The sequence below is a fragment of the Sceloporus occidentalis genome, unplaced genomic scaffold (assembly GCF_023333645.1).
Source record: "Sceloporus occidentalis isolate IW3139 unplaced genomic scaffold, rSceOcc1.0.p SCAF_107, whole genome shotgun sequence".
Taxonomy (NCBI): Eukaryota; Metazoa; Chordata; class Lepidosauria; order Squamata; family Phrynosomatidae; genus Sceloporus; species Sceloporus occidentalis.
The window spans coordinates 2,659,031-2,731,119 of NW_028317087.1; the positions used below are offsets into that span (position 1 = coordinate 2,659,031).

The 72,089-nt window shown below is 37.5% G+C and overlaps 1 protein-coding gene and 1 pseudogene across 1 annotated transcript in view; one reads left to right on the forward strand and one right to left on the reverse strand.

The window, feature by feature from the left end:
• Positions 1 to 1,262: 1,262 nt before the first annotated feature.
• On the forward strand, positions 1,263 to 60,278 carry LOC149283265 (phospholipid-transporting ATPase IA-like; annotated as a pseudogene).
• A 9,635-nt stretch (positions 60,279 to 69,913) lies between these two features.
• The window catches only part of SHISA3 (shisa family member 3), an 8,446-nt gene continuing 6,270 nt past the window's right edge, over positions 69,914 to 72,089 (reverse strand). Inside the window, exon 2 of the mRNA XM_089497757.1 lies at positions 69,914 to 70,350. Coding sequence (XP_089353883.1) covers positions 69,914 to 70,350 — 437 coding nt within the window. The remainder of the gene's footprint in view (positions 70,351 to 72,089) is intronic.

Below are 72,089 nucleotides of genomic sequence, written 5' to 3' on the forward strand. Positions count from 1 at the left end.
TTTTTTTGACAGTGATGGTGATTAATTTGTTTTTTTTTTTTTCCAGCTTGGCATATCCATGATTATAGTAGTTATGAACAATTTAGGATTTAAAGCCGGTACGCCTTTAATCTTTGTCTCTTCTTCAATTCAGAAACGGCATAAAGCTGACAATTCTGTGAACAAGAAAAAAACCCAAGGTATGATAAGTTTGTGATGTCTTTGGTTTGTTGCCAACCACCTTGTATGTATTCGATGCTGCAGAGTCAATGCGGTGGGGATATTTTACAAAGTGTCCGTAGCAGGGGAATGTGCCGGCTTCCAGCCGAAGTGACATGCTTTGCAAAGACACTATGTACCCGGTGGGGTGTGAGGAGAGCTGGCGGGGCTGTAATCATACCTTAATGAAAGCAGAATGCCCAAGCTGTATGTCATTCCTTCTGGCACCGCTCAGTATGGTCTTGGCAAGGAGGTTTGGGAGGCTGTATATGTTTTTGAACTCTGGTTTAACTGTGTTTGTATATTTATTACATGCCCACACATCAAACCATCATGTTATAAGTATATATCTGTTTAAGCTGAGAATGAAGATGGAAACTGGATTATCATTTACGCTGGAATCTTTTACTTTTCTATTTTTAGAATATTTACTATATTAATACCACTTTCTGCATCCAGACCAGTAGATTATAGTGTATTATATTTGCTATTTAATAGTCTGATTCTTAATATGTGGCCACCGTTTTTTCAGGATATATATTCCAAACCCATAATGAGGGGCACTTATCGCATGGCACGAAAGTGTCTGATAACAAGCTTATGATAGACATCCTACGGCTCTGGTAGGGCTATGAGTCTGAGTTAAAGAAGAGTAGCCACTTTCCTCCACCCCAAGTCTCACACCCATATGCATATTTTATAGTTCTCGTATTTTATATGGAAGATATCTGTTGGGCTGTGAAAGCTACAATCGTTCTGCTGCATCCCTCTCAGAATTGCTGCTTCACCTTGTGATTATGACTTTATGGCGCAATAGCATGGCTGTAAACAATCTTCAGCTCTAGAGGCTTTCTCCAAAGCAGTCCGTCTAGTGCACACGAAGTATATTACAACTTCCTACTCTGAGGAGGATTCCAATGTAATGTTCGCAAGAGATCATGGGAAACGAGGAGATATTGGCATTAATTAATTATTAGTATTAGTGAACAAAGTGAATGGGAAGGGACATGCAATTCTTTCAGTGTTTCATAGCAAAACTTCTTTGCCTCTTTCAGTGCTGCGGAATGGTGCTTGGGAAATTGTACACTGGGAAAAGGTATGTTTTCATTATGTTTTTCATTGGCTATTGAATACCGGTTAACTGTTTTAATGCTTGTCCAATCCCAAGGTTACTGTGATATCTGCAATATATGTTATTGCACAGATGCATATAGCATTACTAGATACATGCATTACTGTAATGATGATTGCACCTAATTTATTCATGTAGTTAATTGGTTTCCTCTTAGCATTTAACCCCTTAAGGACCAAAACGAAAATAAAAAAACCAAAAACAAATTCTATGTTTCTAGATATCGGGGATGTGTGGCATTTCATCTGTGAGATGAGTTGTACACAAGTATGATGACGTAAAAGCATAGTCTCCATTCTCTTCGTCAAATCTAAACTACAGGGTGTAAAGTAACAATTTGCTAAAGGGTTCAGAGAGAAATTCAACGGATGAAGGGAGTCCAAATTTTTACTTACTGCGAGCTTTTACAAGTCAGCATGCTCTCCTCAATCATCTTCACTCATTGCTGGTTGATTGATTGATAGATAGATACACCCTTGTTCTGTCATTCAATAAGTTTGCCATCATTCATCAAAATCTAAAAGTAGATAATGGAATTTGCCACGTTGTTTTACACCAGGGCTTATAGACGCCTAGCAAATGGTACCATGCTTACTACAGATAGATGTGGAACCTAATCCCTGTAGTACCTCAGCTTCCATGTTAACTATGTCTGTTCTGGCTAAACACGTGTGTAGACATATAATATTGATATGTGATGTTGTATGTGTTGGTGAGAATCCAACAGACAGTACTACATGGAGGCAGTCTGATAGGGGGGGATTAACTATTAAGGAGACTGATAATGTGGCGCTAGTATTGGCCAAAAGCACAAAAAAAATCACCTGCCTCTCCACAGCACCCTATGTGAGGTGCAAAAACAACGCCTAATGCTAAGAGCACACATAATGTTACCGGTACACGGCCCAAGCGAGTATCTGGAATGAGACTCGGACCAGCATTCTGTACGTCACCTGATGTATCGCTTTATTATTCGGCAACCCAGAGCCAAAGAGAGAAGGTGCTTCAACCTCCAACGGAAGTGCCTATGCACATATTTCAATGAAAAACATTTAGCCGGGTAAAGCTGGCTCCGAAGGGCAAAACTGAAAGAGAAGAGAAAAAGATCACCTGTGTTTATGTTGTCTTAAGCTTTTGGGGGGAAAAAATTGTGATGTGTCTGAAATATGGGAATGTCCTGTTGGCCCTATATAAGCTGTAGAGATCTATTTGACACACGTCTAGTGGAGATTTTGCATGCTATGGTGAGGATAACTTTGGACACTGACAGTAATTTTATTATTATTAACTGACATTATAGACCTTTTACACATTGTAATCATAAAGATATTACGTTTACATTGTCCATGTTGTGTTGTAACCATTAAAGCCAGTAAGAAGTGAAGGCTGAGGGGGGGGACGTGTCTGCAGTGTTTGAACGCTGAGGTGTTCATTTACTGTAATGGAAGTGCCAAGAGATACTCGGCAAAAACTGGAAAAGTGATCGTAATGCAGTTATGTTAATGGCAGCAAGTTCTAAATCTTTAATGTGTTCTTCTGAAATCACTGGATGGAAATAATTGACCTTCATCAAGCCTCTTATTTGGCTGCTATATACAGCTTTACATTTGTTGGCCCATTTTAACCCTTGTGAGCTTCACTAATGAACCATGACTATAAAAATCCACAGTAAAAACACAGGACCTAGTTTATATATATGTGTGTATATATATGTATGTGTGTATGTGTATATATATATATATATATATATATATATATATATTCCAAAAGCAAATCATTTATATACCTATATCGCAGATATACCGAGTCATACTGCTAGAATATAACCGATGGCCATAGTGGGGATAGCTGATGGATAACTCAAAAACCGCAGAGAAACTACAGCCCCCAGGATGCTCAGTCAGCCAGCGCTGACCAACAATCATCCACAGCCTACCGTGGTGTTTAATAGAGCTCTATGCTCTAAGCTCTTATGTATAAGCATGAGAAGCGTGGGGCCAGTGATAGTGATTTTTCGTCCATTTGTTTTACAAAAAGCAGTGAAACAATTTATAGCAAGAATGGTGAATTTGATGATCAGATGCTGTGTGTTTTAATAATGGAGGGATTGAAAAATGTCTGCCATGCTTGTATTGAGTACAAAACAAAAGTAGAATCCAGGACTTGATAGATATAGTCAATTTCTCTATACTGTTGGAATATGTTTTCCTTTTTTGGATTTTCCCACTGTATTGAGAACAGTGAAGTGGCATTTAACAAATTATGAGCTGTAACATTAAGTAGGGTAACCAGTTGGCTCCCTCAACTGGGGGCAGTTACTAATAATAAAGTTTAAAGGGACATCCCAGTCATATGCACCTTTTAATGCACATGTCAGCTTCGTGGCCCCTTTACATCCTCATTGTGCCCCTTTTTCCAAATGCATGGGGGGGGGGGATTAATCGAATGTATTTTCCAGGAATGCTTATAAGTAAATAGGAATGTTTTAGAAGTCTGGATTGAAAAAAAATTTCAAATAAGTTCAGGCGTTGGTTTTCTTGTTGAACATACACAGCCCTGACCTAGAATCCAATCCGAGATGCCGCAGTTTCTACCGGATCCTGGTTCATGTTTTGGTTTTCAGTATTGGTTTGAATGTGCATATTTGTGTTTGCAGACTATTAACCAGTTCCCAGTTTTCTTTCAGATAGAGGTTGGAGATATAGTTAAAATAAATGGCACAGACTATATACCTGCTGACACTATACTCCTCTCATCAAGGTAGAGACACCTGCTGTTGCCAACACTGTAGAGTCGGGTTTCTCTACCATGCCTTGACTTTCAGTGGTTCCAAGGAAATAAGGATGAAGCAAATATATATATTTCCGAAAGAGTAAACGCGTAGATTATTTTACTTGTACTGTGAGAAGAATTCCAGCTTCCAGTGTGTTATCGAGTTAGTTTTAATGAAATGTAAGACAGCGTATCGTTATTTCCTTGGAAGTTTTAAATTAATCCATCAATGTTATAATGTCTATTTCCAAGATCTATTTTGTGATCCGGTCTTATATGAATAGTGCTTTTTAACATTTCAGAAACATAAAAAAATTATATAAAGGGTATTCGTTTTCACATTTTTACTTGTTTAATTTGCACCTTAAAAACCAGAGACTGTCACCTACTGCTTTTCTTATCACATCGTCTAAAAACAGACTTGTGATTCATGAAGCATCATTAAATTAAAATGGATTTTTTTTGTTCTGCTCGCCTTTCTGTCAAAGCTGCACCACACTGCTCGCAATATAAATTCATGCAGGGTTTGTGGGCATTAACCCCTGTTATTCCAGCTGCTTCACTGATCATTATGGGAGTTGACGGCACAAAAAAATTCTAACAAATCTTATACCCCAAACAGTGTTGACCTAATTCGAAGTGGATCTTGAAAATGTCAATTTGTAAAATTAATAAACCAAGTATTTTCTTAATATTTCCATTTCTGTCTGTCCTTTTCTGTTTCCTTTCCGTTATACATTCTTTTCTGTTCTGATCATGTCCATGTTGGGATACATAGGTGGCTGTAGGGGAAATAGTGAAAGTGACCAATGGGGAGCATATCCCAGCAGATCTCATCAGTCTGTCGTCAAGGTCAGAAAACTGACGGTGCAGTAAATGTGCAAGTGGGATCCTCTCTACATGTATTTCTTGCAGTTATCCTTTATAGAATATTCCCCCAATGCTGGATAATTCTAATATGTATTCGGTCTGTCTCATTCTACCTTTGTATGCCTTGGTTTTGTAGTCCAGTCTAGCCGCGTTGGCTCATTCTATTATCCAAAAATAAGTGTGAATCAGCATACAGTAGAAATGCAAATAGTAAATTCTTTATTTTATTTAAAATGAAATATTTCCAGCAAGGCACTTAACTGCATTGTATTTAATTGGAAGTTGCAATATGTATTATGGAGGATCTCTTGCACTTAAATTTTTAGCATGTTACTAGAAATGTTTTCCTTTTGTTCGCACTTTTTAGCTGCACGTGTCTGCATGTCACATATCTCAACGCAGCTTATATGACTAGTTCTGAACAATCACAACTTCTGTGATTTATTTTTCTTCTATGTGTTTGTTTTTTATCTGTTTCGAAAAATGTTTCTTTCCACTTCCTTTTTTCATTTTCTGTTGCTAACTAGTATGATAAAAATAAAGGTATTTTCATAGCATTGTAGATGCGTTTGTTGCTTTCTTGGCATGGCAGCCTTTGCTTTGGAATGCATGTAGGTATCAGAAAACACGCCTAATCTGAATGCTTTCTATCGCAGAACATAACTTAATAATAGCATGCTGGCACTAGTGAGGTCAATGCGCTGTTAAGTGTTTTAACTGCTGAAGTAGCTTTTTTAAAATGGTCAGTGAGTTTTATTTTTTTTTTTATTTTTTTTATAACATTGCTACTAAAATGTGGCAAAGTATTACAGCCAGTCCCCCTCCGCTGCCATGGTGCCAAATGACACACAGCAGATATAATTAATGCCCCCCCCCCCAAGATTCATTTAAACAAAAATTTTATTACTTAGTGGCCAGTTTTATTTTCTCTATGGCCATGTTTTTTAAGTGTATCCACCCCCATTTAAGTGCTTGGGAAGCAAGAATTTCCAGTGCCAGCAAATTTAAATACACCAAACATGTCTGCCTAGAAATCTTAGCTACTGTCTATTTTAATTTTTAATATACTTCATACATGTCACATCATTTAAAATATTTTCTAAATGCTTAACGGGCGTTTGTTATGGCTTAATGAGCATAATGTCTCATTTTTAAAAGCAATGCTTATATTTTGTATGTCTTTCTCTCGCAGTGAGCCGCAAGCCATGTGCTATATAGAAACCTCAAACCTTGATGGTGAAACAAACCTTAAAATCCGACAGGTAACCTCCTCTGTCCTCATACCCTTTGTCACAGGAATATCTTCTTCCAGTAGGCATTATTTCATTACCATTGTCGTGCACCCATTAACTGACTTTAAAGAGCAATTATTCCAATTCATTTGTAATGGTATGTATGCATTAAAATAACACACACACACACACACACATATAGTTTCATTGTTTCACTGCTTTTCCATTAGCTAATTAGTGATAATTATTTTATTTTGCGTCATTTTATTTCAGGGTATGTCTCAAACATCAGAGATGAAGGATATAGAAACATTAATAAGCCTGTCTGGCAAGATTGAATGTGAAAGCCCTAACCGACATCTATATGATTTCAACGGAAACATCCGACTGGATGGCAATGGGTTTGTTCCTTGTGCAAAACTTATCAAAGAAAATTAAGATTACGTTTTTTCCGGATATCTGCTACTTTGTTTGCTTCAAGTGCTGCAGAAATGTGTATAATTTTATAATTATAAAAAAAATCTCATAGCTCCGAATTACTCTCTCCTAAGTTATAATTTGTGAAATAAAATTTTACGACTTAATGCTTTAGTTGAGAGTATTTTCAAACCGTACAACCCAAGGGATGGCAGTTTCTTATGTTTACAGAATTACCTTCTTCTGTCAAGTAACAGAAGTATGTACATAAAATAATTCAAAGGAGCACATTTCATGTTTATGCCGGAATCTACATGTGCTAGCCAGATCTTATAGTGTAAAATATTTTCTGGATTTATATCTATATTCCAGACTAGTAGCTGCTTGTTCAACTAGAAGGTCAGTGACGAATAACATTGTCTTGACCAAGTATTCTATCTTTTAATTGATCCACGTATCTCCTGCCGCACAAACCTATTCTTCTTTAATTTTCCAAAATGAATACCTTCACGTAAGATCTTCTACATGCATCTAGTGATACAATGCGGCTATCAAATAGCTAGCATTACGCATCTCTAGTCTACACTAAACATTTAGGTAGCCACCTAGACAGCATGACTGTCCGCTTTCAAATTTAATGAAGGGATTAGTTTGGTTTCATTTTCAAAAGCCCAGATTCCTTTTTAAAGGAAAATGGCCTAGTTCTGGATGATCGCATATCCAACATCTATAAATAATGTATTGACATCATCTGGGGAGAATGGGAAAAAAAAATACGCTCTCGCCCAGTAAGGTCTTAACCAGGGGTGGGCAATTAATTTTCCCATGGGGCCACATGAGAAATTGGAATGGTTTTAGAGGGCCAGACCTCTACAAACTACAAACTCCGAAGCCTTGTCCATTTTGTTAACTTATGTGCTGTTTAATAAAGTTATTCAAGCCTACGTCATTGGTAGAGGTGCTTGAATAAGTAAGGCCTGAATAACTATTAGCACAGCACAGAAGTGAACAAAATGAACAAGGCTTCGGAGTGCATACCGTATTTTTCGCTCTATAAGACGCACCTGCTGATAAGACGCACCTAGATTTTAGAGGAGAAAAAAAAGGAAAAAATATTTTGAGCTAAAAAATGGGCTAAAATATTTATTACAATAACTGAATAAGCTATGAACACAGTAAGACACACGCAGTAAGACACACACAGACACAGTAAGACACACACAGACACAGTGAGACACACACAGACACAGTGAGACACACAGACACAGTGAGACACACACAGACACAGTAAGACACACACAGACACAGTGAGACACACACAGACACAGTGAGACACACACAGACACAGTGAGACAGACACAGTGAGACACACACAGACACAGTGAGACACACACAGACACAGTGAGACACACACAGACACAGTGAGACACACACAGACACAGTGAGACACACACAGACACAGTAAGACACACACAGACACAGTGAGACACACACAGACACAGTGAGACACACACAGACACAGTGAGACACACACAGACACAGTGAGACACACACAGACACAGTGAGACACACACAGACACAGTAAGACACACACAGACACAGTAAGACACACACACAGACACAGTGAGACACACACAGACACAGTAAGATACACACACACAGTAAGACCTCCCTCCCTAACCCCCCTTCTCAGTATCTCCCCTCTAACTCCCTAACCCCCCCTTCTCAGTATCTCCCCTCTAACTCCCTAACCCCCCCTTCTCAGGATCTCCCCCCCCGCCCCGGTCACTTACCTTAAACTCCTGTGTTGGAAGCGTGAGGCGTTTGTCTCGGGTGCCGGCGCTTCACTGCTGATCGCCGGCGTCTGACGTCATATGCCGGCGCCCAGCGTAAAGCGCCGGCACCCGAGACAAACGCTTCCAACACAGGAGTTTAAGGTAAGTGACCGGGGCGGGGGGGGGACACCGGACTCATTGGTGAGTCACCAGGACACACTTTGCGGGCCGGTCCGAGCTATTCAGCGGGCCGGATGTGGCCCGCGGGCCGTGCTTTGCCCAGGTCTGGTCTTAACCATATCACTGATGGCAGTAATTCCGTGCTTTATTTAGAAAATATCACCTGGCATAACATCTTTTTATTGGTAAGCAAAGAGCGCTTTGTATCTCTGTGCTGCATGCCGGCACTAGTTTAGCTTGCATAAATGTATCCGCTTTTCTGAATCAACGTTGTATTCTAACTTGCTTAGGAGTCAATTTTTAGTCCAGGTAATAACAATGGTATTGCAATGACGCTTTTTTAAATTAGTGATAAAGCACCATTGTGCCTTTTTGCAGCTTTTATTCAACTTAGAAGAAGCTCTGTTGGCTGAAATACTACTTAGTTTGCATAGTAGACAAAAACTAAAATACATATTGGGTTCACAGCTGTCGTAGAGAAAACACAGCAGATTATATTCCGCAAGCAATGTATCCTTTTTATGTCGAAAATGTTCCCCATACTTACTGTGTCTGTTTGTTTTTTTGTTTTTTGTTTTTTAACATCTTCTAACCACGCACACATCTTTCCCCTGGCCTCAGTATTTTCTTAAGCTTTCACGTTCTTGCTGTCTGCTTTTCTGGTTTCCCCTTGCAGATTAGCTGTACCTTCTGTCTAAGCTATTTTAATGACATGCATGAGAAACGACAGGGAACTGTTTTTGGAGATGCGCCGGTTTCTCACCTTTTAAGAAAATCTTAGCGCTAAGGACAGTTAAAAAGATAAATAGTTTTTCGCTTCATTAAAGGATATGGAAGCACTTTTGCAGTGATTAGGATGCTAGCTGAATTATTTTCTTTTGCATTCTTTGCAAACTATATTTCATTACCTTGCAAATAGAATCCAAAACAATTTCAACACAAAAGAATGCCTTTTTGAAGTCTAATATATATAAATGTATATTAGGGCTGTGGTAAATGGATTGCCGTTTTAGGTTACTTGTCATTGAAGAGGATTGCAGAGAATTCATAGAAGTTAAAATTAGAACTAATAAGCTTGAAGACTCTCATGCAATTGTCTTAAGTGCCCAAAACCCAGTTATAAGCTCCTTAAATTGTCTGAATAAACTTCAAACTATAATAATTAATTATAGAGTTGATAAATTATAAACGTCAGAATCTTGACAATCTTAGTCCGGATTACACACAACATCGTGTTTACCGTTTGGCTATCTAGGCAACAACAACCTCACAATTTTTCACATGCATCTCACCAATGTAAGTCTCTGTTAATTTCCACTTTTGACTACACCTCAGGTGATTCTATTTCTGATACTGAACCTACGACTACACAGCCTCTACAAAAGCTAATGGGAATATCTGATAAATAGATTATAATATTTGTCCTGAGTTTAGAAATATTCAATTTTCTTTGTGCAAGTCATGGGGCAATGGGTACAAGTAGCATTATTGCTATTTCAAAACCAATTTTTTGTATATTCTGGTCATCCTGCGCCTGTGACATTTGGGACATCTTTGAAGCTGGCCAATTCAATGTACCCCATCACACACCCCAGGGTATTTCAAATACTGGTATTTGAATAATTTTCCGAGCACCTTGACAAAACTTTGGGGGGAGGGCAATAAAATGTTGGCCACTAATGATATTGGTTACTGTAATAGATAACTTCGTTGTGAGTGCTTTGTATCATTTTATATATATTATATATATATATATATATATATATATATATATATATATATAAATGTATATGTAAGTAAAATTCAGTTTATATATGTACTATTTTGTTTTACAGAACTGTGCCCCTTGGCCCTGACCAAATTCTCTTAAGAGGGGCTCAGCTAAGGAACACTCAGTGGGTTCATGGAATAGTTGTATACACTGGACATGATACAAAGCTCATGCAGGTATACTAGTTATATGACTTTCATTTTTGAGATGTTTTATTTGAATATTTGAAATTTGATGAGCATGCAGAGTTTGTTATATTTTCTTTAATACTTCAAAGACTTGTACCATAGGTTTCATTAAATCCTCATTAATATGGAATATGTGATGTTGGAAAATATTGCACAACTTAAAAATTGTATGCACTCGCCATCTAAAAATGTACTTTTATTCTGTAAGTAATTTTTCAGAAGAGCTTGTATTACGTTTGTCAAATGTGGTTTTTTGAGTGCTTTAACGTTTATTTTTTTGAGTTGTGAGACATACTTTGGTAGCAAACTGTGTACTGCACTGTGTATGTCGCATATAGTGTTTAGGGGGGAACCAGTCTAAAATTCTGACGTGAACTACCCCACTCATAAAAATGGAAATACAGTGGGGTGACCTAACTCAATGTGTGAGGAGCTGTAAGGAAGTGCTCCAGGGAACGTAAGGGTGTGATGTATAGAGTGAAGTGTGATGGAGTTAGTATGTTTAAGTGTATGTGTAAATGTGCGTGCCTGGGCATATGTTAGTTACTGTGGGGATGGGTCCAGGAGCCGCTAAACTGTACCTAACCCCTTTGTACCAGCTCTCCTTTGGTAGAGCTTGTTATACCAAGTGAAAAATGTTTTTTAAATGCAATGTATGTCAGAGAAGTCTGAGGTTTCAGTTATCTAGCTGACTGTCCAAAGCATATTTTTAATAGTAAGATGCTAACGGTTATATGCTATCTGATAATATATAATTATTATTTTTCTTTTTTTTAAAGAATTCAACAAAACCTCCTCTCAAGCTGTCCAATGTAGAGCGTATAACCAACATGCAGATTCTACTTTTGTTTGGTACACTTATAACGATCTCCTTAGTCTGCTCCATCGGCTCTTCGATTTGGAATTCGAGGCATAGTCAGAAAGACTGGTATCTCAATTTAAACTGTAAGAGTAATACTTTATCTGTATATATTAAAAAGGAACAGTGCTTTTAAAAATCTATGCTTTGCAAATATTTGACAGAGAAGCAGCCACTAATGTTGTTTCCATAGAATCCTTAAACATTTCTATGTTGTTTTTAAGGGATTTAACTTAAAGGACAAAAAGGGGGGCATGTAGCTGTCATGTTTTTAATGGCATTGTAGGCATATTTTGTACCAAAGATATCTACAAACGCTTTGACGGAAAGCCTTTTTTACAAAACCAAAAACAAGACATTCTTAGCATGAATTCCGGATTTGTGGATTCAGTGTGACTGTGTTGCCAACAGTAGATTGACTGAACAGGGAGGAAAAAAGCAATAAATGGGAATATAGTAACTGCTAAATCACTGTGGAAACATCTTCTATTTTATTTTTATTATACTTTATCTAGCACCAGGTAAAGAGGGCCGTGCCCGCAAGTTTACAATCTACTTGTAACTGTGCTTAGCCAAGAGAACAGACTTATATCTGTCACACACACAGTTCCCTGTATATAATATGCTCTTTTGTTTGTCGTTGCTGAACAGATGCTGGCGCTAGCAACTTTGGGCTGAATTTTTACATTTATCATTCTCTTCAACAACCTCATACCAATCAGTTGCTGGTTACGCTGGAAGTGGTGAAATTTATCCAGGCGTACTTCATTAACTGGGTGAGCGTTTGAACAAATACATATCCTTATATTTTTGATTTATTTAAAGGGTCACGTGTCAGAACCACAATTCATCCTAGCTGGATATGAAAAGCTATATTTTCCCAGCTGTGATATTCACAAAGATCATTTCACTGATCCTCCAAGAGCAGATTTCATTGAAATTTGTTTGTCTGTAGAATTTTTTCTGTGTGCATAACAATAGAATCTTTTTCTATTTAGGCAGATTATTAAGATTAAGGATATATTATTATTATTATTTATTGTTTTATATAGCGCCATCAAATTCCGTAGCACTGATATATTTAGAATGTAAGAGTTCCTCTCAAGTGGGTTATATTCAGTGGAATAAGTACTAAAATGTTAGATTATTCAAAAAAAATGTAGGTTTGGCAAATTTTTTCTGTACTTTGTTCAGGACATAGACATGCACTATGAACCAACTAACACGCCAGCTATGGCCCGTACATCAAACCTTAATGAGGAGCTGGGACAGGTAAGTCAAGCTTCTTTACAAATGTAAAAATATTACATATATAATATATATATATACGTTAATTAAAAAGAGGTTTATGTATTTTGTTTGTCCATCTCATTGGTTATTTCCTATGATGCTGAATTTTCACAGCGGTCTCATTTTACTGTCTGCTGTTCACTGGGCCGAGCCTAAGTGTTGTGTGAGAACGTGATCTAATAAGAGACCCTATATGATAGCCTTCTATCCCCTGATTTTCACTGTGGAAAGTTTTTGTTTTCTGGGTTTTTTTTTGTTATGGATACAAAATACCCTTGTATAAAAGTCAAAGGAAAAGACCATATACACACACATGATACTGACGGCATTTCGAGTTTAAATTTATTTAGGAACTTTTTTTCTTTATAGGTAAAATATATATTTTCGGACAAAACTGGGACCCTTGACTTGCAATGTAATGCAATTTAAGAAGTGCACGATAGCAGGGAACGCTTATGGGTAAGTGCTTCTGTATTGAAAAATGTAGAACGGAAGGGACCTGTATGGTTAACATAGTTACCCCACCTTGCTCCGGGCACAGGGCTTTCAGCCGGTCAGTTTGAACGGAAAGCAGGAACAAAACAAAATTGGAACACGCTTGCGCCTTCTACATTAAATGCTCTTCGTGCATTAATGTACAGTTCCCCTAAGCGCATGCTGTATGCTATCTAGCAGCGTTCGTTCTCCTTGTTAATTTGTTAAATTGAGTGTAGCTCTCCTAATTATTCAATTATCAGGTTATCCCTAAAATACCGTATTTGCTCGATTATAAGACAACCCCCCCAAAATCTGAATATTAATTTAGGAAAAAAAGAAAAAGCCTGATTATAAGACGACCCTATAGGAAAAAAGTTTTACCAGTAAATATTAATTCATGTAAACTATTTTTTCATATTGAATAAAAGCTATGATTGAGAAAAATATTTTTTTGTTTCATGTCCTTTAATTTGCCAACCTGCCCCCCAGTTATGCACATCTGCCCCCAGAAATGCCTTATACCCCCTATATGCCACTCTGCCTCCCTGATATGCTTTTTACCCTCCTATATGCCACTCTGCCCATGATATGCCTTTTAACCCCCTATATGCCACTCTGGGGGGTTAAAAGGCATATCATGAGACAGAGTGGAATATAGTGGGTATAAGGCATTTCTAGAGGCAGAGTGGCATATAGGAGGACACTTACACACCCAGACACTAATTTACCCACTTACCCACCAAGACACTTACATACCCACTGTGACACACATACCCAGACACTAATATACCCACTCAGACACACTTCCAAACCAAGACATGCACTCAAGCAACTAAAGCACTCACCGCGCTGGCTCAGCAGGCCCTTAGTATACTGCGGCTCCCACGGCATCACAGCATGACGCGGTGTGACCCCGCTAGGCCCCGTCTCCTCCAAAAAATTAAAGCGGTAAATCTACCGGATCCACCCGGATGGTTCCCACGGGGTCTTGCTTCTGGAGTGCCGTGCCAAGATCAATGATTTCCCTCAACCGGCTTTGCTCCCCGGCAGTGGGCCGGCTATCGCGGCGCGGAGGAGGCGTCCCCCATGCTGAGAGCACACTATGCAGGGAAAGGTAAGCTGCTGCCCGCGCTTTCACGGCGCTCGCGGATAGACGCCCAGTAGGAGCTGAGGTTACCAGACCGGAGGATCCAGATTCCCTACAGCGCTGCAGGGAATCTGGATCTTAGTCTCATAGTCACACCTCTGTTTGAGGTCTGATTAGAAGAGGACCCCGATTACAAGACGAGCAAATACGGTAATAGTCTTTTGAGAATCAATACCACTGAATCAATATGGCAAACAATAATTGTTCCCCTATGTTCCTTGGCGATATGCGTGAAGACGATGAATTAGAAACAAGAACATCTTGTCCAAAAATTTTGCACACCTTTTTAAGTGTAATTTTCGGTTACCACAATGTGTATCGGGTACTAAAGCTTATGAAGTTTTCTCATACTTCTAGGTTAAATATCACATAAGTCACAGTTTAGCCAAGTTGTTTTACATATGCTATGGAGGCTAATTGTGTGAGGAGAAGCAGGCACACTGGGTACAGATAGAACAAATGTTTTTCCGTTAGGCAGTGAACCCTGTTGGAGTAGGAGTATGTTTCGTTCCTTTTTATGTGTCAGGGTCTTGCTTTTCTCACATCTGCTTCTTTGCCTGTCCTCTTGCTTCCTGTGCAGCCATTGCCCAGAGCCAGAAGACTATATGTCCTCGGAAGACGATTGGTAAGCTGCAGGTTCTTTCGCTTTTTGGCTTTAATTTCACTTGATGTTCATTTCCTTCTTCTCAAGGCTGCGGCCTCCCATCTTTTTTGTTTACTTAGAGCTCCATCAGTCATAGCCTCTAGTCTGTAGACTAAAAGCCGAAGATCCAGCTGTCTCCAATGCTTTATCTTACACAGCGTCTAGACGCCACATTTCAAGATATAATATGGTTAATCAGTTATTATGGTTTGATACAATATGATTATTGTAGTCGCCAATAGAACACATGACTCTGGATATACAATAAGCATTTTATCCATATATTATTATTTATTGTTTTATATAATCAAATTCCGTAGCGCTGTACAATGGGTAGAAAGGACATAACAAGTAGTATGTAACATAACAATTGGACTTTTAGAGATAACAGTTGAGGAGGGCCCTGCTCAAAGGAGCTTACAATCTAGAGATAAACCATCATTTTGAAAAAAATTCCCTTTGCATAAGAACACAGCTTTTCTCATTGTGTTTGTTGTCAATTCTTTTTCTGTGAAAATGGCAAAGGAATCTATAGCTGAGGAAGCTGTGTTTTTTGCAAAAATGTTTACTTGATACTAATTTGCACTTAAAAGTTATCTTATTATCGTATGTGTTAATGCAGCCATATATAACTGTGTTTTATGTTAGATGCTACTGTCTTTGCTTTTGTGCTGTTAGATTCTTTATGGCAGAAGTTTAGATTCTCATCAATAGTAATGGGTGTGTAGTAAAGGAGCTCGTCTCAAGTCATGTCAGGGGAATCATCATGACTCTTATGTGTGGCAATCTCGTAGAAAAATAAGCACAGGAATAGCAGAAACAAAGGAAATCAATTACATTCAGTAAAGGCGGTCGGTAGATTTCCTGGTATAGCGCTGTCCAAATTTCCCATTTCATTATAAGTCTTTGAAATGTTTGTGTTGCTCAGGTAAAGTGTAATGTCTTTGTGGACAGCTCTGACAGCTGTGGCGTGATGGCCCTTGCAGTTCACATCTATCTGCTTGGCCCCAGACATCTGTGCCGGAACATTGATCTGCCGCACAATTCAAAATACAGAACGTGAAAGCTGTACTAAACTATTTATTTTTCTTATTCTACAGCAAAAGACCATGTTTTATGCATATTTACATTTGCCAATTGATATGGTCGCAGTAATGCCTTGACTTGAGTGAAGGTTTTTTCCCCCTAATGTACAAACTTGGTTCCCAAAGTGTTTTTCCTTACTCCTTTAGGCACGATGTGCAAAAGGAAGAGAGCAGAGGTTTCCATGATCAATCTCTGCTAGAAAATCTTGAAAACAATCATGTAAGTAGCGCTCCGTCCCAAAGCCTTCAATTAGTTACTTAGCCTTACATGTTAAATCTATGATTTAGTCTATATAAGCTCTAGTACTGTGGGATTATGTGATGCAACGCAAGGATAAGTACTCTTTTACTTGTATTTTTTAAATGGCCAATGTGGCTTGTATGTCAAATGGTGACATGATATATTTTTAATGCGGTACTAAAAGTTTAACCTGATGTCTGAAAGCCAGGCCCTCTAAGCTGCATTTATTAGTATATAATTTTAGTACGCGTGGTACAGGTGTACGCCAGAGGTTCGGTAAAGAATTCCTGCCTAATACAAATTAAATTGAGCACCCCGAGACATCTGATGTTTGTGGGAACAGTATAATTAAATGTTATAAAGCAGGCCTCGGGCCATAGGCTTGGCTCGCGGGACTGTTCATGGCATCTGAGGAATACAACACATAATTAGATATACCACTTAATCAATAAGGTGACGGTACCGGTGACATGGTAAAGTGATTAAAGCTGACATGAGAAGGCCTGTTAACGATTGTTAAGAATGGTAGTCTTCCTAATTTATCCTAAAATGTGACGTGTAAAAAGTCCTCTTAATATTTCTAGCTTCTAATTTTGTTATGTAAATTTGGATTATGTACCGCTTTACACGGTGTGCTATACATAAATGTGTTTATTTCTCTGTTCATCTACTTCTTCGGTATAATTTAACAAGAATTGTGGGGAAATCATAGTAGTGTCCCTTTCTAATTCTAATTTTGTCTTTGGTAAAAAGAGAATTTACTTTGTGCTAATATTATAGTTATGTTTGTGGGTTTGTTTGACTTTAAGGAAACCTATATTGTTAAATACAAAGTGTGCAGGCATGAATATAATGCATTTATTATTTGAAAGATAAAATGATGCTGTTATTTCAACACTATATATACCAAATATTTGGAGTTTCTTTATGCAGAACTTTTATGCAGGTGTTTCCACCCAAAAAAAGCAAAGATGGGTGAGAAACCAGAAGGAAATATCCTGATCAGCTCAACCATTAATTTAGCCGTGGCTCCACCAGAATCCTGGCTACTTTGGTATTATTAGGTAGCCAGTGTGTTAAGGCATTTAGAAAACGCTTGGTACTGGTATGCGTCCGGCTGCATATTTCAAGGACAGTATTGTCAGCCCAATCTTTTAGAAAGACGCAGTTGGTTATGATTATCGCAGGTTGGCATTGGTGCTGGAATCCATCATTTGGCTTGCTGTCTGAAATCATGATGGATTTTTGGCGCCACAACCCAGCACAGAGACTGCGTGTAGATGGATACGGTTCTTCTGTTCCGTCTAGTGCTGCTGGCTCCCACACAGACTTAAGAATCCATAAAAGACTCAGTGGAATTCAGTGTATTGATTATCTGCGTTGTGTTCACCTGTTGGCAAATGCACCAACTAACCTGTTTTGGTTTTCTCAGTCATAGTTGGTTAATTTGGCAATAATAAAGTGTAACATAAGCCCTGGTAGATTGCAAGCTGTATATATAATATTGCACTTCTAATAATGTGCTGCATGTCATGGCAATCCCATATCCTCTATATATACCGCTGTGCCAAGAACGTCATCAGACATTGCATATCAGTTTGTTTGAAAAGGTGTATGGTTTGGTTGGGCTCCAAGAGACAAAACGTTTTGCTTAGCGCTTACTAAAACAATGAGCTATGTAAAATATATACAGTATACTAAATCCATTTATCCCTTTTCATGTTAGATGGCCAATTAGCTGTATGCACACATTCTTTAATGCGCAAAAGTGTTTCTGATACAATTTTCTTTTTGCTTTAGCCCACCGCACCGGTGATATGCGAGTTTCTCACGATGATGGCGATATGTCACACTGCCGTGCCTGAACGTGTCGAAGATCAGATCGTTTATCAGGCATCCTCTCCTGGTAAGGAACTTGTTTCCTAACTACAAAAGTAATGATTGCCATCTATTGATTTAGGAAGTGACTATACAATGAATATACAATGAGTATATTAGTCGCCCTGTGTTCGGTTCATCAATTACACTGCTGTTTCTTCTAGATTAAAATCTTCTAATTAACCAGAAAAGTGAAAGTACGTTTATGCCGCTGAAGCCTTTCCCTGTTGACAGACCTAACTAGGCCGGCGGCAGTGTTGGGGAAACTGGTACCTTCGGCTTAATCCTCCATTAACCGGTTGTGCCTGGCAGAGTTTTTATGGTGGTTGTAAGAATAAACGGCACCCGGAACATGTCATTTTATTAACGGATTTACTTCATGAAAAATTACAATGCACATGTTTTTCCTTCAATAAATATGTTGCTGTATATTGTTTTATATTCACTATTACTTCAGCTATTTCCATGGGCTTTTTATTAGATCTTATGCGTATAGACAACTAACATAGAATTTACCAACAGATAAGAAACATTCATTCCGTCTAGTCTGTCTGTTTTTCCCTAATCATTCCTTGGTTTCGTCTCAGATCTAGAATAGCTTCATGTCTATCCCATGCATGTTAAAGTAAGGAACAGAGCTATAAGCAGGGGTGTAACTAGAAACCACAGGGCCCTGGTTCAAAAATTGCTTCAGGGCCCCCAACATCACCTGTGCTACTTTTGGCCCCAAACTGGTTGTGAGTGCCACCTTTGCCCCTCCAACATACACACTGGCACACATATGTAAACACACTTACACTAATTTACTCTTTCTAACACACACTCACTGCTCACACACATACACACTCATTCTAATACACACCCTCAAAATTGAGTTCAAAATTGTTTAGAAAGGTCCCTTCCAGCCTGGTCCGGGTCGGAAGAGCCCTTTTAGAACATTTTTTTACCGTTATGGGGAGACGGGAGTAATTCGTCTCAGGGGTTGTCCAAGCCCCCCCCCCCCCGAGGAATAAGCACCATTGCCGTTGTGACACCTGTAGTTACGCCACTGGCTATAGGTTGTGTTACAGTATACATTTCAATGCAACCTATAAAAGGATGTACTAGAGATACTTTGGGCTTTCTAAATCTTTATGAAAAAATTGCAAACCTCGCGGGTAAATTGTGCATTTTTAAGGGACCAACTGAGACTGGGGCGAGATTTGGCAATAGTGTAGAATGTTAACTGCTTTATCTGTGCAAACATTACCTTTTTAGATTTATGAATCATGTACATATATACTTTTTTTCCTATTGCCGTGCCGTTTAAAGCAGAATGTCCCTTCTCTCATTGCTTAGAATAGTCTATATTTTGTAAAATAATACTTGGTTTGGCAGGATTCATTCATGGAGAAGAATCTGTTAATTGCCTGTTATTGATTTTTCCTTTTTTTAGCGAGTGGATTTAACAAAGCTCAATCAATAAAGTTTGTTCCCCAAGGAAAACAAATGTGGCAGTATTGTCAGCCTTTAGAAATGGCAGACCAAATGTATTGTTGGATATATCAGCGTTCCTTGGCCTAGATAATAGAAATGCAGTTTTGGTCAATGAAAAGGAACCTATGGACAAGGGGTATTGCAATACAAATACTGGACTAAAAAGCAACCCTTTATTGGAGAATATTTTAATTCATCAGCCCAAGACACTTTGTGGGTTTCACTTACTCAAAAGCTAAAACATCAAGAGCAAGTGATCATTTAGGTGCTAATAATTAAAGTATAAATTGTATGATGAGGACGTTAAATCATAAAAGGGCTTGTGCGGATAAAATATAGTAAGTGCATAATAATAGGCAAAAGATGCAAATAAATCAAATGCGTTATGCGCTGAACCAAAAGGTTACTTTTTACAGTGGATATATCGTACAAAATTTATTAATGTGGAAAATTTAAATCTTTGAATTCTTGAGTCGTTTTTTTAGTGCTATGCTCCAGTAATGCATGCCGTAGGCTCCCCGTGGGGCTGAAACACCATACGGTTATATCTTGTTAGGGGTAACTGCACAGTTTCATGTATCGAGCTGGAAATTCTTATTTTTTTAACTATTTAAAGTTAAGAAATAGACATTTAGCTCTGCCAAACTACCTTTAATATATGTTGTTCAAAAGTTTTGTGTTCCCAGAATAAGAAAACAAGTTTCCGATTTAGCCCATGGAGTCTGTTGTAGTTGATATCTTTTATTGGGTTAACAGATTTACATCTACGTAAATGTTTTGGACTTCAGCAGTATGAGAGGCCGCCGAGGTCTTAAATTTGCAAATGTAAATCTTTTTCTGTTAGCCCAATAAAAGATATCAACATTAACTATAGACTCCATGTTTCCAAAGTAGGAAGCTGAATTAGTTAATGAGTAGAGTTGTGAAATAATATCCAGCATTTTACTTGACTTATGTTTACAGATGAAGGAGCTCTTGTAAGGGCGGCGAAGGATCTGCGTTTCGTGTTTACAGGCAGGACGCCTGATTCCGTTATAATAGAATCTGTAAGTATACTTCTGACATTCGTTTAAATTAACTATGTAGTGTGATATGTTTCAGGGAATGGCAAACATTGAAGAGCAAATTAGTTTATAGGCTTTTCATGTAGTTGATTTACCCTTACAGTGCACCCTTGGTAAATATGAGCAAAGAAGGATGTGAAAAAGTGTCTATTGTTTAACCCTTTGATCTTTTTGTCACAAAAATACTCTGCTCTCATGGATATCAAAAAATTCCAAACACACAGTGGCACAATTATTGGCACCCTTTTAGGTTAGAAGTCTGTACTTGTAAAAAATTGAACATGTGGTTGCAAATTAAAAATGTAAGCAAGGGATGAAAGTTCACTGCTGGAAAGACTTACTCTTATTTTGTGTACACGGACACCCATGTATTAGTTATCTGACAACTCGCATGGCACCAAATATGTCTTCGAGAACCCCCTAAAACAAAAATCCACATAAATACTCTCTTCAAGTGCAGAAGTTCAGTATAATGCCAACTTCCAGTGTCGCAGTAAATGCAATATTTATTATCTGTCCTCAGGGGGGCGCCAGTCTCTAACGAACCATTTGCTACTTAGTTTTAATTATAGATAGTAGAACGTGTGGGTGTAATATTCTTTATACTTACGGTAACAGTTACATATTTTATTTTGTATAATAAAATATGTAAATATGATTTCCATTAAAACAGGAAGCCTTCAATACGCCTAAATCCAAATATTAAGTGTACTCAGAGGTTTCTGTAGGATGCATATAAGAAGGGCAATAACTACAGAATTATCAGGAGGCCCAACTATTTGCCAGATTCATTTTGTTTCCCGGTACCTCAAATGTTGTGATAACTTATATTCATAGACAGGGTTATGTGTCTTATGGTATTGTAGAAACATTTTAATGTATTGTATTTATTACTCTTTTTATCATACAAATGCGCGATAATGTTTAGTTAAATAATCACATTAATGTGCGGGGGGGACCTCATCCCAGGCCTTATATTGTGGCAACTTTGAAAACATTGCTGGAAAATACAGCTTTTCCATATTTTAATATTTAAAACAAAAAACGTGAATTAAATATATGTAGCTTTCCCTGGTGACCTCTAACCTGTTCTCTTATCCCATGTTATCGCATTCTAGCGTGGGTAATATGCCACACATCTGCCATGCTAGGATTTAATAATCCAATTATTTGTTTAAATGTTTTGGCTTCTGTCATTACCAAATGATGACATCATTTTATCCATTTTTTTCTTTCAGCTTGGTCAAGAAGAACGTTTTGAGTTGCTGAATGTGCTGGAATTTACGAGGTAGGAGCCATATTTTTTTTTTATTTTTTTTTTTATTTTTTTTTTTTTAAATACCTTCGCTGAGGACTATGTCTTCTGTATGTTCTTTATATGCTTGTTAGACTTTTATAAAATGTCTACTGTGGAAGATCAGACATTTTAGTATGAAAAACTCATTGGCTAAATCACCCGTAATGTGGCCTACGCTATCAATTTGAACTATTAGGAAACCTTCTGTTACATAATTCTTTTGTTGCAGTAACCGAAAACGTATGTCTGTGATCGTTCGTAATTCATCAGGGAAACTGAGATTGTACTGCAAAGGAGCTGTAAGTAACTTATAATGCAATGCAACTCAGTGTTCGACGTTCCGTGTCTGTTCATAGTGTATGTATTTTCCTGCTATCTCTGTGTCATATATTTACCGGGGCGTCCATGAACATTAGAGTAATTTAACTCACTAAAGCTGTCTCGCTAAACCGCATTCAGAGGCCACTCTCTAATTCTTTTTGAATCTGCAAGAGCTGATATTACCCTCATAATCCTGTACATCTTGTTTCTTAACTCACTGATAAAGACGAACACAAAAAGCCTATACTACTGTGTCAAACATCTTCTTAAGGATTTTACCCTAAATAAACCAAGACCTCCATGTAATAGTTTAGAGGTAGCAGCTCTATAGTACACTAGCACCAGCTGGTCACTAATTAAATCAAAGGAGATCTTAAACTGTTCTCTGCGGTGAGGCCCTGAGGGTAAAATTGATTTTTTTCTTCCAAAATAAGATATATATATATATATAACTATATGGATTGTACACGTTGTGATAGACATATACATTTTTGACACCTAAGTATCATTTGAACCTGCTTTATGAACAAAAAACACCTGCACGTAAAAAAAGCCAACAATTAGCTGAAGTACTTATTTCTCTATCCGTACACATGTATATAATAAACATTTCCTACATATGCGTTTTTTTTTCTGCTGCCTTGATCACAACTCTCTTTGTTTTGGGGGAATTATTGTCCATTTTGTTAATACTATTTACGCTAGTTTCTGAAAACTTCTTGTATAAACAAATTTCCTGATTTCTTTCTATTTCTCATGAAATTAACTTCTTAGATTGATTTAACTCTGTAATCGATTGTCTACGCAAAGTAAGTTTTCCTTAATTTTAGAATGTTTTAATGTTTATTTTTGTCATGTAGGATACAGTCATTTACGATCGCTTGGCTGAAACATCAAAGTACAAAGAAATTACTCTGAAACATTTGGAGCAGTTTGCAACAGAAGGTGAGCGACTGCTAAATAAAAGTCTTACAGATTGAATAAAAGGGATAAAAGTATTACTTTCCAGACACATTGCAAGTTTCCCCTAAAAGTAATCCCTAATTCAAATCCAAATCTAATAACAATGTAGTGAAGTGAATATAGATTTATATGGAAACATCTGTATTTAGCCCCTGTGCATCCAACAGATTATTTAGTACGAACAACTATAATAACAAATGGAACAATGATTTGTGTAATAAACTACGTGCACCTAGAATATCTAAGAAAAAAACCCTTAAAATATACACATTCTACTAACCTAAAACTGCCCCTCATCAGGAAAGGTCAGATTATTTTAGATGAGAAATATGATGTAGGGTTTATTTATAAATCCAACCAACTGCCTATTACTTATCACCCTTCTAATAGAGGATACAATAAAAACAAAAGACAAACTATAAAATAAGTGTCTTAACACCATCATAAACGACACCAATGCAATACACTCACAGAAATTGTGTGGATAAAAGTTATTTGAGAAAAAGAAATGCAAGTAGTACTGTACCCAAGTTTCATGAATAAACATCAAGGAATGCATTCCCAAGAAAGGAATAAACGCTCCATATATATCCTAAAACCCAATACGCCACCGGAGTCCACTGTTACACATAAAAGCATGGAAGAGGGAGAGTGGACCACATCTTGCACATTCTTTTAAGGCACGTAGGTTATCATGTTTTAGAATATATATGGAGCATTTTTTATTTTTTTTTTCTTCTGAGTACATTTCTTAAAGTATATTTCGTATTTTTTCCACAGCAATTCTTTGTTGGCATCAAGACTATAAAACTGTGTATTTAATATTTTTCCTATCTTGCGCCGCTAATTGATATTAGAGCTGTGTAAGATAAACCAAAAGAGCACACCGACAATTGCTTCAACCAGGACATGCCATTGTAAATGTCTGTATCAAAGCAGTGAAAGAAAGAAGACTTGATCCTATTTCTAACCATTTTAATGGATTTTTGTAGGTTTAAGGACCCTGTGCTTTGCTGTGGCTGCAATTCCAGATAGTGCGTACGAAGAGTGGCTGGATGTTTACCACCGAGCTTCTACCGCTGTACAGAACAGAGCTCTGAAACTAGAGGAGTGCTATGAACTTATAGAGAAAGTAAGTTAATAGGCACATATGATACATCAAATACTTATATGTAACCTAAAGAGTGTGTAATTCTGTTTAAAGACACAGGGAATAAAAAAAAAAAAGTTTGCCTCGCTCTTTCCAGAAAAAAAGAACACGGATGCCCCTTGTAAAACAATAAAATGTATGGGAAATGCAAAACTAACTTTTGAATGTGTTGGGTAATTAAGTTTAATAACTTAAGGGAATTGCCTTAGTTTATCACTGTCTATTCTAATGTACAAGTAGAGTTCCTCATGCTGCAGACGTGGCTGTCATAACAGCCAGGAATAGGCATGGACATGGTTTATAACAGACTTTCACAGTTACAGCACAGTTAAATAAAAAATAAATATTTTATAAACAATACTAAATATGCTCCCTGTCTTAAAATATAGATCATTCTATACACTTTAGACCCAAACGGTATTAGACTGTCAGAATACACACGCGGACACGCTGCCGACCCCTACTCACAGCGAGTCAGTGAAGACAATAGTATCACCACAGAAAAAAATAAATTGCTAGGCCTGGAACAAGAATTCATATTTTTCTTTAAAATAGCAGGGAGGGACAAAAAATGGTGTGAAATTCCAAATGGCACAATGTTGGCTTTTGACTGTGCCTGGAAAGTTTTTGTAAATTGCCCATGAATAATATGAAATATATCCTGCTGTGATTTGCTCTCAGCACACAACCTGCTGGTTTTTATGGTTTGATAGTTATATGCATACAGAGAGGGCAAATGTGCATGATGTTAAAACACTAGCATTCAGGGCAACGCCAGGAATGCTATTGCATTAACATAGACGTTAAAGGAACAATTGGTGGTTTAAATGGTGGATAATAGCTGTCTTTGATCAACATGTATGTTTATCTGAGATGGGATTATCTCTCGTCAATGCCCAAGTGCCATATTTATAAAAAAAATAATAGGAGAGGTTTTAGAGAGGAAAGAACTTTTAGTCTCCAAAGTGAAGACGTTCTGGGCAGAGAGACCATTGCTCCAGATTTAAGGAACAAGTTGGTAGTTTTTCCTTGATAAATGTAGATCTGGGTGCGATACTAATGTAGGAAAGTGTTTGACTTTTTACAGAGTACACATGGGCTAGATACAATGCCTAGGGCACCTTGGAACAGTCATGGCAATGAATAGCTCACTGCTAATAATACCTTAGATTCCCATCCAATTTTTTCCATATGCCTTTCACCCCTTCGTCAAGCAAAAATGGTTGCATAGGATCAAGCACTATTCCAGAGGAATTGCTTTTTTGAATCGGAATCTGGTGTTCTCCATCCTGCAATGAAAAGGTCCTTTGATACAGCAAGCTGAGTAATGTTCTGTGCAGCATGAATAAAACATGTTTAAGTCAGATGTTCATCCTTTGGATGGATCTACTTCAGTCCAGAGTCTATTAGTTGTGTCAATTATTTACAATTGGAATTCTTATGTTTTCTAAAATGTATTAAGGTGCTTGCATTTATTGCATAATTTCAGTTCAACGCTTGGTCTAAGTGTCTTATGTCCTTGGTCCCAACGAGAGAAAGCCAGTGGCCTTACCCTTTGATTTCTAGTGTGATTACACCTGTCCCTTATTCTTTTTTCCTTTCTGTCTGATTTCATTCTTTTCATTAAGTCTGTAAAGGAGACGAGGTATTAATTTCACACATAGCATAGTTTTAATTTAAAAGGTGCTCTGAACATGTAACTCTAGCGTTCCTCAGAATGGCAGTAAAATAAGAGGTACCGGTATTTAGTGGAGCTTAAGCAAATGGTGTAAAAGTACATGGCTTTGCTTGCATATTTATTGAAAAGTTTTCAGCCATTGCATCATGTCTGCTGTGCATTTTTTTGTTTTTTAAAACATACAGTTGTATGGCTGAACGACAGGCTGTACAGTCATGTGAAAAAGAAAGTACACCCTCTTTGAATTCTATGCTTTTACACATCGGGCCATAATAACAATCATCTGTTCCTTAGCAGGCCTAAAAATAAGTGAACTACAACCTCAGATGAACAGCAACACATGATTTATTCAACAAAAATAAAGCCAAAATGGAGAAGCAATGTGTGAGGGATCCGCCCCCATACTTCAAGTATAAATATTGGGGGTCCCTTAATATTATATGGCTGTATATTGCTTACTCCTGCACTGTGTCAAAGTAGCCCGATGTTGACGAGTCCTATCCAATGCTAACATCCCTATACTGCTTAGCATGGAGCTGAATCAGTGGCACATTACTACTAAACCCACTGATATCCTCCAGCAATTTTGTATATAAGCGTATAAGGTTTCAAAATACAATACAATTGCCATGGAAACCAGATGAATGCTCCTGCTGCCTGTGCCACATACTGTGCCTTCACTCCTGTCCAGTCTTTATGAACACAGAGAAGTGTTTAATAAAACAAGCTTTTCTCATATAGTACAAAGTCTTTCAGTTGATATTTTGTGATAACCATTTTTTATTAGTGGTATTATTTTTATTATAGTAATGCCGGATGTCACTTAAGGACTAAGCCTTGAATTGCCACTCTTATGTTTGAGTGTAAGAATATATGTAAAATAATGTAAAGAATGGGTTACTCTTCACATTCCTCAAATCTTAAGTCATGTTCTATGTGCCGCTTCTACATTCATTGACACTTTTATTGTTGACCATGCAGTGTGTTTCAGATGTCGTTTGGAAGAAAGGCTTTGAGGGCTGCAAATATTTAATGTAAAACATACATTTAGTTTGGCTGGGCTAGGGTTGGCTTGGCCTTTACAGTATCAAGAGCATCAAATACACCAAGGCAAAGGAAGTTTTGGCATCCTGGCACTAATTAAAGGCTATTACAAGGCAAGCAAGCTCTTGTTGCCAACACATGTATGTTGGAGCTTTTCTTTTTGTAATAGTAGAGTGGATTTTTTCATTGTATCCAGATCCCTGTTTTAAAGTCCAGTACGGTAAATTACGGTACTCTGGGTAATGGCATTCGCAAATAATGTATACACACATAATGCATACTAATTTCCCATACTCGGGGTTTAAATTACTTCTCCTTCCAATTAAGAAGTTCTTACACTTTTGTTTATGTTCCTCTTGACGTATAAGCTATATTTTCATGGTAACCTTTTCTTGAAGTAAAATTGTTCTTTTAAAGGTGCTGTTCCACCTACTCTGGTAATTCTAATGCTCTTTATGACTTGGAATACTAGGAAGTGTAATTGGCTTGTTTTAAGTGAAACAGAATCTTTTTAAGAAATATCTTCCAAAGAACCAAAATAATAAGTTTTCATAAATTAATTTGGTTCGGCCAGGTTAGGGTGACAGTTTATATTTTATATAAAAAAGTATGTTTGCAGTGATGGTAATATTGTTGGGCATTACCCGTCATGTATAAAATTCAAATAGAAAAATTCCACCCTTTCCATCTTTTTCAGCTGAGCTTTTATTTACATCTTTTCATGAAAGACCATATAATCAGCATCCATTCCCCACGCTAGTGTCATTAAGATGATTCATGCAATCCACTCCTGGCTTTTATTGCACTCAGAAATGATGCTGATACTGGCTGCTCAAACTTCTACTTATTTATTATGAGTTATGTAGTGAGAGCATAATAAAATGCTTAATCACAGCGCATAAAAAGATGGAATCGCAAACTGCAACATGCATCAAAATGTGTCCATAGAAATGGTTGGTGGGTTTGTGTTTTTTATTTGTTTTGTTTTTCGTCTTGTTTTTCACCTTCATGCATGAGTCTCTGGATTTGGTTCTTTGAGTTGTTTGTGAGAAGGAAGATTAACCTGAATGGATCAGGCATGTGGTATTAGACAATTTATGCTTTTTGAAAAGTCTCAGTGGATAAATGAAACTGCTGATAATCATTGTGCTATGGGTTAAAAAAAAGTTTATTTAAAAATGATTTTTAGAGGTGGATAGCGCATGAAGGGTGTGTAAGAGGATATGGGGTGTAGATAAATGACGGGGGGGGGGGGGTTGATGAAACTGTGGAATGTTCCTGAGGTTCACAAACAAGCAGAAACAGACGAGATGAAAAGCAGGTAAAACCTCCTTGTCTTCCACACCCCAGCTATTCACATTGCAGAAGGTGCTCTCTGCTGCATCCACTCACACTCACTGATATCCCGCTCCAGCATTGGCTCACACAAGAATTTCAATGGGAGCGCTTCCTTGCCAGTAATCGGCAGCAAAAACTGCCGCTAAGCCTGGACAACAGAGAGGGTGTTCCGCTGCGGCTCCGGAGATGCGTCATTTCCACCTGTTAATTTTCCTGGCCTAAAAAATATATTTAATATCAGTTCTTGTTGATGGGGCTGTATTGGACATATTTCATAGTCCATTTGTTGAAATTGATTTTGCATGGTTTCTCATCATAAAAAGTTATTTAATTTAATTTACTTTAAGATTAAGTAGGGTTTCCAATAATTTGCACTCTCACTCAGGGAGTTGGTGCGAAGGGTTGAACAGATTCAACAAACTGAACTCTGCCACAGGCAATCTCTCCAAGTAAATGAACACTTAGGTTGTCCTGGCTGGGAGTTCCGTTCTCTTTCCTGGCTTTTGCAATGATGTATCTTAGGGTATGGTGAAATGCTGTTGGTCGCTGACTAGGGCAATGGGTTGATGAGAAGTGAGGGTTCACTTATTTAGCTGGGGCTAAAAAGCCTTCTGTGTCTGTGATGGGGTTGGGTTTGAGTTGGAGTGGATTTAGGTTTCCCGATTCCCCACCGACTTTTTTTTTTTTCCTTCTGTTATGAAAACCAATAAAATGTGAATAAACAAAAGTCTTGTTGATTTTTATAATTTCCAGAACCTCCATTTACTTGGAGCCACCGCCATTGAAGACAGACTACAAGACAACGTGCCAGAAACAATCGAAACCCTGATGAAGGCTGACATCCGGATTTGGATTTTAACAGGCGATAAACAAGAAACTGCTATAAATATTGGTACAGTAGTAACCTTATCAAGTCTTGCACTGTGTGTTTTGAAATTGCTTTAAAACTATGCTTTCCTATTAATGTCGTTTTGCAGAAATATGTGTGTTAACTTCTGATGAACAAAACTACTTTTATTATTTAACCCCTTAATGACAATTGCCGGTCCTGGCACGGCACGGAAAAGCATGTGCTTTACGACAATTGATGTGCCAGGACCGGCACGTCTTTAAACGGGTGCAGAAAGCGATCTACTATCGCTTTCTGCACCCAAAAAGCGTTGCTGAATGCCTCGACCTCGAGGCATTCAGCAACGCCGCGATCGGCACGAAGGGGCCATCTCTGGCCCCTCCACGGGGCGTCAACATCCGCCATACTTTGTATGGCGGCGGACGCCCGTTTTAAAAGCGTTTAGGAGGCGATCGACGATCGCCTCCTAAACTTAAATGGTGTCGCTGGAATGCCTCGATCAGGAGGCATCCAGCGACGCCAAACACTAACCTTTTGATGGGCTGTGACCGCTCCGGAGAGCGGTCACAGCCGCAGCTGCCGGCAATCTTCGCCATCAAGGAAGATGGCCGCCGTCCTGTAACAGGAACCACAAATTTTAAAAGTTCGCTAGATGGTCCAGACCATCTAGAGAACTTTGGCTCCACTTGCAGGTTGAATACAGGTACTGCAGTCACCATGCAAGTCAATGGAGCCCAGCTTTCTAATCACAGTGTGATTAGTAAAAATAAATTAAAAAATAAAATAAAATTAATAATAATTAGAAAAAAATAGTAAAAAAACAGTAAAATGTAAAAATCATTTCCCACTGATGTCACTATCAGGGGAACCTCCAAGTTGAAAAAAAATGTTAAATTTTTTTTAAAAAAAAATAATAAAAAAAAAATATATATATATATAAAAAATATATTTTTGTGAGCAAGTCCTAAAATTAGCATATTAGCTTAAAACAATTCTCGCATGGAAAGAGTTAAAATACTGGCATATTAAATGCCCGTGGGGTGTCTACTTTTAAAAAATGTATGATTTGATGGGGTAAATTGAATTGGCCGGGTTCAACAACGTCCCAATTAACACGGGGGGAAGGATGGCCACACATCTAATTTCCAATTAGAAAAATGCACACGTACCAAATGTGGCCTTTTAGTTCCCCCCAAAAATGACACACCCATGCATGTGGGGTATCACTGCACTCAGGAGATGTTGCTGAACACATTATGGGGTGTCGTGTGACAGCGGCATATACCAGGAGCTGTAAATTCTTACATAAAGTAGGTGTGTGTGGGAAAAATACACACACAAAAATATTACTGCAAACTTTGAAAAAATGCTGGTGGTAAAATATGTGCATGCAAAGAGTTAAAATACCAGCATTTAAAATACCCTGTGGTGTCTAGTTTTGAAAAATATATGGTTTTGTTGGGCACACTGAAATGGCCCGGCTCAAAGATGTACCAAATAGGGCATGGGCAGTGGATCCCAAATGCCAAAGTTCAACATTGAAAAAAGCGCATGCCCCAAATGTGGCCCTTTTGCCCCAAAACAGCCAGGCAAAATCATTCATGTGAGGTATCGCTGTACTCAGGAGATGTTGCTGAACACATATTGGGGTGTTTTGTGATAGTGACATATACGAGAACATTTTAATTCATACCTGAATTAAAATGTGTGTGGAAAACCAAATGCAAAAAAATGACTACCACAAAGTTTGACAAAGACTGGTGGTAGATATGGTGCATGGAAAGAGTTAAAATACTAGCATTTGAAATACCCTGGGGTGTCTAGTTTTCAAAAATATATGGGTTTATTGGGCACACTGAAATGGCCCGGCTCAAAGATGTACCAAATAGGGCATGGGCAGTGGATCCCCAAATGCCAAAGTTCAACATTGAAAAATGCGCATGCCCCAAATGTGGCCCTTTTGCCCCCAAACAGCCAGGCAAAATCATTCATGTGGGGTATCGCTGCGCTCAGGAGATGTTGCTGAACACATATTGGGGTGTTTTGTGATAGTGACATAAACTAGAACATTTTAATTCATACCTGAAGTAAAATGTGTATGACAAAACAAATGCAAAAAAATGACTACCATAAAGTTTGACAAAGACTGGTGGTAGATATGGTGCATGGAAAGAGTTAAAATACTAGCATTTGGAATACCCTGGGCTGTCTAGTTTTCAAAAATATATGACTTGATGGGGTAAATTGCATTGGCCGGGTTCAAAGATACCCGAAATGGCACATGGGGGGAAGAATTACCAGATTTGGAAAAAATGGCTTTGAAATAGCAAAACGCTACCTGTACTTATTGCCCCATAATGTGTAGAAAAAAGCAAAAAACCATAAAAACATTGGGTATTTCTAAACTCAGGACAAATAGTAGAATCTATTTAGCAGGTTTTTTCATTACCTTTTATAGATGAGTAAAAGATTTTTCAACTAAAAGTTAGAAACAGTCATTTTTTTCTAAATTTTTCACCATATTTTATAATTTTTTTAATAGTAAATAATATGATACAATCAAAACAATGTCATCTAAGGAAAGCCCTTCTTGTCCTGAAAAAAACAATATCTAATGTGTGTGGGTTCAGTAAACGGGAAAGAAGAAAATTACAGCTAAACACAAGCAGCGCAGAAATGTTAAAAAGGCCATTGTCACAAAGGGTACAAAAAGTAAAATCAGCCTTTGTCTCGAAGGGGTTAAGCAGATTTCTGCTATTTTACAATCTCTGGAACAAAACTACTTTTAAATATCAGTTTAAACGGAAATCCTATAAAAAGAATGTGCCAACGGCTGACACGAAACTGTAATAATACATAAAACTATAGATGGTGCCATAAAGTGCCCAACTATTTTGCTAAACTACAGCCCCAGTCCTTTATACAATAGTCATACCTTTTAAATAAAATGTAAAAATGTTATTGGTGTTAATTACATTTTGTCAATTCTATTAGTTTAATGATTAGAAAGTTGTCCAGCAGGTGGCGGTATTAGTTCGCAGTCGGCCTTTGTTAAAGGTGTTCATTTTAGGCTAGTGTTCTGCTGCTGATTAATTTCTGTGTATTTACAGACAATTATAGTATACGGTATACTCAAATTCGTTAATTGTGGTATGTAATGTAAATATATATATATATGCAAATAGAATATGTACATTACATTGTAATTTACGTTGAAAAAGATACAAGTCCATTACGTTCGACCTTGCCATTCGTTCAGAACAACCCTTTAAAAAAATTAAAAACCCCGTAAAGAACCCTTCTCACTGCTGTAAGTGAAACGTCATTTCTTCACATCTGAATGGGTGACCTCTTGTGGTATTGTCTCCAAATGTAAAACGTTTTTAAGAACAGGTGCCAGGACTTGCACTGCATATTCTTGGTGGGCTCTTATTACCTTGACTTATACAGAGACAACATTATATTTTCCACCTGTGAGTCAATATCTTACTGGCCCCAGCAGCAGCTGACGTTAAAAATGTGTACTGTTTATCTGTTTTAATGCAAAGATTTCCCTAACACAACCCCATTAAAGGTATTTTACCCATTTCTTTTCCCAAAGTGTATGACTTTGTATTTGACACCGTGAAATCTTATCTCCCGCTTGGTTGCCCAGTCCTTCAATTTGACCAAATCTCCTTGTAGGCAAAGAACGTCTAGTTCATTCATCTCTTGTATTTTTTCCCAAAGGGACATGCTTATAAGCTTGTTTCATTAATGTTACTTTGAAGATATTCTGTGTTGCTTCCTGCAAACAATTCATTCTAGTCAATTAACTCCAGGGATGCCCTTAACCTGTTGAAGTTGGCCTTCTTAAAATTCAGTGTTTTGATGGAACCTCTACTTTGGTCAATTCATTTCAGTTGTCGCCAGGTTATGGTCACCGTTTCCCAAATGCTCCCTCACTCAATTTGACAAAACCCTACATTGATATCGCCAGATCCTTTTCCCATCTGTGCAGATTTCTACCCATTACGCTTTTAAAATATTACCAGTATTAGCATATTTTATTTCTTTAATACTTGGCCTTAACTTTATTTACTTTCTAAAAAGCGTATAACCGTTTAAAATTTAATAACCATTTTAACCACGTTTCCATGATGCCAACTATGCCATACTGTTCTTCACTTGCCATTTCCACCATTTTGCTTTATGCGTTTGCTGGCAGACGTGTCAGGTTAGCACTAGTCTTTGTTATTTTTCTTTCTGTTAAGACATTTTTACCATGTTGTGGTTTTCCGATTTCCTTATCTATGCTTATCTCACCATTCCCTTTATAATTTCCCAAAGGTAGGCTAGCCTTCCGTGAACCTATGCTTGAAATTATCCATCCTTCTAACCAACTTCTACCCCATTACAGCAGGGTTTGATTGCAAATGTTTGTTTTTAACAGGACATTCGTGTAGATTGTTGACCAAAAATATGGGACTGATTGTTATAAATGAAGGCTCCCTTGATGTAAGTACTACTTGGTTAAATGCATATGACAAAAAATTGTGTGCCCTGAAAAAAGGTCTATCATCTGTGAATACATGTACGCATCCGTGTTTCTGTATTTTATAGCTATATTTAGTCCTTCACAGGTTTTAAATAATGGCTATTAACTTAGCTTTGAGGGTTTTCACAGAGGCAACATCATTTTAACAAACACACTTCAACATGGCTGCTTGTGCGAGGTCTAGTGTGAGGAAGTACGGCGATCCCATGCCTCTAATCCCTCATGCCTTTAATCCTTCATGCCTCTAATCCCTCATGCCCTTACCCTGGCATATCCTATAGTGAATTTAAATAGCTTTGTCGTCTTCCAAGGCTGTGAGATATCACTTCATGCCAGTTTACCTGGGTTTTTGACACCTGGGTCTCCCATCTCCACCTGTAGAAAAGCGTAGAGGTATCCGAGCTGGAGTCCTGAACCGCTTTGTTCTGCTGTTGGAAGAAAAAAAAACCTAGAATGCTCACAAGTGTTTTAATAAAATGTGGTTTTGGCAAATGTATTTCCTCCGTATGTCACATTTATTGAATTTTGAGCGCACTTCAACCTTTTGTGGAACCAACGTAGAAACCACATGGCAATATTTTTCCATTTTTAATAAAATAGCACTTATTAGTGTAAAACTATATAAAATGCACTTTACAACTAGGTTGTTTTAGGACTCTGGGCAGCTTAATATGAAGTCGGTTAATATATTTATGATTATTGACCAGGATTCTGTTTTTGCTTTTCTGTCACAATATTCCTGCATGTTTCCAGTTAATTTTGCGTATATAGTAATATTTTTGCAGCGAACTACTGAATTATGTACCTCTTGCTTTAACAGAGTACACGAGAAGTTTTAACCCATCACTGCAGTAATCTTGGAGACTCTTTGAGAAAGGAAAACGACTTTGCGCTCATTATTGATGGCAAATCCCTGAAGTACGCCTTGACGTTTGGAGTTCGGCAGTACTTCCTAGACCTGGCCTTGTCATGTAAAGCGGTTATCTGTTGCAGGTAACTATAGAGCACTAAAATGCATTTTATGTACATTGTTTGCATGTAACTGTAAGATGCTGCTGTTTTCCTGTATTTGAAATACGAAGGTTAGGGTTTTTTCTAATTAGAAGCTTTGTTCATAGAGAAAAGATACCCTAGTTATATCTGAGTAACAAATGATAGCCACAGTGCAATGGCTTAAATTTGTTTCATCTCTGTAATTTTTTACATGTTACATTTACAGTTATACACTCACTGGCCACTTTATTAGCCAATCACGTGGCAGCAACAATGCATTTAGGTATGTAGATGTGGTCAAAACAACTTGCTGAAGTTCAAACCGAGCATCGGAATGGGGAAGAAAGGGGATTTAAGTGACTTTGAACGTGGCATGGTGGTTGTTGGTGCCAGACGGTCTGATCTGAGTATTTCAGAAACTGCTGATCTACTGGGATTTCCACGCACAACCCTCTCTAGGGTTTACAGAGAATGGTTCGAAAAAGAGAGAATATCTTGTGAGTGGCAGTTGTGTGGACACAAATGTCAGAGGAGAATGGGCAGACTGGTTCGAGATGACAGAAAGGCAACATTAACTCAAATAACCACTCATTACAACCAAGGTATTCAGAATACATCTCTGAACGCACAACACATCGAACCTTGAAGCAGATGGGCTCCAGCAGCAGAAGACCACACCGGGTGCCACTCCCGTCAGCTAAGAACAGGAAACTGAGGCTACAATTCGCACAGGCTCACCAAAATTGGGAAGACTGGAAGAACGTTGCCTGGTCTGATAAGTCTCGACTCCAGCTGCAACGTTCAGATGGTAGGGTCCAAATTTGGCGTAAACGACATGAAAGCATGGATCCATCCTGCCTTGTGTCAACGGTTCAGGCTGGGGGTGTAATGGTATGGGGCACATTTCTTGGCACACTTTGGGCCCCTTAGTACCATCCGAGCATCGTTTAAATGCGACAGCCTACCTGAGTATTGTTGCTGACCATGTTTAACCCTTTATGACCACAGTGTACCCATCTTCTGATGGCTACTTCCAGCAGGATAATGCACCATGTCACACAGCTCACATCACCTCAAACTGGTTTCTTGAACATGACAATGAGTTCACTGAACTCCAATGGCCTCCACAGTCACCAGATCTCAATCCAATAGAGCACCTTTGGGATGTGGAGAACGGGAGAATCACATCATGGACGTGCAGCGGACAAATCTGCAGCAGCTGCGTGATGCCATCATGTCCATATGGACCAAAAACTCTGAGGAATGTTTCCAGCACCTTGTGGAAAGTATGCCACGAAGAATGAAGGCAGTTCTGAAGACAAAAGAGGGTCCAACCCAGTACTAGCAAGGTGTACCGAATAAAGTGGTCAGTGAGTGTATGTCACAATTAGTAGCTATGATAATCAGCGATAACTTCTATGTTACTTCTAGTTTTCCCCTCGTTTTATGATGATTATTGAGTAATACAGAGTGTATTTGAGCTCTTCATTCTGTTTTTCCATTTTTACATGCTGCCCGTACAACTATTTCCAGACTCATTTGGTTTACGATATATGTATATGTGATACACAGTTACCGCCAACATTTGATAACCAACACATTTTAGAAATGTAATCCCACATTCATTTTTACCTCCAGAATTCACAGGGCAGCGCAGAAGGTAAATGCATCTCTGGTTGGAAGTGCAGGGAAAGGGAGTGTTGTGAACTAAGAGTTTTTATCTCACCTCTCACACTCATGGTAACTGTCTACCTTGCAGACATCAAGTAAGGAAATTCGTTCCCCGTTTGTAAGCCCCTTTAGATCACAGGCAGACACCTCTATGCTCTGCTGTACTGTTTCCCCCCCCCCCCCTGTTATATACAGCTATATAACATCAAACTCCAAATCAAAGATACTAGCAAATATTAGTTCACATCCTTTTATGTTAATACAGTGAACAATTTCTGCTATTTTCTAACCCCTACACAATAAATGACTCGGTAAATATCAAACAGATTGTAATTGGCTGCTGGCTGATTAAGGTTTCTTTCATTCTGTTAAAAAGGGGGAAAAAAAACATGATGGGCTAGAGTTTTATTTATGGCTATTTACAAACAGAAAATATTTTGCATGCACCCTTAGCTATTATAGTTGCAAAGCCTATACATTCTAATCCTCACCTTGAAATCACAGCTGAAAATATACAAAATATGTTCTTGGCACCGTGTGTGTTTAATCTATTTTTTTTTTTATTTTTTTTTTTATAGAAAATGTAATCTAAATGATTAAAAATGTTGTAAAATATCTGCCTTTTTAATATTTATTTTTGTTCCTTCTTTTCTGATCTTTTTCCAAGTTTATCATGTGTCATGTACCAAATATTCGAACTGTAATTCTTTTTAAATGGGTATTAGCACCTAAAATAAAAATATTAAACAGGTGGCTGCGGTTCTGTGTTTGCCATACCTCACACCTACCAGTGCTTTTGCCAAATCTGGATGATTTTTTTTTTGTTAAGACTGTCATTTTTGTAAATCGTTTCCCCTACCTGTACCTTGCTTGTATGACTACCTGCTTTGTGTACCGAACCCAGCTGTGTCTGTACATTAATTCTGCGTTATCCCCTGGCATCCTGACTCCAGCCTGCAGTGTACCTTCTTCTCTCTGTCCACTTAGATTGTGGCTCAACTCCTAGCTAGGTGATTTAAGAACTTCTGCGCTGAGTGTCCATTCGATGATGGCCGATGTGACACTCCCATCCTTCCAACTCACAACACCTATTTTCCACCTTTTTAACTTCCTTCTATTTCTCCTAACACCACTAACCCCCATCATTGCCCAAGCCCTTGCCACCGACTTTAAAGACAATACCAAATGGTTCTTCTCTTTTGTGCAACAGCCATCTACACCATCCACCTTCATATAAAATACGAAGTGCTTTTCCCCCCTACAAAAGAACTATTCAATCTTCCGTCACCTAACAACCTGTGCCATTGACCCCATCTGACCTCACTGCTTATGGGACTGTTGATCACTTTTTTAAAATGGGCTTTCTTTATAGGTATACGCGATACAGCTTTCTCGTGGATTTCCATCTAATTGTTCTTTCTCTGTCACCTGCTCTGGCAAGACATCTTCAACTCTTCCACTTTCTCTTGGTGCCCCCCAAGCGTCAGTCCTTGGACCATTGCTTTTCTCTCATTACGTTTCATCTCTTGGGAAACTAATCAACTCACTTGGCTTTCAGAATCATCTTTATGTAGATGATAATCAAATCTACCTGTCCTTCGCTAATCTCTCTCCTCTGATGTCCTGTATTACATGCTATATCTTCCTGGATGTCACAACGCTACTTGAAACTATCTATCTAAAACTGAGCTTACCATCTTCCCTCCTACCCTCTCCATTCAGTACCTGAATTATCTTTCTCCATTAACAACGCAACTGTCCCATTCCTCTGGAACTCGCTTTCCCCATCACTCTCAATATTCAAGAAAACTCTCAAAACCCACTTCAGAGAAGCATACAATATTTTCAGCTAGAACTTACCCAATCACTAATACAACCTCACACCATCTCTCCTCCTTTCTCCGTAGCACTCATATAAGTTTATAAAAGCCATACAGAATAATATGTGCACCTTTTTATTCAAAGACATGACTGTTTGTGAGCTGTAGGACTTTTAACAGTGCTGCTGCTGGTTTTCTACCGATGCCGCGCTCCGGTTAAATTGGTATAACTGATTCTTTTTTGTTCATTCTTAAATGAAGGGTCTCGCCGCTCCAGAAATCTGAAGTTGTAGATATGGTGAAAAAGCAAGTTAAAGTCATCACCCTGGCTATTGGCGATGGGGCAAATGATGTCAGCATGATTCAAACTGCACACGTTGGTGTTGGTATAAGTGGAAATGAAGGGCTGCAAGCAGCAAATTCTTCAGATTACTCTATTGCACAGGTAGGTGTGTGTCTGTTTTCAGATGGAATATTCACCATACAGTACCAGTGATCGTCATTCACATTTGTGATAATTGTGTTTTTTCCCCCCAATATAGTTTAAGTACTTGAAAAACCTACTACTTGTCCATGGTGCATGGAATTATAACAGAGTGGCAAAGTGTATCTTGTATTGTTTCTATAAGAACATTGTGCTGTATATCATTGAGGTAAGTGTTCATAGAATGTATTTATTTTGTATTTTTTATTACAACGTATTCAGCAGCAATTTACAGTGGGAATACTAAATGTACATCATCACGTGGTATGTACATTTGTGTGTATGTATGTAAAATATTTTTATTTACTTTTTTTAACTACATTAAAAATATCTTGTTGACTTCTCCAATATTTGACGTTCTTAAATAATCTGAACTGATTATAAATATATACATACATGTGGTAATAAATCACTGGCTGAGCACAACCCTTTCCGCATCGACTTCTTGAATGAGTTGTGTCTGATTACTGTACAGAAACAATGCGGTTGCTTCTCCGTAATCACACCATTTGCAGCTATATTTTCCACAAATAGACTTGTTGGATTATTTCACATGGCTATAGTTTGATATTAGAGACTGTACACCCCCTTTAGTCTCATATTTACCAGCAGCCGGTAATAGCCAGTAATTGCCTGGACCTTACTGCCACGCTTGACCACCACAGGTTTTAAAGGAGCGGTTCAAAACTAGCAGTTGTCATATATGGGCTTTCTGCCTTTTCAATCACACCCATGGTGCTTTTAACATCTGCAGAACGTGTTTTACTTGGCACAAGTTGCCTACCCGGGAAATTATCAAAATGCCTTGGAATCATTAAATCCTGTTTTCTTTAATGTTCCAAAGAGACACTGAAAAGTAGTTTACAATTGACAGCCAAAAGTATAATTTGTTAAATATTTAGAAATCTGAACTTTAATAAAACTCAGTCCAGTGGAAAAACAAACTGCCTGTAGAATAGTAGTAAATTCATTACATTCTTAACTAACCACCACAAACTGCACCCGGCTCTATTGTGGGTCTTCCAGACTACTTATTATTATTATCTTTTATTTATATAGCGCCAACAATTTACGAAGCTCTTAATACAATACATATATTCAAGGAGTATGACAAGACGAGAATTGACAGACTAAGACAGACCGATACATTAGGTGGAGAGAGCCCGGCTCGCAAGCTTACAATCTAAATAATATCTACATAGTAACCAGTGTTCTGTTGCTTGGCTTACATTAATGATTCTTCTATATAAAAAAAATAAAGACTATATAAAAAAAAATAGAAAAAAAAAAAAAAAATTAAGTTAATGTAAATAGCTAATATCAGACCTCTACCTAAAATGAATAGGACAAATACATTAAACACTTTTCTGTTTATTAATCTCCTCCAAGGTTATTAGGTCCCAAATGAATGCATTTTAGAAAGTATCTGTATAGATCCATCCGCTATACAGCAAGAAATAAAATTTATATCCAGAAATGTTTGTTGATTTTTTTTTTTTTTCTCATGAAATAAAACTCTTACGGCATTGTTCCTGCACTATATAATAAAGAAAATAATAACTTTCTTTTATTTAGTTGACTTATTTCATATGCTTGAAATGCTTGAAGCAACAGAGTTATATAGTTCCTTTCCTAATACAACGTAGAAATATAACCAAATGATAGAATGGCGGGAATACTATTTAATGTAGTAATTTGAGTCTGTCTTTCACAATAACACTTATTTCTTAAATATTTCCATCACTTTAGTGTATATGATAGGTGAGAGGTCCTTTTTAAATCATCATGGTTTGCCCTCCTTGCAAATGCCTAATTCCTTTGTATGCATTTGTCCCTCCCCACCTTTGTTCCATGCGGAAGCTTCGAATTAACGCACGGAATGTATTTACTTTTTCATTATTATAGAATGCATATCAGGGTTCTTCTTTACGCGTTGTATTTTTAGCGAGGCTCTCTGGGACATTCATTTAAAGGGACAGTATAGCCATTCTTTATTGTATATTATTTACTAATACTATGCCATTGTATGTTGCTGCATTAAAATCATCGAAGCCGCTTACTATGCACATACATTCCAGTCTCCTAAAATGGTTCAATGGCAATAATTGATATTATTATTATTTATTATTATACACAGTAACCTTAGTGCAACTATTCACATACACCCGATCTGTTCTGCTCTCTGCGTGTTAATGCTTCCGGTTCCTGGGCTAGTGCTGATAAAGAATGGGGGTTACTTTATTTTTCTCTGAGTTATTCATGAAGCAGTAAGCTGCTGTCAGAACCCTGTCAATTAGGAGTGGACTTTGTCGTATGTTTTCCTCTCGGAGCTGAGTTCAGAATGTTAGTCCAGTCCCAATGTCCTACTAAAAAATAAATAAATAAAAAATACTATTTAAATTTGCTTAACTATTGTTTTAAAGCTAATTCAAATGTAAGGGTAAAATAAAACTGTAGTTAGATACGAACAAAAAATGCTTTTGAAAACTGCATATAAAATCATTGCCTTTCTGTGTGATTCAGTTTTATGAGAAAACCCTAAAAAGTGATTGTTTAGTAATACTGCCCTAACCTCTCCCAGTAACCTTTCTCATGCTGCCAATTTATACAAAAAAAAAAAAGTCCATTTGCATGAATAACAACACATTATTTGTGATCTGCAAATTAGAAGGAATGCAGTTTTTCTTTTTTCCTCCATTTGTAGCCAGTGGGTTTTGTTTTTCTCCTAGAAGTGAAAGAGCGGTTTTGTCCTTAGGGGCTGCTCTTTTGGAAGGCAGCTTGAGTACATATTGATAAATGGTGAATTTGTAGCAATTCATGCTTCTGTAATATGGTTAAATGAAGCATTCAGTGGGACAAAACCTGCTACATTGTCCCTAAAATTCATTTGTACTACATGTCATGCACTTTTGGTTTCTTGGTGGGGGGGAGGGTTTTTGGGTTTTTGGGGTTTTTTTTTATCCTTTCAGTTCTGGGTAATCTTGACCAGCTTGCACACTTCATACACTGAAACTACATAATGTTATGGCTTTAACAAAAAAAAAAACATTACTACAGCCTTATGGTCATTGAGAATTGATTTTACTGTATTTGCCTGATTATAAGACGACCCCCCCCCAAATTTGAATATTAATTTAGGAAAAAAAAAAGAAAAGGCCTGAATATAAGACTACCCTATAAGAAAGTTTTACTAGTAAATATTAACTCACATGTAAACTATTTTTTCATATGTAATAAAAACTGATTCAAAAAATGAATTTTTTTGTTTTTATTTCCTTTTATTTGCCAATTTACACCCAGTTATGCACATTTTCCCCCAGATATGCCTTATACTCCATATGTGCCACTCTGCCCCCCCAGAAATGCCTTATATCCCCTATGTCACTCTGCCTCCCTGATATTCTTTTTAACTCCCTATGTGCCACTCCTACCCTCCCCCGACTTACCAGTGCTTCCCTAGACTTGTCCCCCCTGCTTCAGATTCCTTGGTGTGTAGTGGTGCCCATCCGGTGGTGGTCTGTGCGATGTGGGCAAACAACCTCCGCTGCTGCTGCCGGCAGTTCCGCTGGGGTTTCTATGAATGAGCACCGGAAGGTCATGTGATGCCGGCGCTCCATCATAGAAGCCCCAGAGGAAGTGCCGGCAGCAACTGAGGTTGTCTGCGCGCATCGCACAGACCTCCACCGGCTGCCGGAGACGAGGATCCAGGTCTCCTGCAGCGCTGAGGGGGGATCTGGATCTTAGTCTTGTAGTCAGACCTCTATTTGCGGTCTGATTGGAAGTTGACCTTGAATATAATACCATGGTTATTTTTCAGAGTCGCGTTAATCTGTAAATTGAATTACAAGTCAAATTGTCCTTTTTAATTAGAATAAATTGTACATTTAATGTACAATAAATTGTGATGATGATTACAGTGGCGAGCAACACACTTTATACAAATGTCAATTTCACTTCTGGCAACAAAAGGAGTAGCAGAGGGGCCATTTTTATTCGGTAGCTGTAAGGTATTTGTGTTTCATTTTCAGATCTGGTTTGCATTTATGAATGGTTTCTCTGGACAAATACTCTTTGAAAGATGGTGTATTGGCCTTTACAATGTGGCAAGTATAATTTTTTCTGCACATATAAACATTTACATTGTTCATTTATTTTACTTTTTATTTAATATAAGGTTATGTTTTATAATCTTAATTCTTAGTGCTAAAATATTGAGTAAAGAGAAATCAGGCGGTATATATACACAAACAGAATAATAACTTTTTTTCCTTTCAAATTTTGCATTTTAAGATGTTTACGGCTCTTCCTCCTTTAACTCTTGGAATATTTGAGCGTTCTTGTCGAAAAGAGAACATGTTGAAGTATCCAGAGTTATACAAGACATCCCAGAAAGCCCTCGACTTCAATACAAAGGTAACATCTGGCTGTTGTACTAGAATTAGAATAGTAAACTTAATTTACTCCGGTAAAAAGTGTTTCATATAACATTTATTCCAGGTGAAATACACATCTCTTAAAATGGCGAGAGTCACACTAAATAACAATCTATTATCGGTTAAACGGCTTTGTGCCGGTATTGTGTGAATGCAGAAGCAACAATAAAAAAAAAAAAAAAATCTCATTGTGTGCCACTTCTTAATCTTAAACCATGATTCCCCTTTACCATATTTGTCATAATAGATTAAAAAAATATATTCTAACATAAAAAAATCTAATTTTTGGAATTTTGCGTATATACTTATATACTGTGGATGCCACAACTGAACAATGACCCAATTTATGTTTAGCAACACTTTCTGATTACACTCATACCCCCACATACATATTTTTTTTTTTTCGAAAGTTCAAGGGGACCACATGAATGCTTTACATATTGCCCTATATTACATATTTTTTAATGGGATTGATTTACGGGCTGTGGGGATACCTTTTTGTAATAAGGCCTAAGGGGGGCACATGTTAAAAATATAATTTATTTATTTTTTTTGGTTTTGCACTGGTCACTGGTTTGCAGTATGGTTTAAGATCCTTGATGTTTTTGATGTCACTGGGCTCCCAATAATTATTTTGTTTTGTGCCCTATTTTTTATTTTTTTTCATTTTTTTGGAAGGGGGAGAAACATCTATTCTTCATCTCCTGATCTGACTGTGCTGGATCACCGTGTTATCATCACGCAGGGCTCTGTAGCCCTGCATTGCTTATCATAATACATACAATTAGCCAGCATGGGGTGCAATGAGAGACCCCAGCAGGGTCTTGAAACCGTCCTCAGTTGGACTGGTGGGTCTCGGCGCTGACACCTACCTGGAAGGAAATTGAGGAATTCATTATACATAATGTAGTTAATAAAGTTGTTGTTGTTTTCGTTTTTTTTTTTTTTTTACCAAAAACATCTTGTTTCTTTTTAAATCATTTTGTAGGAACAAAACTTATTTTTCTACATCTGAGTAGCTTTTTATTGTCCTAAAGCTAATTACCTCCCGAATGACAATCGACTGGCAATAAAAGAATACAAAACGTTCCTCTCTGGTTTAATGCTGACAAAATTAGAGGATTCCATTGCTTATCTTGGCCTTTATTCCAGAGCCGTTTCCAGAGAGAAATACTTGGTTAAATAAAAAGAAAAGGCCGTTAATGTGCATGTGATTTGAGGCAGGCGACCTGACAAATGGGAAATGATGCAATTAATCAAATATACGGCAAACCACTCTGCGATATTCAAACTGTTTTTTCTGGATTAAGTCTCGAAGTTTCATATTCAGAAATCCTTTTCAAGATCATTATTTATATTAATACCGATTGGAATAGGTTGGGGAATATTTTCATTTCGTTTCCAGTGTGCGGTATTTGAGAGGCTTATTATGGTAAGGAGGGTGAAAGATTAAAAGGGCCCCACGGGGTTATAAGATTAGTATGTGACAAGTAGGGGCCAGGAAAATGGAAGAGCTTAGCTCATTTATCATGCCCCCACCTGTGCTTTCTGTCACATCCAGTCCGAAGGCAATGAGGCAGTAAGTGTGTGGTGGGAGCCATTTGGGCAGGAAGGAGTTAACCAAATGAAATGATATCGCCGAATATGGAATTCAGTACTCTGTGGTGTTTTTGGTATTTTAAATTTCTGTCTTTTGGGGGGTTTTGTACTATGAATCAGGCCGTCTGTTTTCCTCTGGGCCGTCATTGTCCTTTTGTCTGGCTGCAGCGCTGCTGCATGCCGCTCTTCGTACAGTTCCGCTGCTTGAGCACAGATAAAGATGTGCCACGGTTCGCTGACCCCGCTCCTATCAAACTAATTTCTTCTGTCTCTATTCTCCCAGGTTTTTTGGGTTCATTGCCTGAATGGCCTTTTTCACAGTGTCATCCTGTTTTGGTTTCCGTTAAAAGCCCTGCAGCATGGTAAGCGTTCTTCTCCTTTTTGGTAAAACTAAAGCGAAGGAAACGGGGCTACCTTGTATCTATTCTTAATCATGCAGCACGATTTAGGTTTATATGAAACGCGGCTTTGACTTTTTTACCAAAGGCACATGTGGTTTGCCGGATGAGAAAAATATCACTGCAGAAATGCCTTATAAACATTTCCACTCAAAAATGACCATATTCAAATCCTTGTTTGCACTTCACATATGCAAAACCATTTAGGTTTTGAGTTGATGAATTGACCCGGCGTGGTTTTTAAATATGATCTGCATAGTACAGTATTTGTCTTTATTCTCCCGACACACTTTCTCTAAAGTTGGAGTGAATGAGAACATTTGGAGCATTATTTTCTTTTTTCTTTGTAGCTTCCTCGCTTAGAACATATCGGTAGAGGAAGAAGTCACTTTAGGCCCCTGAGATGCATTGGATTTGAAATAATAACAAAATCAAATGAAGATTTGATTTGAACTTGGCTCATTCAGTAATGTCAATAGTCCAACTGCTGCAGTCAGTTCTGGTGCCAGGGGGGGTCTCGTTGTTATTATGCTAGTTTCAAAGAACTTGATTAAGTGGATGAAAACTTTCAATCTTAGAAATGCCCCAATTTAAGATTTAATTAGGCCCTAAAATGTTCAATGTGTGCTGACTACAGATCAGGTCAGACATTTGGCTCATTACATTTGAAGAGTTAGGTTGCCAGAAAGCCATTTTTTATATTGTTTGTTTCCACATTGTGTATGTTGCTATGTAACACACACACACACACACATTTAAGTGCTACATTGTATTCTGTTTTCTTTTTTAGATACTGTCTTTGGAAACGGAAAGACGTCAGATTATCTTTTATTGGGAAACATTGTTTACACTGTAAGAATTTTAATTTGGGTTATTTGGAATAACACAAATGTGATTGTTGATTGTTTTGTTCTATACCTTCCAAACACCCAAGAACCTATCAATACAATTACAACATGTATTGTTAATGTTTAAAATGACTATTTTAGCTGGGAACGGCTGATTTTTAAAGGAATATCTTCATTGACATGCGGAGGCCCTTTATTAGCAGCCATCACTTCTGTGTTCCAATGGCACATTGTGTTTGCTAATACATGTTTGAGTTTAAAAGGCTAATTGATCATTAGAAAAAAATGTTTGCAATTTGTTAGCACAGCTACAAATTCTTTGTTTTTTTATGAAAACCCCAAACTTCTGAACGGTAGTGTGTGTGTGTCTATAATATTACACAAACACACACACATACGAATGTAAATTTGATTTACCGAACAACAGGGGAAACGGCTCAAACAAGCTTACAAACTGGGAAATAGGTGTGAGCGGTTTTGTGTGGTAGGTGTGCTGGGAGTGAGGACAACAAGAAAATATAGCAAAACAGTGTGTTTTTTTAAAAAGGAACAAGCTTATTTAAGATGAGGTACCATAGTAGTACATAATAATATAAAAATCTCAGGAAGTTGGGCAACAAATCTGTGAAACACCTTCAAGCATGGCTGGACATATCCCGGGGCTACTAAATTTCAATAGCCGTCACCTGTGTGTGCGGTTTCATATTATTCAGTATATTAATATGTACAGCAAGTTGCTCAGGTGTGTTCTCAGATAGGAATACACAGAACACAGCAGCTTTCTCCTTAATATTCTTGTATAATGTCTGTAATTTAGCACTTTGACTGCTTTGTAGACTTGTATACCGATGGAATGAAAGGTTCCCATAGGCTAACTTCACAACATATCATTCACACACCTGCTTTTTGGTTCAACGGGTTTCATCAGTGTACCTGCAAGTTACTTCAGTAAAATATTGTTTTAATTGAGTAGAAACAAGGAACATATAACTTTTATCATTCATGCTCTTAGATTTTTCTGTCTAAAGTGTCCGTTTTACACCCCAGAGTAGCACTGAGGCGGTATGGATTACTATGATTTTAAATAGGTCGCTTTTTACAGTTTTAAATCAGATTTTTTTTCTTTGGTTTCACAATTGAGTGCTTGTAATCCTTCTTTGCCGATAACAATGATGTTTCTTTTTTCCAGTTTGTAGTTATCACTGTATGTTTGAAAGCTGGGCTAGAAACTTCGCACTGGACAATGGTGAGTTAAACCTCTTTCTTAGAAGAAATGATTCTCCGCTCATCGTCACTTATTAGACCTTTAGTGGATTAGATTTCAATTCAATCTTGCATGGCAAGCTTTTTTAGCTGTCTATTTGGGAGTTTTTTCCTTCCATTCTTGGTATTTTTACAAAAGATTTTTGTTTTAACATAAATCAGAACAGAATTTTTAAAAAGAAAGTCTATTTCAATAGGTAGAGATGAAATTCATTTTCTGACATCTGGTTATAAGATTCCTGAGGTCTCTTGAATAATTAAACCAAATTCATTTTTTATTAAAAAAAAATCCTAAATCAGTGTTCATTTTTTACCTGTATTTCTATATTTTAGTGCTGAAAATTTTGATTATTCTTTAGTTGTCCTTAAAAAAAGTTTTAGTTCATCTCATAATTTCATATAAATAAAAGGGGAAAAAGTCTTCTCAGAGGAGCCAATGCTCTTCATCATGGCTATTAATATTTTGGAGACAAGTTTAAACCCCATGTGTGGTTAAGATTTTGTATCTGTTTGTACTTGTCTGTTACTTATCAAAACCAGAACTATTGTTTTGAAATGTTTCAGAGAAGTAACTGAGAATCCATGGCCTTTACGAGAACTGATAAGGGGCAAGTTCAACCAAAAAAAATTAAATAAATGACCTTGGGAGTCTCCAGACATTTTCAGCTGTTTGTAAAAACATTTTAAGCGGTCATTAAAAATACAGAAAATGGCTCCTCTATTTTATTAAAGCAATTTAGGTCCTCAAAACACAGTATAGTTTGGGTATATTTGGATGAGGATAGCTGATTAAAATATTTATTCGTTTTCAATTGTTTTATTTTGCACAAGAAACTATGCTGTTCTGTAAGAGATGCCCAAGTAATAGTAAACAAGAACTTTTGATTGTTTTGTAATAAATTTAACCATTAAAGTTTCTTATTTTAATATATTTTTGTCAACAGTTCAGCCATATTGCTATCTGGGGAAGCATTATGCTGTGGATTGTCTTCTTTGGTGTCTACTCTTCCTTGTGGCCTGTCTTTCCTATAGCACCTGATATGTCTGGAGAGGTATGGTGTTTTTTTATGTTAAGTTAGGATAACATTTGTTAATGCTCTTAGATTTTCAGTCTCCTTCCAGTAAAATGCCGTGTGTTTTGTGTAAAACCCAAAAACGTCCCAGATTCGCCATTAGTATACTGGGAAACCCAACCAGAGTCTTTCTCGGGGCTATCTGTAATCTCCGGCAGTGGAGTGGTATTTGGTCACGCTCACTTGCTGCCCACCCACTGCCTACTCTGCATATTTTACCCCTTTAAAAATATAACTATAGCTAGCTATACCCCTCTTCAGAAAATGGATTGCTCTGGACATCCGACCCTGGGAAAATAACATGTAAAAATCAAGGCAAAAGTGTCCTAATCAATCCTCCTTTGCTAGGATTTCTATCCAGGTTCCTTTTTATGCCCTGGTCACTGTGCGTTACGTGTCTTCTGCTTTCTTTGTTTCACAGTGTGTATCATACAGCGTCGCTCTTTCCTGTAGTGTCTACTTGCTTTCTGTAGCAGCCAAGTGTGACCCAAAGTGCTAAACTTATCTACCTGCAATTTGTCTTTGCTAAAATACATTACTTCAATACGTATTGAATAACATGCCATGCACATACTCCGTGGAGAACGTCATACCCAAAGTCATTTGTATGTTTCATTAGATTTTTTATAAATTTTTAGTAGTAGGAAAACATTTTTATAAGGATGCTCATTTGCTCATTTATGTTCCGTTCTGAGGATCACAATACAATTGTAGCTGGGTGAAAGACATTCATTTACTTATAATGCAGCCCTTACCCTATAGTCCCAGAAAATTAACCAGGTTGCCTCCAAAGCAAGGTAGAGTGAGCAGCTGAGAAACAGCCCTCTGTAAAGGACACGTGAAGAGTATAAATATTTGTTACGGTATTGAAATAATAGTTAATTAGTTGCTGAAGGACAGACCATGACATAGACATTTGTAATTAAGATAAAAGTATATCAACTATTCTCCCGATGAGAATTTTTCAGTATACCCAGAACTAGTCATATATCTGTCTCCGATTTAAGACTTTTGTAACAACTCCCCATTCATGTTTCTAGCTTAGCAGTTTCGTGCTGGTGATATATGTAGACTTAACATCTTTGCGCTTGATATTATACACTCAGATCGAGCACAGATGACATAATGTCTCCCCACCTGGAATAAATAACTGTTTGTTCTCCAAGCTATAAAAGTCATCTTGCCTGTCATTGAGCCAGACTAAGTGCAGAAATGGTTCCTTCTGCTTCCTGTAGTATTTTCACAATCTTAAAACAGTTAAATATTGTTAACAGCGTTCATATTTATTATTCCAAGTCACATTTCATTAAAGTGACAGTTTTGTGCGACATTCACTCTATATTCAGATTACTGTAAATCACATCTGCAGAGCTTGAGGTTTCGTATTCTGGACCAAAAGAAGTATTGTGTTTTCTGTTTAACCGTTTGAGTGCCAGAGGCATGGTGAATGTTGGCTTATAGTAGTCTAACCTTGAGAACCCCTTGTTGTAGTGAATTTGCCCTCTGTGGTAATGTGATTATGTTGAATGTACTCCAGACGTGTTTGTGACACATACTTTAATCACCATCTCTCCTCGACAATGTGGTTCCAACATGATTTACTATTTCTTTACTAGCCCCTGTTTTTCTTTCATAAATTGCAAGATGGCAGATGCCTTAACTTCCTCTTCCTGCACTCGCTGGCTCCCAGTGCCCCACATGCTTTGTACTGGTAACAGGCTTAGCTTCAGGCAGAATTAAAGCTATAATTAACCCACGACGTTTTGAGCAGAACTTTTAATTCTCAGTGATAAATGGTAATATTACCTTTTCTTTTTTCTTCTAGAAACACAATGCTATTTAATAGGAAATTTTAAATATATTTCATGAAGAAAAAAAAAGTAAAACACAGTGACGTTACACAACAAAAAACATCATTTTAAGTCACATTAATTTTTATGGACTACTATAACAAACAAAAAAAAAGCCGTTATATGACTTGCCCCTTCACCCCTATGCCGTAGGTATCCAAATGCTAGCCCGGTATAAAAGTTCATTTGATTATATAATATCCAGTTAGGCGTCTTGGGATGTTTCGTGTGTAACACTGATTTGAGGATAGGTGCCTGTGGCAACCATCAACGTAATTACTCAAGAGTACACACGTGGTCTGTATTTTTGATTTATAGCCCCTATGCCCTTCTAGCCCACTTTAACAGCTACGATGGAGAGATTGTGTTGTGTTATTACTCCTGCTCCACATTCAATAAGCCTAGCGTCTAGAAGATACTAGATATTAAAGCCAGGGGTAATGCAGACACAATGGATGGGATGATAATTATTGCATATCAGAAATGTCTTTGTAAACAACATTTGGGGTATAAACTGTTTTATTTGAGGATCCCGAGTGACCCTGAGTGAGAGTATAAAGAATTTTCACCTTGACTGCCTTTTCAGCTGTAGCTCTAGAAAAACTGACATTAGTTTGTCCCGAGCTAAATACAGGTCAGGACAAATATATTTTAACCTTACCTAAAGTCTGACCCTGACCTTTGTTTATGCTTATTACAAAACTTAAATATACCGGAAATTGCCTTTGTTTCAAAATGAAAGGAAAATCACTATGCGAGGGGCCAAATCCACACCGTATCCATACTACTGTAAACAACAATGTCGCTGGCTACTGGTTATGTATCGTTTACATTACCTGACATTTGTAACAATGTATGGTATGTAATGTTTGGGGGTTTTTTAGTCTAAAGGGTAATTCTCTGTATGATATCAGTAAAATTAGCTCAAGGGCATAAGGGTAAAATGCCAATAAAATTGCCTCTAGGGCATGACACTGGTTATCAATTCTATTCAACAGTGTACTTTACTTTGAAGAAAATTGACTTTTTAAAGGTGTTACTAAGCTCTTCTGTTGGAAAACAGTACAATGGCATTCTGCGTTACTCACTCAGTTACCCAAGTCTGTCTTATTATAGAGATGATGGTTACTAAACCAACCCTACCTGTCCTTCCCCATTCTAAAACGATTCCATAATTAGTTTGAATTCTTCCCTATCATATATTTGTAAGTTGAGCCTAAACTTTTTGTGTCGGATGGACATAGGGAAATGGTTATTAGTGCCTGCTCTGTAGGATTTAAATATATTTACTCTTACCTCTTTTAGTCTTATTATTCTGCTAGGAAGTGTCTAAAGGTCTGTGTCTTTCCCTAAAGAGAAATTAACTATTTTATTAGCATAAAACCTTACTGCAGTCTTAATATAAAATGTATTAGTGCATGTTTCCATTGAGTAGTCGGCACACAATCACTCAGCCACTAATCCACTTGAGGAGGTCCTGATTGCACCTTTGAGTATATTTGGGATGTGATTTGTGTGAGGTCCTTTTTAATGGATGTCTTTTTCATTTTGGGCCATAGTTCTGTCAGTGGGTGTGCTTACTCGAGTGATGGGAACGCATATTTTGTGATCTGACCCTAGTAAGCCAACCTTAGCTGTAGATTGAATGATTTCATTATGGCATATCAGCAATATAAATTATGCAGCAAGTAATGAAATAAAATGTTTCAAGATGTTATTTATACGAGGAGCTCAATATCTGTGAACCAATTGTAGTAAATGAGGCTTGCCATCATATAATGGAAAGCTTTGAAAGGGCTCCATCTGTTTCATGCTATATCTTTAGGGATCAATAAAACACAGGCAAATGAAGTTAAACAATGTCTATGTATTTCATACACTTTTGAAACATAATAGAGATTTGCAGGGTAAACATGCTTAGATAATAGAATAATATAAATGTACAGATGTTCATATTTGAAGGATTGTATTTCCCATGTTTTAAATATCCATATTTTGGAACTCTGATCAGTAGTGTAATGAGACCACAATTTCATTCTTTTGATTTTGGTACTGATAACAACCTTTATTCCAATTACATGAAACACATTGCATGAAAATGTAAATAAAAATCATTATTAATATTGTGCCATGAAATGTGTCACGGCAAAATCTATTTGGTTGAAGTTTTCCTTTAGTGCTCAGACAACAAATTTTGTTTTCCCCCCAGAGTAATGAAGGAGGTTGTGCTGCAGAGGCAGGGCATAGGACAGGCACTGACAGACACACATCCAGATTGTACAGGACTATGTTTTCCCCATAATTTTAAATATTAAAAATAAAGTAATGATCCCTCACTGAAGGGAGGTAGCGCCACAGCAGTAGAGGCAGGGCAGGCACTGACAGACACATCCAGATTGTACAGGACTAAATTTTCACAATTTTAGATAAAAAAAAAAAAAAAAAATCCCCCAGAGTAGGGAAGAGGAACAGCAGTAGGGCACTGGGTCCTAGCAGTACCTGAAAGACCGTCACATCCAGTCCCTTGGTACAGGACTGAATGTCCCCCCAATATTCCAAAAAATGTAAAGAATTAATCCCCCAGTGAAGCAGCGGTATTAGAACCTCACTTACTTAGTATTAAGTAAGCAATACTGAATATATAAAACAATATTAAGTGCTGGGTAACCTACTTTGGACACTGGTGGTTGGACATGAAAGCAGATGTTGGGTCTCTAAGGAAAGACTGGATAGATAACCACTTTTTGTTCCCAATAACGTAGGGGGTCAGTAGTAGGAGACAGTGGCAGTTCAAGGTAGGCTTTTACCATTTTAGAAGCACTAGTCTTTGGGGAACTCGAGTGGTACCCATCAAACAATCTAGAGCCTCTGTCCAAATGGTGGCTTCTTCTGCGTATCTAGCACTGCTCTGCATGGGTGCAAGGGATTGGACATGTATGAAGATGTTTCTGTAGGGATCTGTTCCATCATGTCCCCAGTAGAGTTCCAGTGGGTGACTACATTGTAACGTAGATGTACTGGACTAGACACACCTTCTCCTACTTCTCCCTCAGCTGCTGGCTTGCCTTTATGCTATGGTGAAAGTGCCTGGCAATTTTACGGCACTTTTCGATTAGTTTTGACAGCCTACTCTGCCCCACAGTTGCGATATCTGCTGTTACCGCCAGATGCTGTATGTGCCGTGCAACACAAGCCCACATAGTACTCATCTTTGACGTGGCAGTTGGTCACCACCAGTCCCGTTTCAACCACTGCGCCTGCCTGTGTTCCAATCCACTGCACCAGCATCTTCCTAAGAGCTGCCAAAATGTGAGCTGAAGTGTACTGCTCATCCATAACCTCAGCGTGGAGTAGAAATGATCTGTAACCCTGCTGCCCTTCTGCCCCAGTTTTGCCTCAGCTGTCACCCGTGTGCCTACACCAGCTTGCAATAGTACTGCCTTCCAAATATTTGGGCAGCCGTCAGTGAAAGAAAGGCATGCTGTGCACTTGGGGTGCATCTTTGGACAATTCCTCCTAACGATGAAACACGAGACCAGTAAAGGGAGGGCACTACGGTGCTGCTGAAGGTGGTGTGACGGGACGCAGTAGTGGGAAGTGAGGGCCTCTATTAGCTGCCTAAAGGGCTCTCCCTCAATCATGGAAAAATTAGCACTTCTGACAGCGATAAGCTGACCATACAGTCATGTCAGTTTATTTGCTGCTTGCCCCTTGAATGCCCATCTTCTAGGGCAGGGGTTCTCAAACTGCGGCCCTCCAGCTGCTGCAGGACTACATCTCCCATACTCCTCAGCCAGCCCCTTAGCTGAAGGAGCATTATGGGAGATGTAGTCCTGCAGCAGCTGGAGGGCCGCAGTTTGAGAACCCCTGTTCTAGGGTATGCTGGTGCTGTGGGTGTCTTTGCCCCACCTGTCTCTGGGAAGTAGTCTCACTCTTACAGAAGGCTGCGGCCTCACACCCTTTGCTGGGGCGGTTGTGAATTTGTTGTTGGTGTCTAGTTTACCCCTGAAGCTGTTGTGTATACACAGGTGATGGTTCATACTATCATACCGTACATACTCCTACCACATTACTTGCAGTGTGCGCATCTCCCACACTCTTAAAATGATCCTGCTGCGAGAGTAAACCTCTTTATCAAATAATAATTTTTTGTTTTGTCCACGAACTAGAGGTTTTGTTGGTAATGTAAACATGCAACCGTCTTAAACCCATCATCTGGAACAGTATTTCAAAAAGTAAAATACACTGCGTTCATGCACAGCCCAATGCCTAATTTTGCCACCTACAGTATATTATTGATTAATTTTATTGTGTTTAATAAAATAAGAGGTTTAGCACGCCTAAATATCTATCCTTGTCCCTTCCTCTTGTAAATGCTGATTGGCCAAAGGAAAAAAATCCATGGCTGTTGGACCCATCAATCACAGGCGTTATCAATGAGACCATCCCTCTGATTTAATAAGCTACTTCTACCTATCAGTTTATTATTAACCCTTCACATGCAGTCCCTTCCGATCCTGAAATAGAGCTAAAACTAATTAGTTATGGTGCCAAAAAAGGCCAAACCGATGAACCGATTAAAGATACTTTTGGAGGTTTTGTTTGTTTTCGTTTGTTTCATCGAAGACACTTTTAGTTATCGGAGAGTCATAGAAATGCACAAAACTTGACAAATTTAGTTAAAAATTAAGTTTGTATGAATCACAAGTCTAGTGAGTATTATGTGCTGTGCCATATCCATGCTGCAGGCCATGTGTAAGATTATTGTCCTGAATTAGGTGTAACTGATTTCTGTAAAACATACAAAAGACTTTATAAAAGCAGTATGGTGTTTTCTGGGGAGCCATAGTTTAACAAATGATTGACAGCCGTGATTAGTCTGCCCCTTATATAGAACCAGCTGGTACTTGATCCGCAGTTTCTCTTTAATCGCTCCACATATCGCTGTGTGTGTGGAACTATAATTTTTATAGCTTCCACTCAGCTTGACTTTCTAAGCATGTATATTTATGCCTTAATCGGTAGAACCCTCCAGAGGATTTATACCCTGTGTAAGCTTGTACAGCTTATAACTAGATGTGATGTCATCTTGATTAACGCAGAGAAAAGCACCGGTGACGAGCACATAGCGCTTTCTGTGTGAGTTGGGAATGAGCTCTTTCGAGCTGCCACTACACCTGCATCTTGGAAAGCTATTAAGCGTCCTCCGATGTGTAGAATAGAACAAAAAGCTTACAGAGCAATGTAGGAGGCACGAGGTGAGATGCATAGGTTGCTTTTCTGTTGACTACCAAACCTGAAAGGTTTCTGTTAAAATAATCTTGTGTGTTCTTTTCTCCTGTACTGTGCATCTCTGCCTCTGTCCCAGCAGCATACCCTCCCTAGAAAACAGTGGAATACAGCTCTTTTTTAGTTTGAAAATCCACCGGAAAAACAGCAAATTGAAAAATAGAATTTCTTTAAATTTTGTTTGATATGCGTTATGTTACAGCAATGCCAGCAAACATATAAATCAGATTTATTATATAAATATAATTCCCTGTTTTGTTTTTTGTTTTTTTACAGAAGTTTTCATACCAGATTGTATTGTGGTTTAAACTTTTTATTGGTCGTGTGTCGTTTACCAAGATCAGTTGACCTACTTGTAACAGAAACTTTCATTTGGTTGGTTTCTGTATTAATGTGTTATAAATGTTGAAAAAACACCTGTGTATCATACAGGTTTTTTGTTGGTGACTTTGCGTTTGAACTCACTATAGACTCGATGGCATTGTATTCTACTGTCGAGTTGGACATGATTGACGCTGCCATGGGATCGGGTGGATTTGAAGTGCCAAGCCCACCCGCGCTGCATCCAGTTATTAAATACGTGATGGGTGATTATGTGATTTGTTATACCCAACAACCATCACTCTGGGTCGTGATTGTGAGTTCACAGTGATGGAGTTCAGAGATTCACAGCATAATCACCTTAATACTAAGTTGGAACGTAGCATAATCATAAGCAAGTTTAAACATCTGAAATCACTGCGATTGTTACTTGAATATGACACAGTAGAAAAAATGTTCCACCTTATGTACCGGTTCAGCCTGAAACAGTCTGATCTTAATTAAGGGTCCGTTTTGCCTGGCGTTGACCTCTATGTTGTAGTTATGGTACCAAACGTCGGCTGCCTCAGAATAACCTGCGTCACTGGCGCCACGTCCTATTTAATGAACACAGTATCTAACTCCATGTAGTACGCGGTATTCTTTCTTTGTACCTCGAGGCTGCTAGCCCTTCATTATTCTGGGCTTTTCAAGCCTAATTTCTGAGCCCTTATGAATTCCCACGAGAGCCACTTTTGTGGCAGATTCCATTTAGTTTCATAAGAAAGCGGAATCTTGGCATTGGCTGCAAATCTCACGCATTAGGAGCAGTTTGTAAACGGCAGTCCTAGTCAGACGGAGCCTATCCTTAGAACAGGCTGCCCCTGTTTCTGCCATTGTCTGAGGGATTGGTTTGCCATTTCCCAGCTGACCAGCTTGTGTGTGGAGAAATGTGAAAAGTTAGAAACAAAAATGGTTTCTACAGAGTTGAGGGGTAGCCTTTTTTTTTTTTTTTTTTTTTTTTTTTTTTTTGAACAAAAAAGGAAGGAAATGCTTCTGTGGGATTTTACTTTTCCCCTTTCTTGATCCAAAATATACAAAGAAGCCTTCTGTCTTTAATGCGAATGTCAGCTTTAAATCTTTTAGGTTTGGATTAACTCAGCAATTGAAGAAAAACAAAATCTGACAGGCTTTCAGATATGACGCGGAAAAAACCTTCTCACCTCCCTCTTAGTTGATGTCCATTTGCTAAGCCAAAGGCTGGGTGAACTGAATAGGAACCCCATTATTCATAGTTAGCATTACAATGGTCAGTATTAACATCCTAAGGCCTACATTATAGCTGCTTCTCCATTATGCTGGCAAACGCTTGAAACGCGGCGTAGCTACAGTTAGAGAACCCCTTTATTTTGATCAATAAATATTTCTTTCAAAGGCATTCTTAAATATTTCTAGCATTGTTTATATCGTGTCCATAGTAGTCTCCTTGTAAATTTGCTGTCGGAGTTACGGAGTCGGTGATGACCTCATTGGTAAACATTGAGGAACAGAAGAAGCATTTTGAATCTAGTGTTGTCGCGTGTGTTTGCACACATTTGCGATGGTTTATTGCTTGGCAGTTATTCTAAATAATAATTGTAATGATATTGTTTGTCCATTTTATGTGCTTTATTTAATAACATGTTCCTTTTTATGCAGAAGTCAGTATATGCTAATCAAGTGTTTTAAACATTCAAGCGGTTAAAAACAAGTTTTTGCTTAAACGTGTAAATGCATTTTTCTGTTATTATTGGAGCATATGAGCAATTTCTGCATGACGGCACGTCTTTATTTTAGTTTTTGATGTAGATATATGGTGTTCCATAGAGTTTTGCAAAGCCTTTAGCTCCAGCAGTGTGACAGGTGTTTTCACACATTGTCGGCATGCACCGTTCATGATATTGACAACATAAGTATAAAGATGAAAGTGTTCCTGTAATCTGAGCATTCTTTTCATATATGGAAATTAAGCAATATGTATATGAAGAGAATAAAAAGCATTTTAACTCTGCATGATAAATCTCTTACAGGCAGATATGATGTTCCGATCTGGATTTTTCTGGATGGGTCTCATCTTCATCCCTATAGCATCCTTACTTCTTGATGTGTTTTATAAAACGTGAGTATGAACATTTTTATTTCTTTATTATGTTTTATTTAGCTTGAGATATTGAAGTTTTGGGAAAACGCAGTTCTTAGAATTGAAAAATGAACTATGCGTACATATACAGTGTTTATCCTAATTCTCAATTATTTGTATTTTTCTATTTGTATGTATTTAAGTGTGAAAAGAACCAGTTTCAAAACTTTAGTTGATGAAGTTCAGGACCTTGAAGCAAAGTCTCAGGATCCAGGTGCCGTTGTTCATGGAAAAAGGTATTGTTCTGCTTCATTATTTGGAATACTGGCTAAAGATTTGCAGTGTAATAATTTAGTATTAGTAGCAGTAGTGTTATAGGCATTCCAAAAAACTGGAGAAAATGCTCTCAACTGATCTAGAACATTGAATTTATCAGTAAAAGTTACGAAACACCCAAAATAGCAGAGGTTATGCAAATAAATTTAATAGTGAATGAAAAGAAAGATAAGTATTATGCAGGTTGCTGAACACAAATAAATTCAATAAAAATAATGACAGGAGACAAACAAAATTAAAAAAAAATAACAAAAAAGGTCTCCACCACAAACTAGTGATTTAAATAAAAACAAACTATTTGCTATTGCTTATAGGTTTCCACCATGATATACTAATTATAATGTAGGAAGTCCCAATTTCTATGTATTCACTAGTTTTTTATTTTGTTTATCACCTGTCATTCTTTTTTCCAATTTTTGTGTTTTTTTCCGATTCACTGTTACATTTATTTGCATAACCTCGGTTATTTTTATCAATAAAATTATGTTTTCGATCTTTTGAGAGCATTTCTCCAGTTTTTTTCTTATTTGTTTTTTCTAGGGTTACCCCCATCTATGCTCCCTTCACCAGGGTTTTTTGATAATATTTAAGGCTACCTCCAGCAGTATATTTGGAAGTGTTATTAGTAGTAGTATTGAGTCAACTAGCCTTGAATTCTGATTTAATACTTTTGCAAGGAATGGGCTTTAAATGTAATTTGTGGGATGAAGGAATTGATGCATTTCAATTTCTCGGTTTTCATGAAAATTTGTTGCAAGGATTCAGAATCTGTTTCCATAGTTATAACTATACTTTCCAACAGGACCAGATTGTATATACCTAGTTGTGCAAATGTATCCTCTGTTATAAGACTCGGATAATTGGTTTGCCATATAAACCCTTACTGAGTATATTTGGTTCATCCAGTTTGTATTATAAAGCAAAAGTAAAAGACTATCCCCTGAGTGGGAAGCTGGTGTCTGCTCCGTACCGTGCTCGGTCAAATAAACGGGTCTGGCACTTGCGCTTTATTGCCTTTATCCAACAAAATAATCCAACAGTAGGCGATAAAATGTTTAGCCGCACGGCACATCTCTGCTACAAAAAGCTTCTACAATGTGCAGTGCTGTCTTTATCACCGACTGATGGATTATTTGGTTGAATATTTGTATCATTTTCTACCTGCGCTAAATCCTCAAACCTTACCAAGGCTGGTCCCTTGTCTTGTCCATCCCGTGGGTTTTTAAATCCACTCACTATATTAGCTCCTAACACTTCTGCTGGAAAGCTGCTCTACTTCCACTACTTGTAAACTGTGACCTATTAGAAAAATTGTCAGAATTGTCTTCAGTCTCATGTACTGAATCTGAAAATGTGTACATTGCACTTTATTCAAAGTGTATTTGAACCCATGCAAATGTGTGTGTGTAAAATGCCATTTTTTCCCTCACACAGCTTAACCGAGAGAGCTCAATTACTGAAAAATGTCTTTAAGAAAAACACCATGAGCATGTACCGTTCAGAATCCGTACAGCACAACTTGCTACGTAAGTCAGTCCTTCATTTTTATTTACTTATTTTTGTGCATTTTTTTTCTTTATGCATCGGTTCTCCACAGCTTTTTTTTTTTTTTTTTTTAATGTTTTAAAAAGTTTAGACATATATACTACAGTACAGAATAATTGTGGAGGTAAAAGTATGTATTTTAATTAAGTGCTTTCAGTATTACCATACCTTCTTTTCTTTACCATGCTGTCTTGTAACTTTTTGTTTTATCACTGCTCTTTTATTAAATATCAGTGCACTTAAAATTCTTGACCACACGCTTACCAAATGTCATTTTGTTCTATAGATGGATATGCTTTCTCTCAAGATGAAAACGGAATAGTCTCACAGTCTGAAGTGATCAGAGCCTATGACACCACAAAGCAAAAACGAGAAGAATGGTAAAACGAAGCTGATGTGGGTTCGACTGTGCGATATGCTTCAGTACTAAACCACAAGACGTGTGTGAGATAAAACGCTGTCTTCTCAGAGCTCCTCCATAGAGCTTTAAAAAAAAATTGTCTGTGGTCAAAACACCCTTTTAATAATACACAAAATGCTTAAAAGACGACAGTTTGTGCAACTGAGGCAAATGTGTAGATTTCAGTCGTGACGATACACTTCAAACATACTTCGGCCGCTAGTTTTTAACAATAACTAGTGCAGTATTACTAATGAGAGCGAAGATTCGTCGCAACAGGGAGACTCTTAAACCTTTACCACTGTAAATAATGCTCGTGATGTGCTGCCCAAACAGAGTGCTGAAAGGTAAGAAGATCTGCCAAAATATCTCATTCATGTTAGGATTAGCTTGCCTCGCCACCAAGGGGATAAAGTATCCAATTATTTGAATAAAAATGTTTGCCAACGAAGAAGGTGTTTTCCCATATCACTTACTTCTATGCTCACAAAATGTAGAAGAAAACAATCGGAAGGGAGTACATTCTGAGTAATGGCACTTGCTCTTATTGTCTGTTGTACACCTTCAGCCTTACTTATACTTCCCTTTTTACCTTCCCTGTATTTAAAAAAAATGTGAATGCAGTCTAAAAGGTGGATTTCACAAACGTCTTTTTTTTTTTTTTTTTTTTTTTTACACAAAAATTTCTTTTTGCAGCTAAACTGTTTGTGTCCATACCTTAACATTGTATACAAGTTTTGCCAATTTACTATTTATTTTAAAAAAAATTTATTTAACCAAGCAACTAGATTTCTAAGGCAATTTTAAAGTTGGGGTTTTTTTGTGTTTGTTTTTTGTTTGTTTTTTTATGGATTGTTCTTAAGCTTTTCGTTGGTTTGCAATAATTTTTTTTTTCCCAGAAATAATTTTTTCAAACTAGAATTTAATTTATCAATAGGTTGAACATTCCACATTATCTAAATTGCTTTTCCCAAAATGTGTAAAATAATTTTACTTTTCAACTCATTCAATGGAATAAAACATGATAATCTATTGTGACTTCACATGTTCATATTTAATTATTTACACTAAATTCCCTGTCTGCATTTCAACCTGTTGAAAAAAAAAACCTGAAACCAGACAATTTGTTATTGTTAGTAGTACAGTAAATCTACATAAAGTTCTACCCAGTTGTAGAATCTATTTAGAGTCTGTAATTAAAAATAAATCACAATGTAGCTTTTCTGCATTTATACTGATATAATCCAGAATTCCATTAAGTGCCTGCATAGAAATTACAAAAACACTTCTGTTTTTTTTTGTTTTTTTTTATTTTAATGAATTTTGCCCAGATATTAAAAAAAGGGTCCACCACAAAGTGTGATATTTAACAATTTTCTAATTCAGTCAGACCCTAACTATAGATGTCATTGTATACTTTGACTAATATGGTTTGTTGTCTGAACAAATATTGCTTATGGCAACAATCCCCTATATACTATAGTTTTACACAAAACAGACAATTTACACAAAAAGAGGGTACCTTGTGTAAGCATTGCTTCCTGGGAGAGAAAAGTGATTTTTTTAATCACTGTGTACTACAAGCATATAAAAGTTATGAGGATAATTGAGTTCTAGAAAATACAGACAACACAAAATTTGATCTATTAAATGCCTGTAAGGATGTGAATACACAGTTCATGTGCTTTTTAATGTAGTTTTAATACATTTTTTGCAAATTTCTACCATCATTTAAAAACGTTTAAAGCAAAAATTAGTGAATTAGTCTGATACAAACATTGTACATGTTTTATACAAAAAATATATATATAAAATACATAGATTTAAACTAAACCAAAATACATTTTAAGATATTAAAGGTTAAACTTTAACTGTCTTTAGTAAATTTAATCATAAACATTTCCACAGATCTATTGAACATTTTCGTGGAATGTTTTGCCATTTGTTTTCATATTTTCTTATTTTTCTATATTGTATATTACTGAAACCTCTGTAGAAAAATACCCAGAATGTAGTATAACAAATCAAAGAAAGTTGGCTTTTTACTTTGAGCATTGTAACTTCCCATTCAGATCTTGATGCAAAGATTTTTTTTTATTTTAAATTAAAGTTGTTTCGAATTTGTGGTTACGTGAAAGCAATTGTGGTTCCAGTGAATGTACTTGTTTAGTCTGCATGAGTTAATATTTCACAGGCTTGAAGGTTACATTTGATATATGAAATCCCCATCCCTCTCTAGATTTACAAGCTTTTATTAGTACTGTATGCTTTTGGAAAGGTCAGGTTCAATAGTAAAAAGGTTTGAAACTTTTTTTGTATTTGCAACATCAGGCCTTATTTATAAAGGAAAATGAATGCGGCTGAGTGGGTCGAAGTGGATCAGTCATCGTAACATTCCTTTGGTTTCAGTGGAGATTATTCCATACTTAGAACTGCCCCAGGATTTTTGCTTTATAGATAAGGGCTATTGTGTTCTGTTCCACCTGTCTTACTTTATTTGTCTTTGCACAGAATTTGAGGATACTAGATGTTTCCTTGTACTTCTTGAGTATTGTTTGTTATTGTTAGTTAATAGACAGTATGTTCTGGTCACACTGAAAGCCATACGAGAGCATATGTATCATTTTTATTATATATATATATATATATATATATATACACATATATATATACATACATACATACACACACAGACATCCATATGTGTAGTCAGTAGCGGGATGCCTCAATATCCTTAAACCACTGACATTGTTGCTGCTGTAACTAGGAATTGTGATGCTGCATGAGTGGAGAATTTCCCGAATGTGTCTGTGGTATCCAAGCCCTCAGGTTTTGGTTTTACTAATCTATGTTCCTGAAGTCCACTGCACTGTATTGTTTTTATTTAACGTTTTTTGATCTTTAACATGGTTTAATGCAGTGTTTTTTGTCTTGTTTTAGATTCTGTGAATGTGCATGTTTTACATTGTAATTTTTCAATGTTTTGTCTGAGTTTAAAATGAATAAAAGTTTTAGTTTAAAAATTCAGCATTCGTCTTTTGTTCCACATCCAGTATGTATTGTTTTTACTTGTTTTGGTACATTCAAATGCATCAGGATCTCTGCTTCTAATGTTATATTTAGGGACAATGTCTATGTGAATGTATATTTGCATTTCTGGTGAAAAAACGTGATTAGGGACATTCCTTTGGTGGTCCGTGGTTACCGTACCCCATATAAAACTTTTCCCCATAATTACAATGCGTACACATGTTATATAAAATATCTAAGGGGTTTGTTTCAAGGTTGTTATTGCTTCCTGGAGTAATGTAGAGTAATTGCTGTAGTATTGTAGGGCAGAGAAGAGTGAAACTGCACTCTAACCCTTATTTAAAACGTGATTCTATCTATACCTTTAAAGCCCACCATCAGTTCACGGTTTATAGTGACCTAATTTTACTTTAAGGGACACTCTTCAAACAACTGTGTATATAGTAAAGCGTTTAATGCTCGAGGCCCAAAAGCAGAAATAAGGGGCTAGATTCATTGGTGGTGATCATTCAATAGAATTGGGTTCATCCAAAAAAGCATGAGGTTGCAGTATTATCTTTCCAATCTGTGTGATGAAGGGCCAACCTAGTTAATTTCTCCAGTGAGAAGAACTTGAAATATAAATGATGTAGGTCGGCTCAGGGAGTTGTCCCTTCATGATGCATAGTGAAGTCAGTGCGTTGAAATTTAACAGTATTTGTTACTGAATAAACCCTGCTGGATGGAATTTGGTGGAAAAAATGAATCCTTTTACTAGACTCAGTTAACCTCTCCCAAGAATGTTTCATCATTTTTATTAAAACATTAATACTACATTACAAAATCTTAGCAATATCGATATATATATATTTTTAATTACATTTTCTTTACATAATCTTACAAGTAGATAAATCAGTGTATCCAACAAGTTTCTTGCTTCACGCTAGTAATTATATTACATGCATGTAAGTTCTGTAACAATTATTTGCAACGTGTATTTAAATACAGTGCTTTAAATATCATATCACATCCTTGTAAGTATGTTTTTTGTTGTTATCGGGAATTTTGTTGATAACCGTACAATTGACCAGAAAAAGAAAACCCATAAATCACACTTGGTAATACGGGGCTTGTCTTCTTGAGCGTTAGTTATTCAGACCCTGTGGAACTCAGCAGGCTCCTTCAACACCAAGGTTACTGCAGACTTGAGATCAAGTAGGCAGAGTTGTTCTTCTCAATCCATGTTTACCGCTGGTCAAAACCCTTTGAAAGTGGTTGAGGAATCAGATGAGCAAAACTGTAAGTACTGCAAAAAAGTAAGTATTCTGTGCCGTCTTAATCAAATTGTTCTTCAATGTACCCACCATGATTTATGCCTGGACCCTGGAGACGTGGGATCACGATCACATGACATATTTTCTCACTGATTTCCCCACGCATTATGATGGGCCATTCTAAATTAGTTTATCCTGAAGAAGAGCTGCCCCCTCATACTTCACACCTTAATCTGTGCATTTTCTACTGGCTTCTTTCAACTAGCCTTGTCACACCTCTAACTTTCTGTTTAGTGAATTAACCCCATTAGCTAAGGCAGAGACCATCACAGTTGTAAGAAGTATTTGGCCCTTCCTAATTTTTCTATTTTAGCATATTTGTCACGCTTAATGTTTCAGATCATCAAACTAATTTTTAATATTAGACAAAGATAACCTGAGTAAACACAAAATGGTTTTTAAATGATTATTTCACGTATAGAAAGAAAAAAAGTTATCAAACCCTATCTAGCCCTATGTGAAACGGTAATTTAGTTACTAAATTAACCAAATGTAATTGATAATTTTACTAGACACATCCAGGTATGATTTCTCCCAACCCTGCTGAATTTAAACATCAATACAATCGAATCTGTCTTGCAAAGTAAACTAAAAGGTCTCAAAAAGCAGCACATGATACAATGATAACATTGTATAAATAGCTAAATGGCTATCCTTCCTAATTTTGATCCATCTTTTGGATCAAAAGAAGGAAGGATTGGTAGAAGGGTTGAACTTGGTGGACCTAGTAATTCAGGTTGCAAAATTCGTGTTACTATGATGCTACTATCTAAAGAAATTAAAGATTGCATGAAAAGCAAAGTCATTGATATCTATCAGTCTGGAAGGGCTTACGAAACCATTTCTAAGGCTCTAGGACTCCAGCGAACCACTGAGAGCCATTATCTGCAAATGGAGAAAACTTGAAACAGCGGTGAACCTTCCCAGCCAGCCTACCAAAATTCCTCCAAGTGCAAATCAACAATTCATCCAAGAGGTGACAAAAAAACCCAAACTAACATGTGAAGAACTACAGGCCATTTTTTCCTCGGTTAAAGTTAGTGTTATTTCACAATAAGAAAGAGACTGCAAAAACCAGTGCGCACCAAAAAGAACACAAAGGCTCAGCTCACATTTCAAAAAAACATCATGATGGCCCCCAAGACTTTTGGGATCTGTGTACTGATGAGTCCCATTATATCTGGTGTAAAGCTAACACAGCGTTTCACAATAAGCACGACAAACATGGTGGTGGTAGTGTGTTGGTCTAGGGCTGCTTTGCGGCTTCAGGACCTTGATGATTCGCCATTATTGATGGAACCACAAATTCTTTTCTCAGAAAATCTTAAAGGCTGTCCGTTCTTGACCTAAAGCTCATGCGCGGTTGGGTTATGCAGCAGGTCAATGATCTGAAGCTCACAGGCAAGTTCACCTCTGAATGGCTCAAAAGAAACAAATTGAAGATTCTGGAGTGGCCCAAAGTCCTGATTGAATCCAATCGAGATGTTGTGGCATGACCTTAAAAAGGCAGTTCATGTACAGAAATTAAAATACTTTAATGAGGAAACTATGAGGTTGAATGGAAGTTCAGTACCTTTAATTTCACAATGACATTCAATGCCATAAGTCAGCAGCAACTAGGTTATTTGTGCTTAGGGCCTTGGTAGTCATAAGAGGTAAACCACAGAGGCTTTAGAAAGCATGCCTTACTCTGTATTTTATAACATAGATGATCGTGCATGTGAAAATGTATATATCAATAATTTCCTTAGCTGTGCAGTGTTTAATGCTGGATATCAAGTAATACATGAAGTTCAGCAAATGATCTTTCTTGTTCTGTTGCATGGGAAAATAAACTGCACTGTGTGGCTAATAAGGTGTAACTAGGTGTAAGGTGTAACTAGGTAATGTGACGTGGCTCTATCCCCTAAGTAGATGAGTAAGGACTGCCAACCTCACATGAAAATAAGGGACAATACTGCTAGCTTAGTTGGTGCTGTATGAACCATGCTGTTTGAGTTACAAACCCCAGGCTTATCCAAATCAGCTGAGAAATCCACTCCCCGCCAGAAAGGCACGCACTCCAAAGAGACAAGCTGCTCTATGTGGACTATAAAACAAACCCGCATCAATGAAGAAGGTATAAAACTCTTATTAAATACAAAAGGACAGCGAGCCGGACGCGCTTAACGCATTTCGCACATAAGTGCTTAATCATAAGCTATGTTATCCGATATTAGGAAGTGTAAAAAAAGAATGTGTGCAAAGAAAATAGTATAAATAATGTGTACAAAATATATCAATATAAAGACAAATATGTAATGAAATAGTTATGTGACAATTCTGTATAATAAAGTGAATGATACTGTGATATAAATATTCAGTTTCCACATTGTTTGCCTCTTTGATTCATTACATGTATGTGTAATCTTTAAAAGGGGTTGAATTTATTAAATGTATTTTTTATTTTTCCGATTTTTGTTCTAATCATGAATTTACATGATTAAGTTTATCTACAAGATATGGTTTTTTTCCCCCCTCATTTGATTATAGCTTTGCTAATATTTATATCACAATATAATGAACTTTATTTTATATTTAATTACATAGTTGTGTTTTCAGTGATATATTTATGTACACATTACTTACAATATTACAATATTTTCTTTACACATTTATTTTTTACACAACTTTTTACACTTGATTTTTTAATTCATTTAGAAAACTGAATATAATTGAATATCATAGTCCATTAGTTTATATTAAGTTTAGTTTTCACTTTTTGATTCCACATTACATCTGAGTAACATACCGTATTTGCTCGATTATAAGACGAGGTTTTTTTCAGAGCAAATGCTCGGAAAAATACCCCTCGTCTTATAATCGGGGTCGTCTTATAATCAGACCTCAAAGTCTGACTATGAGACGACTAAGATCCAGATCCCCCGCAGCTGCAGGGGATCTGGATCCTCCTGTCTCAACCTCCCGCCCCACTTACCGGTACTTCAGAGTCCCCGGTGTGCAGCGGCGCCGGCGCGGGGAACTCTTATCTCTGACAGCCGGGGAATGTCTGCGCGATGCACGCAGACAACCCCCGCTGCTAGCCACGCCTCCTTCCGGCTGCAGTGTGAGTCTACACGCTGCCCCAGCTACATGACAGGAGACTCAGAAGTACCGGTAAGTGGGGCGGGGGGGGGGAGTGTTAAATGGGGGGCATAAGGCATTTCTGGAGGCAGGGTGCTCTGTGAAATGCCTTTTAACCCCCTTAATGCCACTCTGCCTCCAGAAATGCCTTTTTAACCCTCTATACGCCACTCTGCCTCCTGAAATGCCTTAAACCTCCCTATATGCCACTCTTCCCATAATATGCCTTTTAACCCTCTAAGTCCCAGAGTGGCATATAGGGTTAAAAGGGATATCATGGGGCAGAGTGGCATATAGGGTTAAACGGCATATCATGGGGCACAGTGGCATTTAGAGGGTTAAAAGGCATATCATGGGGCACAGTGGCATATAGGGAGTATAAGGCATTTCTGGGGCAGATGTGCATAACTGGGGGGTAGGTTGGAAAATAGAAGGAAATAAAACCAAAATATTTTTCTCAATCATAGCTTTTATTAAAAAAAAAATAGTTTAAATGAATTAACATTTACTGGTAAAACTTTTTTCCTATAGGGTCGTCTTATATTCAGGCTTTTTCTTTTTTTCCTAAATTATTATTAAGATTTGGGGGGTCGTCTTATAATCGAGTAAATGCGGTACTTTAATCGTTGAGTGCATAGATACTCTGATTAATTGTCTGACACTTAAACGTGTTTCCTGGATCGTTTCCTGATTAAGCACTTATGTGCGAAATGCGTTACGCGTGTCCGGCTCTGTATTCTTCTGATAATAAGATATTCATACCTTCTTCCTTGATGCTGATTGGTTTTATAGTCGATTTTGAGTGCCGCTTTGGAGTAAATTAGTATTTGGGAGATCGAACCACCTATGTGGAAAATAGTCCCCATAAACTTAAATGAGGACTTAGGTTGAGTGAACCTGAACTTTAAGTCCCTTACAGATACATAAGTTGGAGAATTATGTGGCCCCACATAACATATCAATCAGATTTTACAATTGGGTAAATATTTTACAACATATGTGCTGTACAATGTAAAATTTAGTTAGAGACATCTATTGGGGCTTAAAGGTGATTTAACAATATCCAATGGTAATATGTAGCGAAAACACAGCTGTTAAAAGGAATATAATATCTGCACCATAAAATGGATGGTTTTCCTCTCCTCTACATGCTACAAACAGAATGAAAGCTTGTTTTATATTGAACTGTTTTAGTTACTTACATAATTAAGATTGTCAGTTTGTAATACTGTTTGATCCAATTTGAACCCCAAAGGTACCCTGAAAATCAAATTATACTGTTTTCTTGTGTGATGTCATCTTTTTTTTAACAAGTCAACTTACTGTTGTGTATTACACGCTACATTAGGTTACATTACATCATATTCAATAAACCATATTTTATAAGCACTTGTGATATGTAATGTTACCCTTGCAAACCACTTGTCGTGTAAAAGGCTAATAAGCACAGCTGTGACATTACTTGAGTGCCAGATCATTGTATTCAGTGTTGGAGGAGTTGGTGGCCATTGTTCTGTCACTCACGTGGTGTGTTTTCTCCTTGCATGATGTTTGGCCTTTCCAGTTCTTTTGACATTGATGTCAGACAAGTGACAGGACTGACCAAGGTAATGCAGATGCCAGCTGCCCAACTAGTGCTGACCTGCAAGCCCAAGATCCCCAGATGCCATCTGAGGATGCAGTTCCTAACTAGGGGTCAAGGGAGTCTATCAACCACTACAGGGCTACTGTGCTGCACCCCAACCTACTAAGTGATATAGCTGGGTGTAACTAAAAAGCCCTGCTAACTGGACACCCCACCACCCATAATCAGCTGTAAAGTTCCACTGCGCCCCTAAATCTACAGAAATGGCCACCTAAACTCTCTGATTTGATCAGTCATGCACCAGAAAAAGTCTATACGATTTACAGTATTAGATATTCTTAACCAGGAAATACATGTTATAATATCCTTGGACCAGTCCTTGTTACTCCATATTGTGTATTAGAGCATTTCAACTATTTTACGTTGCAGAATACATTTTCAATGCAGTCTTTCTCACATCTTGTATTGCCTTCGAATACTCTTGTGTAGTCTTTTGTCCTCAATATAAATCTTGACAATAGTTAAAAATAAAGGAGTCGCTGGTTTCCTTAATGTTGTTAGCTCTGTGTTAACTGTGTCTGAAATCTGGACAACTCTTATTGGTGACGGCATCGGCTTGAATCGGGTATGAGAAATACTGGGTGGACACCAGGAACGTAGTAGATGGATTTAAGTGGATTGAATGTGCAGATGAGTAGGGTGGTGGTGGGGATGGCACCAGAGAGCCTGGATCTGCCCTGGAGGAGGACAGTCTCTGCACAGAACCTCCAGTCGAGGTGGAGCTAGTTGCAGTACTAGACTGTCTGGAAGGCGTTCTTATATTACTGCTGGTAAGGATCATAGGCAGAGTCTCTGGTGGGTAGCTGCGCAACATGAACCTCATGGACTGCTGAGATGTCTGCTTGGGTCTCAAACATGTGCAACAATAGACTGCCACCAAGGATCCCACAATGATAAAGGCGATAAATATGGAGCCAACAATGAGAAATGGAACATACACAGGTTCTGCATGACAAAAAGAGAAAAAAACATGTCTTTAGCCAACAGTAATCTGCAGCATCATGTAAAATATTCTTATTTTCATTAGGATACAACACAGATATAAAACAAATATCCACATAATTCATTTTCAGTTCCCCTTTACAAGACTGCTGACCATTAAGTGTTAAATTTTTATCTATTCTAGAAGCAAAAACTGCCCTTAGCCTCAATCAATTTTCTTAAAATTGTACCCGTTTCCAAGTTATAAGTCCAGCTCGCTGTTGATTAACATGATGCTCTCTGACAGTCCTGGTGAAAGTCTAAACCTGGATCAGTTGAGAGATTAACGGAATATGTAAGTGATTATCTCACACAGAAATAAAAATCAAAGTTTGGCTGTACTCCATAAACTATTGCATGTGAGATTAAAATTTCAATGCACAGACTAAACTTTGGGCTAAGACTAAACCAAAGAGCTTCTCCTGCAGGAAGAACATACATAATGCATATTTAATAAGGGGACATTCTTACAATGGTTTCCCCAATTTAACTATGCATTATCCAGGGCCAGCTTAATCCTTCCCATTGAAAAGGTTCGCTAGGGCTGATATAAAATAAAGCAAATGTGTTTAAATGACGATACCAGATCCTAACTACAAGTTCCATCTTTCAAAAGTGTAGCTGAAGAAGAACTGTATTCAGAATATATAACTGATCCCAGGCTTTAGAACACGCTGGCTTCAATGCTCTCATTTGTCTGCTTATTGTAGACTTCTTGACTCAAATTTATCATTGCAAGCTGCTAATCTAAGTGAGCCTCGGAGCTGGAAGGGAACTTTCACACAATAAATAATGAGGTATCACTGCTTTCAAACATCAACACTGTACACCACAAGCACCGGAGGAAACACATGGATAATGTATAGGGAGAAACTCACCCACCTAAATTACATTCAGTCCTATCTTCCCTAAAAATACACATTATTGTGATTGTATTTGATTTGCAAAGGATCCGCTACAAAGTGTTCATATTATATACTGTGGGTATTTATACTTTTTGTGGTGTTTACTTAATGTCCGTTGTGAGAAAATAAAAAGCTTGCACTACTATAGAAAACATGTGTATCTTCAGAAGTATATTACCATTTCTATATCATTCTGTATGGAAGGACTAGCGAAACAGGATTGTTCCTTTTTACCAAGTAAGCAGAATGCAGCAAAATAGAAATGCAGAATTTGACAGCAGATAAGATCCATTCGGCGCATCCATCTGCCAATTGTGCTGATGTAAAGACTCAAACCTTAATCGGTTCTTGGTCTCATCTTAGATTAAAGATATTTTTATGCATGTTTAAATTCCCTGAAATTCCCTTAACCCAGCTATTTTGTAATAGTTATTATCTGTATGTCCACCATGAGCACACAGTGTTGCTTTTACCAGATGTCTTTCTTAAATGTAGAAGCGTAATTCATAGTGGCACAAAGTCTGCCGGTACAGAAAGCTATATTATCACAGGTGTAAAATGGCATATTTTAAACATCTCCAGCGCTGATCTGGGTTCTGCATAAGAGGCGAGGGGTTTAAGCAAAGCCACCCACTGAAATGAAAACTACCACTTAATGAAATCCCTGTAATAAACACAAGTCAAGAATTCTGGGGAATAATTCTGCCATCAGATCACAAAATTACCGTAGTTGCAAAATGTTTATCTGCCAAATAACCCACATATTACTGAACTGAGAAGTTTGTTTTTTTCCATGTG